We start from the raw sequence: 61,596 nt of genomic DNA, 5'->3' as shown, positions 1-61,596 counted from the left end.
TCCCTCTTCTTACCCACCCTTCATATGTGCAACTACTTGGCCCGGAGTCAGCAGAGGAACTGGGATAGTAGAGGGTTTAAGTGTTTAAATGTTTAAGTGTTGAGTGTTTAAGTCATACAGAGTCTATCAAAACCAGTTCAGATGCCTCTGCATGTTTGTCACTGGGATGCGCACAAAAAACATCTATTCCTTGACCTCATTATGCTTGGAGCCTTCAATCCCACCCTGAAGCCCTCCCAGGACTTTCCTGACAAAGCAAGTCTCACAAGATACAAAGCAAGGAACAAACTGCAAGCATCACCTGGTCCCTTCTTTCTAGGTGGTTGAGACCCACTTGACACCCATACACATACTGATGCACACACGTGTTCATGCCTCTTTATCCTCTCCCTCAGCTGTCCCAAATATTTATGTGAAGGACAACAGCTCCAAGAGGAAGCCTTGGGGAAGCCTTACTGGGGTGGTCACAAGGCTGGTAGCAAAGAGTACTGAAGGACACCCAAATTTATAGTTCTGTTCCCAGTCAGGCAGAGCAGAGCTAGAGAAATAGCTTGATTCTGCTCTGGAAATGTCTCCCCTTGTTTTTTTAAACACAAAATATTTATTGGGTAAAAACACAGCCCACTTCCACCTGCCACCTTTCAAAATAGTGAGCCCTGCTCAGTTTTTTGAATGAGAGAGTGTGGGTGCAGCCTTCAGGAGATGCTCCTTGGCTGTGCATTGCTAATGCACATCGGTACCGCCCTGAAACAGCAGCAATTGGACACCCTTGACTGAGTGCCTCTGTCATGAGCAGTGACCCTATGGCCTGTGACAGCTTTTTGTGTCCTCAAACCCCAATAAAGTACCCCAGTGACTCCACAGCCCTGAGGCTTCACCACAGAACAGGGAAGCATTAACCAACTCACTGTTTTTCAGGCATTTGGACCCAAAAGATGAGCTTCAGGTTATGTACTTTAGTGTAAGGAGGGAGAAGATCTCGCATACAAGCATTGCTGCAAGGCAGCATTTAACCTCCCATTCCAGAGCCTGCAGCCTGTGGCTGAGCAAAGGAGTGCACTGCACCCTGATCCCCACTGCTTTTAACCCTGCACGTGGCTAGGGGGGTGCTGGCAGCCCAACCCTTTCCTAAATGGGTGCTGCACTGTGGTACCAGGGGTGGGAAGAGCCACCTCGGGTCAGTCCTGCAGAAACATGAAATCCAAAATTGTTTGGTTTTGCCTGAAAAATATCAATCTGGGTTCAAATCCCTCCTGGCCACAGATTACAGTCTGGACAGGGCTCAGCTCCTGCAGAGCAAAGCTACACCTTTGGCAGCACCTAAAAGGGCTTGTGGGAGTGCTGGCAAACATGGCTAAGGAATGCAAAGATCTGTTGCTGGTTCACTTCAACCCATTGCTGTGATGGAATGAGCTCCAACAGTCAAAGGACTTTCTGCCAGTACAACTGCACCTAGATGAAGAATCTGCCAGTACAGTTATGTCAATCCATTTGGGGAAAAGAGGAAAATTTCATTCTTCTGCCAGCAAAATTTTAAATGATAGATCAGGCCAAAACTTCTCTCATATTTACAGGGAAGTCCAGTGAAAATATCCTTTTTTTGACAGACTTACTTAAAGCATGTGGCATGGAGACTGAAAATGCTATCAACTATTTGACTGACAAGTGTCAGCAGCTGTTCATCCAATTTGTTTTATATTTCAGCAACTAACAGATTCTTTCCCCTCTGCTGTAATGCATGTCTTCTGGCCCATAGGCATCTTAGAAATTGCTTTTCTGCCTTTCTAGTGACCAAAACGTCAAAAATATTAGAAGACAATTTGTGTTCAGAAACATAAACAGGCACGCAACAAAGCAAAGATGATTTTGCCAATGTTCAGGCTGTGTTCTTTTTAAAAAGTCACAGCAAACCTAAGGCAAAAATTATTTCTCTAAGCTTTAAAAGAAAAAGCGAATGCAAACAAAGCACATGATAAATCAGCACAGGTTAAACCATCAACTACCAAGGGGAAAAGCTGCTGTCTAATGGCCAACCAAAATGCAGCTGAGCCGTATGTCAATCTCTGCACTTTGGCTGTGAAGTTCACAACTCTGCACTTCCATCACCAGTATTTGTTCAAAAACCTGCTCCATGTTGCCAGGATTCAACAGAGCCACCGTTGTATCAAACCAAGCTCAGCTAGGGGAGTCCTTTGAGCCATTCACAAAACCCAGCCCTCTTCATCTCAGATCTAGCACTGCTTTCAGAACTCTTTGATCCCAACTGCATATAATTATTGCAGTTTTCACCCATCATGAACTCTCTGGACTAAAAAAAGCCTGTGTGACACCTCTCTCTGGTAAGATGTATTCCATGATATTTCCTTTAATCAAACACGTTTAGGCTCTCAAGCTAAATCTGAAGTAATATTTTCCTCAGCCTTTCTAAAAGATACATATTCCGTTTCAAGTTGTAAATCCACATTTGTTGTAACTAGGCAAAATATGAGAGAAAAAAAGTGCAGAGATTATATGCAATCTGCCAGCAGAGTTGTGTGCCATGAGGAAAATGCCTCACAGGTCAAAACAAAGAAAAACATTGAGCAACAAATTAGTTGCAGGCAGTAGCTAATATGGAGATCAAAAGATTAAAATCAACATACAACGATGAAATCACTAGAATAATAGGAGCACATAAGAAGATTAAGTCAATAGCAGAGTCCAGTACTACAAAAATAAGGTTTTGATTATATGGTAAAATTTTATATTGGGAGAGCAAAAGCAATTACAACCATGGCATGCTTTGCTATCCCTGCCTTAGATCATCTTGGCTCATTTCCTATGCAAGGAATACAGTTGTTGAAATAAACAGAAATGTTATGACTCAAGTGCTCGATTCAAAAACAAACCAGGTGGTCAGATCAGACTGGGGACTGTCAAGATGGGCTCTGTAAAATGAGGACTTGTTGCAGATCCTGGAGGATTCGACAGCTGGGGTGAACAAAGGCCACACCGTTTAGGACTGGCTTTCTGCACAGAGAGCTCCACAAGCAGCTGATGTCAGGGCTGTCCCAGGCTGTCAGCTGGAGAGGGGAAGCCTGCACTGGAAGGGAGGTAGGAGGAGATAAATAGCTCAAAGACTAGAAGTGAACATGGTGATGAACTCTGATAACAGGGAAGGTATTTTTCTATCCAGCTAAACAGGCAAAGATTGCAGGTTTGGTTTTACATCAGAGGCAGAGCACGCGGCAGCCTCTAAGCCCATGCAGACCCTCACATCAGGGACAGGAACATGTCCCATAGCCGTGTTCAGCAGTTCCGGGAGTCAACCAGTAGCACAGCCCAATGGGGACAGGAAGGATGACCAACCAGGGACAGCTAATGCTCACCATGACAGATCTACCCTTGGTCATCTGCTTGGTGTATAACCAGGAATTGATGAGCCAGTCCCTCCAACACAAACTGGCCGTGGCCACAGAACACCAGCCTCATCCATGGACTGTGGGACCAAAAGCCTAGAGCTCCCCATGGAGAAACAGTTACCCTGGTGAGGTCCTCCACACCCAAGAAGTCTCAGAGCTCTTGGTGGGTTCTGCAGTGCTCTGCGTTTTGTGAGGAGGAGCTGAAGCAGCTCCTCTGTGCCCTAGGGCTGATGACTTGGCCGGGCTTTTCTCACAACTCATCTTCATCTTTATTGTTGGAAATAGTCAAACTATCTCCAGCCCCACCCCAAAATCACAAGCTAGGCTCAAAATTAAATCAAATCAATAAATTATCATTTATTTTTACATAAGTTCTGGGTATTCTTGAACATTCAGGAAATACTTGGGTTGTGCATTGAAGTTTTTTCCTCCAGTAATGAGGTCTGGATTTTTAGTTTGGGTTCTCATTGTTGAGGGGATGTTTTGTGGTTCTTCTAGATCATGTCTTCTGGAATTAAATCAGCCCTTTTCTTGTGCCCAAGCAGCACAGCAGCACTTTCACTCGTCAATCTGGGAGTCTTGCCAGGCTCTCTCTGACTTAGCCACCATGAGGGACAGGAACGCTGCAGTCCAGCCAGTCCCACACACCCCAGAGGAAGGGGACAACATGCTGCCATCCGCTGCCACCTCCATACCACTCCACTTGGAGTCCAGCTCTGCAGCAGATGGGGACACCTGTGACAACAGTTTAAACAATGGCAAATACAAATCTCAAACAACCTAACATAGCATAGCCAGAAAGACTGGACAATACTGAGTGAGGAGTGAGTGGCAAAACGACAGTGGAAAGACTGGTTTTGAAAAGATTCTTTCTCTGTTTGGTTTTCTTCATTGAAAAAGCAAGTAATTTCAAAAAGGAGATGTTTTCCTATCTCATTAAGGGGAGAATAATTCAAAACACATGGAGTTTGTCCCACTTACTTTTTTGGCCATCCTTCTTTCAAGCAAAAAAAAAGGAAGGAATAGGAACACAAAACTGAAGTGGGCTTCTACCCATTTTCACTGCTTTTTGCTCCTTTTCCTGAAACGTTTTTAGTAGGAAAGTGAGAACAAGGCCATCTCCCTATTATATTCTCCTTCTCTACTTCCTCCCACCTTTTCTCCTAAATAGAAAATAAGGGGAAAAAACCCCTACAAACCCAGAAAAACTTAAAAGCTCCCACTCTTTCAAAACAAAAAAGTACAACATTTCAAAACATTAGGAAGGAACATCTTTCAGTTTCAGTGTTCAGAAATGAAACGCAGCATTGCTCCATTACTGCAACGCGAAGGATGACTATTTCCGACAATAAAGATGAAGAATAGCAGCTCACCCTTTCAACAGTCTCTTCCTTGCCTTATTGGCCAGGTTGGCTTTGGATATGGTGTGGATTCCACCGACTCCTCGCCTGCCTCCTGGGCTAGACCAGTCTCGCACCAGGAACTAGATCTCCCTCATGATGTCTCTCTCCGCTCCTCACAGGCAGGCAGGCAGGCAGCGTTTTTGGGGCATAAAGCCTGGCTGGGATCGAACCGTTAGTTACCATTCCTGTTGACAGGCAAACTAGAATAAGCTCTGGCTCACTTTCTCTGAGCTGCGGAAGAAGGAATGAGCCGGGAAAAGAGTTCATTCAATTGCTTCTGTTTGGCAGCTCTGCAGGACTCTCCGCATAGACAGAAAGAGATGTGGCAAGTAAGGAGTTGCCATTTTTAGAATTACATAAGCCCATTTGATTGTCATCGAGGCACTCTGTGCAGCTCCTGCCACAGTGCCCTGCCAGTTGCTCTGCAGTGGGACTAGATTTCAAACAGCTTTAGAAGCAGGTCAGATACCAGCTTTTAAAATTGAATTCAGGTTGAAAACATCGATGTTTTCTACTCCTGCCATCACTGACAGAGTAGACCAGCACAGCCATGCAAGGACTCTGAGCCAGTTTGCTTCCAAAATCCCTACTAACTACAGGTCCTCTGGGATCTGTACAGTGGTCCAAAAACTTAGGTCCCTAATTAAAAAAAAAAAAAAATCCGAAAATACGAAATAAAATTATCTGCCTAGAGATAGGCAGGAACGTACATAACTCAATAAAAGGGATGCAAAAAATATTCTGGAGGGTCTCAAAGCCTCTGCTCCATCCAAGGTGGCCTTGCCAGGCACTACCCCTGCCCCAGTGTGGCAGTCTCCGTTGGGTGACAGGGCAGCAGGGTCACCCTACCGATGCTATGGGCCCTGCAGGATAGGATGGACTGCCCATGGGAACTAAGGCACACAGTACTGCAGGGGTACTGCTCCCGTTGTACAAAGTATTGCGGTTTAAGGAATAACGGGAAAGATTCACGTGGGTAACAACCCTCGCTTCATTCCTGCCCCAAACTTTGCTACCCTGACTTCTCTGTTCGTCGCTCATTAATTTGTTCAAACAGTGTCTGTCTCTGACCATTGCAAACCGACCTGCGACCAAACACCTTGGGAGCATCCCTGGGCTGACCCTTTCAGGTCGTAATTACTGCCTTGTATGGAGACAGACCCAAATCCAGCACGGTGGGGCCAGGGCCGGGCAGCTCCGCAGCCCAGCCCTCCTCCCAGCCCAGCCGTGGGCCCCTCCAGCGCACCTTTGAAAAAGCTGCAAAGCCACAGAAAAAGCTGCTCCCCCACCCTGGCTCACAAAGACAGCCCGATTCTAAGTGCCTGGACTGGTGGCTCACCCGGCAGCCCATCACCTTCTATTAAAAAATTATAAGGAAAAAAAATTGGGAAAAAAGTATTTAGAAAAATACCTATAGAAAGCAAAGCAGCATAGAAATAAAAGCCACCATTTCGGGGAGATTGAAGCATAACGCTAATAACTTTCGGCAGCTTCCACTGTGGAGTTTAAGCAGCTGCCAAGTTAAATAACTAGGAGGATCCTAAGTTATCTTCCAGTAGACCAGAAATGCCCAGTGCCGGCTGCCCGGGCGGAGGCGGCCCGACGGACGTGGGGAGCTGGGCCGGGCCTGCGGGGCCCTGCGCTCCCGCCCGCCTGGGACCCACCCGGGACGCGTCCCCGAGAGTCCCTCACCAACAGGGTCTGGCCGTCCAAGAGCGAAAGGGGAACCCCCGCCGGTTTTCGATGTCAGCGGCCGGGGAGCGTTTGGGGCTGGGACTGCCGGGAGCGTACGGGACCGCCGAGAGGAGCGGGCGCTAGAGAAGCCGCGGGTGACCCTGCGTGTCCCGCATGGCTCCGGCCCGGCCTGCCCGGGCACCGCACTCGTTTTTCTGGGGAGGCAGCGGCGTAAAAATAACCGTAGGAGCGATCGCGTCCGCAATGGGAAAGTCTTTGCGGCGTGCGCCTTATTGGGAAAAATATGCAAACCATTTCTCCCTCCAAATGCCGGGGGTGAAGGATTAAAACCCCACGGGAGAACTGCCTCCACGGGGGATGCGGAACGCGGGCCCGAGCCGGGAGCCCGCTGCGGGGCCGAGCCGGGAGCCCGCTGCGCGCCCGACGTGCAGACGCTCCTGCCTCCCGAAGCCGGGCTGGGCCGCTCGACCCCCCCCCGACACACCCCCCGCCCCGCTTGGCACTCCGGGAGCAGAGGGGCTCGGGCTCGGTGGTGGGCAGGCAACGGGGCTAGGGCAGCTGTCTCAAAGTCAGTCAGTTGTAATATGTTCGCCAGAACAGCAGAAGTCGAATCGATAGAGACGGCCTCCAGCTGTGCCTAAACCTGCGATTTAAATTAAAATACTGAGCTCTGATGCCCGGGTCTTAGCTGGGATCTCAACGCCCTGATGCGTAAGGCGTGCGGCACCCGGTTTCGAGCCGGCCGGGAGACAGCGGCACGGCCCAAGCCGGTACCCGGCCTCGGGATACACGGGAGCTTCTCCGGGCTGCAGGAAGGAGGCAGCCCCGGGGCTCCGCAAGCCCCCCACCACCCCTCCTCGCCCCCGGGAACCTCGAGGCCTGCGGGACCCGCTGCCCCGAGCAGGGCGGTGGATGCGGAGTAGCAAGCCGACAGTCGTCCCCTTGGCCAGGGAGGGAGGGAAAGAGGGAGAGACCCGATCCAGCAAACACCCGGGCAAGGACGAGGGCGGCTCGGGGAAGCTGGCAGCGAGCTCCCGGCCCCGGCTCCGCAGCCCTTCTTTTATCCTGCCCGAAATCATCTCGTTTACAGAAAATATTTGTTTGCACTATTAGTTGGTACTGGAGTTAATTACTCAACGTGTGAGCGGGGAGTAATATGGATAAAAGCAGCCCCAGTGTTTATTGTGTGGGTGAGCTGTTTGAGCGGTGCTTGAATAAACTGCAATTAGGGTTAGATAGAGATTAATTAACATGTGAGTGGCAAGGTGTAAAATAGTTCCCAACCCTCCACTCAGTATAATCTGCAGGCGAGGAAAAGAAGTTTGTGGAGGCTAATTAAATACTTCGCTAAAGCCCGCGAGCCCCGGGAGCGAGCAGAGCCCAGCCCAGCCGCCGCCTGCCCGCTCCCGCTGCCCGGAGGAGGCGCGGGCTGGGCGGGCAGCGCTGCTCAAGCACGGCGCGCCTCCCCGGGGCTCAGCCGGGCTCTCCCACAGCCCAGACACCGAGCACAGCTCCTGTGGTTCTCCGTGGTCCCGTCCCAGCCTCTCCCCCAGAAGCGGGACGGTTCCCTCGCTCCCTTGCACGCTGACCCGTCAGATCCGGGCGGGCAGGGCTGGGCGGACGCCAACACCTGATGCTCCAGGCGGGGTGTCACCCGGGGCTGGGCGCTCCCCTCTGCCCGCAGGCAGCCCGGGGCGGCCGCCGCTTTTAAAGTTTGTTTCTGGAGCGTGTTGTGGTTCGCAGGTGAAAAAGCCTGTCTGCAAACAGCCGACGGCGAGCTGCCCTGGCGGGGAGAGGAGGCGCGGCTTTGTCAGCACCGCACAAAACCCCCGAATTCCTCTAAACTTTCTTAGGCGCGCGAGGGAGGCGGAAAAAAAAATATATAGGGGCCTTTTCATTGCTTGCTTTACCTCTGGCCAGGCTCAATCTAAACCCTTCGCTCCCCCCCTCTCCCCCGGATAATCCTCCCCTTTATTTTAGAAACACACAAAACCAGGTTCCACGCAGCGCTATAGTGGCTACAAGTGAAAGAGAATTGAGCGCCCTGAATCGCCGGGGGAAAATTGGTTCGGCTGAATAGCCCCGGCGAGGGACGGGGCGGCTAATCAGAGCCGGGGGGTGCTGCTCTGCAGCCGGCCCTCCCCTCCCCCCCCCAAACAGGTGGACGCGGGACTCTCTCAATTACCGTGTCCTCGCATCTGAGGTTTCTGCAAATCCTCCCCTCCCGCATCACGGCGTTTTAATTAGAGAGAGGAAGGAAAGAAACCCCGGCATCCAGGCGCTATAATGTAGCGTCGCCTATCTGGGGGGGCGGGGGGGGAAACGGGGGAAAGGGGGAAGAAGAAAGTGCGGCGGGCGGGGGGGAGCAGGACAAGGGCTAGAAGGGCAAGGGAGAGTCGCCGGGTGCCCCCGGGGCAGCGGGCACCTTTAGGGGGTGAACTTGCAGAACTTCCCTTCGCTGAACATAGGTCTTTTTTGTTATTATTTTAATTTTTTTTTCAACAGCGAAATCGAGTCCTGGACACGAATCCCTCCCCATTTATTTAAGGCTGATCACCAGCTACCCCGAGAGGGGAGAGGGTTGGAATTAAACTTAGTTTAATTAACATTAATGCACTGTCCTAATTAATGGGTTGGCTATTAATTTATACATGCTGGAGAGGCTCGCAGATAAGTGACAATTTATTAATTATCTTCCAGCTCGGTTGCAACGGAGCTGATTGCAGATGGGTTGCCAAAATAACTCGAGCATGGTTGCGTGGTAGATGCTTTAGAAAAAAAAAAAATCATTCTCCCCCTTCTTAAAAAAAAAAAAAAAAAGGAAGATGAAGAAAAAAATTCCGCACGCTCACTCGGAGTGGCTCTTCTAACCCCAGCAAGAACTGGAGCACTCTTTTCCACCCAACTTGTGAATCGCACTTGCCTTCTAATTTGCCACATGCAAAACGATTCCTCTGCTTTGCAAGTTGCTTTTTAAGAAGGGAGAGAGAGAGGAAAAACCCAGCTCGCACACGAGCGATTTGTGCGTCTTAAACTGGAAGGAAATCGTGCGTGGAGGGGGGGGCTCGTCTTCCTCTCTCTGCCCCAACCCACCGCGCTCCAGCCCGGCGCCTCGGCTTGGGGAAGATCCATGGTGGCATCCCCATGTCATTCTGCTCAAAGTGACTTCATATGATGTCAGCTTTAAATGTACGAGACCGTGATCTGACGCTCAGGAAGATGTTTGCTATCAAAATGTGACTGTGACCACACTGCGCTGCTTGGATGAGTCTCGCCGGCGCTGGGCAAAGGTAAGTGGTCCCAAGGCGAGCCCCGCCGCCCCTCGCCATGCCCCCCCCCCCCCTCCTCCCGCATTTCCCGGACAGTGGCCATCGGTGGGGCTGGGCTGGGTGGCATTGGGCTGGGGGAGGTTTTTCTTTTTCTTTCCTTTTTTTTTTTTTTTTTTAAATACTAACAAGGTCTAGCTTGCATGTTACTTTAGCGTGTTCCGCTTAATGAGCAGTAATCTGGTACCCTACGTGCCATTGTTCTTGAATATGTTCATTTGAATATAAATAGGGAGGGGGTGCCCGTGGGGGGTGGGGTGGGGGGAGAACAAGGTGCTTATTAAATTGATTTGTCTCCTGGCTTTTCTGGAATGCAGAGCCGAGAGCGGGAGAGAGTCGCTGCTCACACCAAGTTTCCGCACGGCGGAGCGACATGGCGAGCCCGGGGTCGCTGGAGACGGTCATGCCTTCTTCCTGCCCCCGGCACGACGGCAGGGCCGCCACCGCTAACCCCTCAAAGACCCTGGCCTTCTCCATCGAGCGGATCATGGCAAAGACGTCGGAGCCCAAGCCGGCCTTCGAGGAGCGGCACGGCGGGCCGGGGCTGGAGCCAGGCAAGAAGCCGCTGAGCCTGTGCTCGCCTCTGCCCTGCGTGATCCCTATCCCGCCGCTGGGCTACGAACTGCCCTCCAAGACTCTCAGCTACTCGGAGCTGTGGAAGAACAGCCTGCGGGGCGGTGCGGGGCTCTGCAAAGCCAACTGCGGCGTCTGCTGCAAGGCAGAGCTCGCCCTGGGCCAGCCCAGCGGCCGGCTCATCAAGCCGCAGGTCATCCACCAGGCAGGGGCCGTTCCGGCAGCCCCCCGCTCCCTCTACTACTTCAACTACCTGGACGCCGCGTACCACCCGGCCGACCTCCTGCACGGACAGCTCTTCCCGGCCGGCCTGCTGGGCGCCCCGCCGCCGGGGGGGCTCTCGGCCCACCAGAAGCTTTTCCTGCTGGAGAATGCCAAGCTGGCAGGGCTGGCGGCCGAGAAGCTGCCGCCGCCGACTCCCTTCGCCCACAAGGAGCGGCTGCCGGGACACCTGGACCAGGTGATGAAGGAGGTGGCGGCGGTGGAGCGCGGCGGCCACCCCAAGGGCCACGCCAAGATGGGGGGCGGCGGCGGCGGGGCGGCGGAGGGCAAGCCCAAAAACTTTACCTGCGAGGTCTGCGGCAAGGTAAGCGGGGCGCCGGCATCGGGTGGGGGGGGCCGGGGGCGGCGACGGCGGGGCCGTGCCTGACCTCGCCTTTCCGGCGCTTTCCCGCAGGTGTTCAACGCGCACTACAACCTCACCCGCCACATGCCGGTGCACACGGGGGCCCGGCCTTTCGTCTGCAAGGTCTGCGGGAAAGGCTTTCGCCAGGCCAGCACTCTGTGCCGGCACAAAATCATCCACACCCAGGTAGGTGGGGGGCAGCCGGGGTGTGGGAGGCGGCGGCCGCCCCTGCTCTCCGCGCAGCCCCCACTGACGGGCCTCTCGCACCCCGGTGCAGGAGAAACCCCACAAGTGCAACCAGTGCGGAAAGGCGTTCAACAGGAGCTCCACGCTGAACACTCACATCCGCATCCACGCCGGCTACAAGCCCTTCGTCTGCGAGTTCTGCGGCAAGGGCTTCCACCAGAAAGGTGAGCTGAGCCGGGACGCGCCGGGGCCCTCGCCCATCATTAGCGGGGATTAAACGCGGCGAACCCTGCCCGACTGGGGGAAGCGAGGGGCGCAGGCAGAGACGCCGCCACTCCCAATTACTTTCCCTCTAAGCCGGGCCGCACCGCCGGGCACTGCTGACGGTTCCCCCTAAATGCTTTTAAAATGAAAGGTACCGGGCCTTGGTCCTAATCCAGAGCCCTCTGTTTGCCGCGGGTCACCGGGTTGACCCTGCCTCTCATTTCTGCCATGCCAGTTGCGCGCTGCTCCGCGCTGATGCGGACCGAGTTTGACAAGTGGGACGGGGGTGCGGGGGGGAGACACTTCCTAATTCCCCCCCCCTTACCTGTGCACCGTGCGGCCCGGGCACCCTCGGGTAACCCCCTTTTCCATCTTTTTCCTCCGTCGCAGGCAACTACAAGAACCACAAGCTGACCCACAGCGGAGAGAAGCAGTACAAGTGCACCATTTGCAACAAAGCCTTCCACCAGATTTATAACTTGACTTTCCACATGCACACCCACAATGACAAGAAGCCCTTTACGTGTGTCACTTGCGGGAAAGGATTTTGCAGAAACTTTGATTTAAAGAAGCACGTCCGAAAGTTGCACGACAGCGTCTCCAGCGCTCCTCCGCCGCGGGACCCTGGGCGCAGCGGGCAGAGCTAAGGGCCCGGCGCGCCGCCGCACTCAGACCCGCTCCGCCAGGCCAGCACTATTTATCCAAAACAGCCTTCGCTTCTCTGTCTTTTCCCCAGCGAGCTCAGCCGCCGGTAGCAAGCGACCCCGAGCCGCAGTTGTATATAAGAGGAATCTTATTTAATGGCGCGTTGCGCCGCCGGAGCGGGCCAGGACGGGCCGGGCTGGCCGCCCCCCGCCCGGCGCCCGGACAGCGCTCTTTATACGTGTCTGTAAATCTCCATTTTAAATGTACGCTCGAATAAGTGAGGAATATATCTATATCTATCATGGGACAATAAACCGGCCCTTCGCAGGTGTCTCATTTCCCACCTGAGCCCCGGCCCGAGTGGGGACCGGGCTGCACGGCGCTATCTCCCCTGTGAACGCGGCTTGCAGGAGCTGCGGGAGCCGGGCCCTGCCGCTTCAGGGTCCGCCGAGCGCCGCGAGCATCAGAGGAGCAAAACGAGGGCGGGAGGGAGCCGGGCAGCTTCGGAGGCCTGCTGTCGCCCCCCGGAACGGGGGCAGAGCCCTTGCAGGACCCCCGGCGGGGCTGCGCGGCCCCGACCGGCAGCGCGAAGGGTGGCTCAGAGTTTCCCAGCGCCGCTTTTCGGGGTCGGTTTATTACGGCGTTTAAACCACTCCTGAATGACTATCTTTCCTTGCATGCAGATAAAATGATCTCACGCTTGCTTTCCAAGTAATGACCCAAATTAAGAGAGAAAACACAGACCCTTCAAACCACATTACATTAATCTAATCACTCCCAGCAGGCCTCATAAACTCTTTTTGATCAGAATATGGATAATCAACCACTTGGATTACACTAAATATTCCCTTCTCATCTTCCCCCCCCCCCTCCCACTTTTAATACGCAAGTGTCTATTCCGGCCACGTCGTTAGGAACAATATTATTCTAACAGAGAAAGGAGATTGAGGCGGCCGGGCCGTGTGCGTGCTGCTCGGGCCGGGCTTGCCAATGAAGTGGGGAACGAGAGAGGCACCGAAATGCCTGGGGACGGCGTAATGGGGAGCTCACCTTTCTCCTCTTAACTGAGTGGTTAAATAGGGGGAGGCGAGGACGAGCACAGCTCGCCGCCGAGCGCAGGAACGGGAGTCGACCCCTCGCTCCGGGTTTCTGGATTCATTATTAGGCTGCGATGTTCCGCGCTCTCCAAGGAGCGGGCTGGGGGCTGGGGCCGGGGCTGCGGGCCCCGCGCTCCCGCTGTAGGGACGGGGCGATTTTAGAGTTTTCCGGGTTTGCATTTTCCAGTGTCTGAAATAGCATTTTGACGGTTTGAGGAGCGGAAAAGAATGTCCAGTGATCCTGGCAGCGGGGAAAGATCATGACCGAATTTGTTAAAAAAAATTCAGAGAATTTTAGATTAAAAGGAAATTTAAAAAGGAAAAAAATGCAAACCCCGTCACCGATAAGTCACCGCTCCGGAAACTCTGTCGGGGGGGGACGGTCCCGCAAGTGAAGAGACTGCGGCTCAACCCCCGACAGGCAGGAGCCGAGTCTGGCTCTCCCGCCGCCGCGACAGACGGGGCGGGACAACCCACGGGCCGGGGACAGCGGGAGGGACCCCTCTCTCCGGGAGGACACTGTGCCGGGGGAGGCCGTGGCAGGACAAGGTCCCGGAGGACGGGAGCGGGGCGTGCGCATCCCGAGTGGTGCCCATGGAACCGGTCCCGCTGCCAGGTCCGGGGGAAGCGCCGCCTTCTCCGCACCTCGGGCGCCGGGAAGAAGTCTGGGCTGCCAGCCGGGAGCCGAAAGCGGGAGCCAGGCGCGGCTGCGGGCCCTACAGACAGCGCGCAGGCTGCTTCCTCAGCTCTCCTGATGGGCGAGAGCAGTGCGAAACCCACTCCCAGGAAGGGAATTAAGGAAGCGCGTTCTTATCGCATTTTTATAAAAAGCGGCGTTGTTTACAGAGCCGTTTGGTGGGGGAGGGCATCCCCGTCACGGCTAAGGGCATCTTCTGGGCACCCTGAGGTGCCGTGTCGGCCGCCGCTGGTGGGCTTGGTCACCTGGCCCCTCCACCGGGCGGTGGGCAGCCCTCCCCGGACCGGCTGTCGCTCCGGCTTCCCCCCGATCTCGGACGCACTGGGAAGGGGCCGCGGCAGCGCTCTCGCCACCGGCCGGCCCTGGACCCCCCCCCCCGCATCTCGGCACACACAAGCCGCAGATCGCGGGGGAGGGGCGGCTCTGCCAGACACACACACGCCAGAGACTCCAATTATCTTCTCCCTCACAAGATGTTTCTGCTGTCCACGACTGCTCACACTTCGGCACTCTTGCCAGCAAGCCTCAATAGCACAAAACCCGCACAAAAACCCCTCGCCCGGCGCCGCAGCCGCGCACACAACAGATTGAGCGGTGCCGGTGCCTCAGGGGGAGGGTTAGAGGTGCCTCCGCGCAGAGAGCGACGTGCCAGCGCCGCCGTGCTTCCCCCCCTCGGCCCGGCCCGGCCCGGCCCGGCACTTCCCCGAGACCGGGCGGCTCCCAGGTGTCTCCCGACACCGCGCCGGGCACCGGGAAGAGACCAACCTACAGGCAGCTGCGTTGCCCTTTTCCCTGCACTCCGCTCTCCAAACGTCTGAGCAACCAGTTTGCTGCTAGAAACATGTTAATTGCCAACGGAGCTCATTAAGGCATGCACATGCAAAACACAGCGAGGGAGATTAAATGGACAAAAGCGCAATAATGAACTGTCAAAAATCGGACCCATCTACACGACCAGGAGCCCTCAAGAATGAGGCATTTAGAGGCAACAAAGGATTGTCTGGGACAGGAAGAAAGGACGACCTAGACTTTTGTTTAGTCAACACAATTGATTACAAATGAGAGATTAACAGGATAGCTTCAGAGTTTTTTTGAAGGAGGCAGAAGAGAAAAGTCCAATTAAGTGCACCGAATGTTAACTACATTGATTTCCACGGCCAGCGCTGGAGAAATTCTCATTAAACCATCCCTGGCGATCCCTTTTGGAAAGTAATTTGTCTCCCTGATGGAGCAGAGAAAGGGAGCCATGTAAAGAGAAAGAAGCGCTAGTTCTTGGCACAATGAGCTTAGGAGACACACTGGAAAGAGCCAAAGGGGGAGTTAATGAGCATCTGACAAGCCGCTTGGACCCGGGCCTGAAGAGCAGCGATGAAAAGATGGAATTGGCCAACAACTATTCTTTATATCAAACATAAAAAGGCCAATCTGAAACAGGGCTGCTCAAAGCTGGTGGGGAAGAAAAGAAAGGCCCCCAGTGAGGGGTGGAGTGGAGGGCTCAACTGCCCCATTGGGACGGGGGAAAAAAATGCACTGGCATGTCCCTCTCCGAGCGAGCGGAACTGCTGGCCCTCGCACTACGCCCCGGGAGGGTACGGCAGAGGAGGGCCGGCAGCCCCGGGCCGGAGGCGCTTGCACAGACCCGAATCGCCCCAGGGTAGCCGAGCTCGGTACAGTTTAATGAAGTTATTCCGCGGAGGGTGGTCACCGGTCATCCCAAACCACGGCGGCCCGGCGCTCCCCGAAATCTGCCTTTCTCCTCCCCGGGGCTACATTGCCCGACCCCTCCCGCTGCCCCGGCTGCGGCCCACCCCCCTCCCCGGGGGACCGGGCACCGCGGAGCGCAGCGCAAGGCAACGCGCGTCGTGTAGACACGGCTCGCTCGGAGGCTCTTAAATCAGATTAGAGCTCGTTAATAACAATTTTGGCTTAAGTCTGTATTGACTTAGGTTTAGGAATGGCTAAGCACTTTCGCTTAAGTCAACACCAGAGCTAAATTGACACATGCCTTTCCGAAACCGCTGTGTCCCCCAGGACGCCCAGGTGCCTGCGGGACTTAGCCTTCTGCCGCTTTAAGCCATTTTACGGAAGTATTTGCATGATTTTTAAGTAAGCCTGCTGGGCCTCAACTGTGCCAGCCCACCCCTGCGTGTCATCCACGATGGTCCCCTCCAGGGACGGGTTTCATGGACCTCACCATGCGATCAGGGCACTTTTGTTCTTTGGGCTCTTGCTGCCAGTCCTTGCGGTCCTTCCCCAGCTCTCACGGTGTGGCTCCTGCCCACTCCCTAACACCTCCTGCCTCTCTCCTCAAATTTGTACCCTGGATACCCTCAGAAAGCCGGGGCTGCATTGCCATCCACAGCCGAGTTCTGTGGAGAGAGTAAGGGGCCAGAGGCAGCTGCTCCTGCAACCGAGGGGAAAGACGGCACGGCGGGTCCCAGTGGAGGCGTTGCCCTTCAGCCGGCACCGACAGCGGCCACAGCGAGGGCTACCGGCTGCCTGCCCGAATACTTTAGACTCATTGAGAGCCACATGAAGATGGGATAGCAAGGGACAGGAAGACTCTGGGGCTGTGCAGGCAGAGGGGGCCACGAGCAGGGAAAGACACCCACCCCTCCGACAGTGGTGCTGGGGGGGTTACTGCCTGGGGACACGGTCACCCCATGCCCTTCCTCTCCTGAAGATTCCTGCTCACAGACCTCACACCACGGCCAGCTTTGCCCTAACTAGTCGCCCTCCCACCTCCCCCTTGCTGCCATCCTCCCCACCTTCTCACCGGTCCTCTCACAGGTACGGTGCTGTGCTGACCAACAGCATCACCTCGGGGCCTTAGTGAAGACCCATAAGGGGGAGGGGGAAATGCTCTTACCAGCTGGTTTCTACCACACATCCTGATTCTCCAGGTAACGCTATCCCAACTTTTAACCCCACTCCTAGCCTACTCTTATTGCTAACCCTGCCTAGCCCAAAGCCGTAGCCTCATGTTATTTGTATTTATCTCACCGATTTACTGCAATTGCTTAATTGATTGAATCACGGGCAACACGTGTCCTCAATTAAAAATTAAAAAAAAAAAAAAAAAAAAAAGGAAAAGGGTACATTTAGACTTCTGTGCTCTCTGTTTTACGGGCTGCCTCTCCTCGTAAGGTGTTGAAGCTGCGTCATATAGCTCAGCCCTCAGGGAGCCTCGGGCGTGCTCCCCAGGGAGCCCAAACAGCCGTTCAGTGCGGGTGCTTCAAGTCACCAGTGATCTTAAACTCTTCTTTTAGGTGACTCCGGTAAGAGCGTGTTTAGTCAAAGAAGCACCTTATTGTCCCCAGCGGGGACAAAATGCTGTCAGACACAGACCACAGAAAAGGTCCGCTCCCAAAATTCTGGGTGTGTAAGCCCGAAACAACACAAAACTTGACTTCTACAAATACTTGCATCTTTGCCGTCTTTGCGTTTGCGGAAGAAGCACGCTGATGACAAACTTTAAAAGAGATCTGACCCGGGGGCAGAAATACTCCTAGCCGATGGGACAAGGAGTGGGGACCTCGCTGGTGCCGCTTCGCCTCTCCCGGCTCTTCGCCGAGCCTCTCGGAGCCCCTTCCAGGCCGCCCCAGACCGCGGGCAATGCGCACAAATGGGGCCACAGCAGTGGGGGGGGAGGGAAGGGAGCAGCGGTAGCCCCCGTCCTAGCCCGTGGGGCTGCTCTGCCAGCGGCGGCGGGGAGCCCAAACAACGGGGATGTGCGCTATTGAACCACTTGGGAGACCGAGGCCACGGGAGCCAGGTATTTTCCCACATCAGCGCCGCTGCCCCACTGCAATGGACACGATTGTCCTGTGAAGGGCTCAGGCGTTTAAACTGCAGAGAGCACCTGAGACCTCCTGCAGCCGCGTTCCCGAGGTCCAGTTAACTGTCTGATACTCCTTCTACTGTCTTCCTCACTGCTGCCAGTTGCCAAGATATTTCACACAAATAGAAGCTGATTTATTATCAGCCTCTTCCTTCTGATTCATTATGTTAATGAATTGAGATATTACCAACACTGGATTATCGTATCTATCAATGAATCCAGGAAAAGAAAGCTAATTATAGAGGGAAAAGCTAAGTGTACCCGGAAACTTAATACAAAGAAACGTCCGAGAAATAGAGCAAAGCGGGGCAGTAGTTTAAGCGCCCTCTAAACACCGCTTCCAGTTGACTGGGGACCGCGACACTTTGGGTTACATAGACAAACCTTTTTCCTAGGATTTTACGGATATGTTTTTTTACTGTTAACATTATTACGAGCGTTTCCAAGGAATCAAACCCGCTGCCCAGAGCTTTCCTGGGAATCTCGGCGCCGTTGAGTGCGGGAGGACACACACAATGCGCTTCCCGTTCCCTCTCCCAGCGCACTGTTCCCGGCGGCGCGCAGTCCCCGCGCCCCGATCACGACAGACCGCCACCCGTCTGTCCTCCCCCGTGCCACAGCGAGCTCATTTCACACCGGCCAAACATCGAGAAATGGGGTTTGGTTTGTTTGGAGATTTTTTGTCCCCTCCTTTCTCCCTTTCCCACAGTCGCTTGGCTCGGCGTTTCCCCGGCTCGAAGCAGCGCTGCCCCTCGGGCAGACCCCGTACCGGCGGGGCGCGGGGTGAGCGCGGCCGCGGAGCGCAGCGCGCAGGTTCGCCCGCGCTGAACAAAGCTGCCGGCATGTACTTCACTTGAGTACATTATCCTCCGGAAGCTTTTATTGAGCAACAGTCAGAGCTCCGTCAATGAAGCTATTGGAACACATAAGAAGTATATCGGTAAAGAAAGGCAAGTCTGGTTACCAAAATTGCATTTCCCATTTCCCATTCACTGAAGTGAGGCAGGTACTTATTTACTGCGGCTTTAAGGTACGCAATTAGTAAAGGAGACTGTAATTTACCTAAAGGAAGGCAATTTTTGTCCTTTTATTAATTTGCAATAGATTTGTAAAATAATCTTACAGCAGCTGGCTCTGCTTGAATCTGTTTCAAAAGTGTGATGTAAATACCGTCTCACACAATTTCATTGCCTATTAGGGTTTTCTGGTAGGTTATAGGACTGAGAGCGAGGGGACAGAACACCACACGTTTATTTTTAAGATCATCATCACAGCGATAAAACTTATCGGAAGAAGTGAGCATACTTTCTATCTGTATGCATTAAAAAACAGACGTATCCAAAGTAAGTCAAATGTAAAAGCTACAGCTGGAAGGCTACATACACAGCGGGTACAACTTAGCGCATTTTCAAGAGCTGTTTTAGCTGTGTTTAAAAGGAGTAGCAAATTCCCAAATCAAATCTATAAAAATGCTATTTATAGCAAAGACAAAGAGTTTCACACAGCAGGAGGACGTACTAAAGAACCATTTTCCCCCACCTGTTTCCTTAGCAAGGGTTTAAGTATCTCTCTCTACCTCTTCCTAGTAATCACATATCTGAAGTAATTTAGCTCACACTTATTACGAAACAATAGGAAGAGTGCAAATAATCGATCTGGGATTCATTAAATTTAGATTTTTCAGCAGTAAACTTCTGAGATTTTCATCTTCACTCAGCAGATTGATATTTCATATCAGAGTCAGAGGAAAATAAACACCATACCTAAGCAAAGTATTTATCACTGGTCTACTCACTGTTCACACCTGGCTGCAGCAGGCACCAACTTATATCCAACTCATACATACAATGCAACACTGAGATCCAAGAGGCAGTGACTACAGGATCAAAGCTTTATTTCAAGTACAACACAGTATACCCATGGATTATAATCCTTGAGCAAACAGAATATCACAGTAATGAAGACCTTAGCATTACAAATATGTTAAAACAGCTTGCATTTGGGGTGATATTTAAGGTCAAGTTGTATCTGAACACAACTATTAAAATATTATGAAAATTACCATTATGGAGTAAATAATGTTTTCTTTCAGATATAACCTCTACAAGTACATTCCATTTCAAATTTGGTTTTCTTATTTTTCAGTACCAACAAGCTCAAACTGAGCATCTACATCCCCAACCTGTTCTATGTGAACTAAAAAGACAGAAATGAAAAACTATAAGCTCAGCCTAAAAATTAGCTCCCAACTTTTATGAAAACATGATCCTGAATAAATACAATCAAGAGGATACCATAATGTCAAGTATCATGTGTCTAAACCAACTTACTATTTCAAATGAACTTTCAAATTAAATTAATAGGCTTGTGAAAGATTCTGCAGAGTGAGAAATTTCTTATGCTAGGGAAAAGTAACATGCCTTGCCTTCTACTCCTGCCCCCACAGCCAGATAACTGAGAAAGTAAAAAGCTTGGGAATGTATTGGTAGAGGTGACAAGATGGGTGAACAGGCTGTGCTCCTGGGTTAGTACTGCGGTTACTTATCTGTGCATTAACCTAGAAAAGTATGATTAATTATTTCTTCCTGCAAGATACTCCAAGATTAACTTACAAACAAGGAAAAACCTTTGGGTTTCCTCACTGCTCTTCACTCAATTGATGTCCCCTGACTACTAGACAAGCACAAGAAGCAACAGGCCCCTAGGACCACTGCACCTTATGCATACATGTATTGTAACACAAAAGGGCAAGCAGCAAGTCAAGACTACAGAGTGACAAGTTTGGTTTGTTCTTGGTTCGTTTGTTCGTTTTGGGGTATTTTTCTCTTTTTTTTGGGGGGGGGCGTGTGGTAGGTTTTTTTGAGAGAAAAGACATTTACTCAGGTTGGGTAGGAAATTACAGAAGATACATATGATGTAATATCTATATTTTATTTTTTTTGATACATATATAAAAGCTTGGGAAAAGATGGGGTGTAACTACATGTTTTAGGTAACTGCCTTGACTTGGTGAAGAATACCCATTCAAGATCTCACAGGAGACCAATATTAAATCAGATTAGTAGAAATCACTTTGGGGGATTCTTAAATTCTTTTTAAGCACACTAAAGTTTAACACTTGCTTTCTCAAATCTTTATCTATAAAAAGGCAAGTATCAAGCTAGCCCAGCCATGGTAAATTATACTCAAAAATTCTAAGTAGAACAGGAGATACCATGTAATTATGTTCCGCGCCACTGCATGCCCCAGCTCAGGAGACACTTGCTCCTGTACCTTAGTGGCCCTGCTGTGTTGCCCCTGCTGCTATTGCTGTGCTATTTCACAGTCATAGGCATTTATTTGTTTCAAACCACAGGCCAACATGAAGGCCCTTGTCTCTGAGAGCAGTCACCTACATACATTACTGCTTTAAATGTTTCTCTTCATTCAGTTTTCACTTTTCTGGACATGTTTCTAAATAGTTTTCCTTGAACTAGTTGTCCTACTGCTTCTAAAGTTATGCTGCAGTAAAAAAAGTTAAATTCCTTCTTTGAAGATAATTTCATTTTCCTCTCAGGCATGCTATGTGAGCACCTAACAGTGGCATGGTGACTACTCTAATCCTGCTTGCAGGTGCCTTTCACACATGTTGCCAAACTCTCACCCATGGAGCTTCCATGCCCTCACTGTCCACACACTTAGACCTCCTTCCAGGGGAAATCACAAGGGCAAGGAGACAGTAAGCATCTGCATTGTGTCCCAGTGATTAGGTGGAGTCAAAAGAGATAAAGACCCAGATTATTCGCATGTATAAAGTACTTAGGGGCCCAGATTTTAGTTTCGGTGATTTCCCTTTGGATGCAAAGAACGGGATGAATCCCATTCTTTGTTAGCAACTAACTGCTCATCCATCCCTTCATTCTGAGCATCATGTATAAGTTTTCCCTTCTTGTGTGCTCAACTGGTTCCAATTACTTGCTTTTTAAATGTGAGCTTTACAACTGTAAGATCATACACATTCCCACTAAATCAGATTGAGAATCACATTGTGAGTTTACAGAAGAAAATATTACCAAGTTGTCTTTGTGACAGAACACTGAGTAGGTATAAAATTGTAATGATCTCTATGCCAAGTTTTTTTTAAGCTCTCAGCTTGTAAGATGAAAGCCTAATTTGATATTTTTGTAGTTATATAACAGTTCTAATATTTTGTGACATTTTGTATTGTGACACTATAGATGAAATTGTCATCGGACTGACACCCTTTACTGTTTATTCCTTAATTACAACTGTTAACAACACTGCAGAGAAGCGTGCTAATCTGCCATCACATATTATGAAAACAACGTTATTGTTACAAACACCAACACCCACTCAACAGGATAATTCTAAGATGGCAGTTTCTGCAAAAAGTTATCAGTTTAATGGACACTTCAACAGAAAAAGTTTAAAATGAACTCTTAATTCATTTGTGGAAAATATACAACAATTTTACATTGTACCTAAAGTTTTGATTTTGTTGTGTCAGTGATTCTTCCTGCTACATAGGGATATAATTTTTTTTGAATAGTGGGGTCTCTATGTAGTATGAAGATGCATAGCTCAGATACGCAGCAGCCTAGCAATATTTATAATCATTACATTTTCATACCCTCAGACACTGGCAGAGGTTTTGTTTTTTTTTTTTCCTACTACTTCCAGGTTGGGGTGGAATGATGTTGTTGCAGGAAATTAAATTTTAACAGTATATTGACTCAAGTCCAGGTTCTTAACAATAAAAGAAATTAATATTTTCTAGGCTTCTTTTGCTTAGGAAAGATTAATTTTCTGCAGGCCATGTCACAACCAGGAAGGATCTTCCACTGAGCTGACACTTTTAGAAGTTCTGCACCAGTGAATTTCTCATACCTAGTTAGCTCAGTACAATTAAAACTCACTGATACTGTACCTCTGTAGGTGAAAGCTGAGAAGCTGCTCAATGGTTGAAAATGAAAATATTATATCCTCAGCTTCTGTATATGCTTTGTTCTTGGACAGCCACAGCCAGTTACTTTTCAGTTTGCTTCTTTCAAACTTTTCATGTCTCAGAAAAAGATCTCACTTGTAGATTATATCAGCAGAAAGAAAATAGCATTAAGAGCAACCTGGAAGTAGCAAAAAGCCCTAGAGATTTGTTTGCCCACCTGTTAGACAAGAAATACAATGTAGGCAGAAGGAGGTTGGGAAAAGCTGCCTGGAGTGAGGTGTAGAAGCGCTGAAAGTGGCAATGACAAAAATCAGGGAAAACAAGATGCAGGAATTCAAGTTTGTTCCTTCTACAACTGCTCTCATTAAGGTTCTTCCACAGATTCCTGATGCTAAACCAAGGCTACTCTGATGCACAGTCTGCCTTTTCTGCTAACACTAAATTCTTCCTTTCTCCCTCATCCCTGAGCAGGCATGCAGCACAGATGACTGAAGTGAAGAAGGATAATGCAAGATTCTGTCTTTACTTATTGCACTTATATGTAGAAGCAGAGGATTAAAAATAATATAAAATTCTTCTCATACTGAAAACCCAATTGCCTTGGTGTAAATCTATACACCAATGTTTCTCATTCTTGATCCTAAAAGCCTGTTTGAGGATTGCCTCTCTAGTACAGAATAAAAATAAGGAATTGTACACAATGCAACAGTGGAATCAAATTATCCTATATAATTAATTTTCATTTAAATTATTTACATTTCAGTTTAATGGCATGATATTCTGTTGCCTGATCTGGATGATCTTCTCTGCTTAAGTGATAAATTACAAAACAAAATGAAACTAAAATGTTTATTTTTGTGAATCTTCTTCTGGGTAGTTTATGCTCTGCTTTGTAGCTTTCATTTTCTTAAAGCCAATAGGAACTTCTGCTCTTCCTAAAAGAAACTCTTCCCACTTGGGAAGAGATTCTTTTATTGATGCCCAATAGAGAGTCTGAGAAAGATATAAGAAAAAATAAACTTAATTTCAAAATCTGTGTCAGCCAGTTTAAAACAATACAGAGATGCAATGCATTATTAAATCTTACTTTAAGAGTAAAGCAATTCAGAAAAGAACAACGTACTTAACACATGACATTTTTAATCTCTTGTATGATACAAAATATCAGCCTAGAAATATTTCATTCTGCAGGACAAACTGTGAAGTGACTGAATGTGCCCTCTTGTGGTAAGCAACACATCAGTTTACACGCTACAGTACCTTTAATAAACTACTTTCCATGATTATATACTTTTCCAAAAGCAGCTTTTATATTTAAGTATGTATGTTACTGGAATTTAATTCTGTAGTGGAAAAAAACGTTGGAAATGAAGGCTGCACATTTACCAATGTAAACTGATTATCCTAGAAAAGTTTACAGTACTATACAGAACTATCATTCAAAATATTTGAGTAAAATTTTAGACTTGATAACTCACTGACGAAGTAATCATCTCCAGTATTTGGATCACAAAAATAATAATTAGAAAGTGCTGTATATTTAGCCTGCGGTCTAGAAGAACCACTGTGGGTCATCTAACCCTTCCTCTTGCTTTACACTGTGCCTCTGAGTAATAAATTTAATGTATTATTTATCTCTGTTATTCATCATTCACCATTTTTGTGTTGGTATCCTAAGGACAACTTTGTAGCATTTTCAGGAAAATTTTAAGTCACAGGTATAATTTTTTTCCCCCACAAAATAATGTGATCTAAGAACTGTGCTAAGATAACAATTTAATCAATCCACATACGTATTTTTTGCCATTGATGTCCATTCAGAAAAACATCATTTTGCAGTAGAAAACTGTTATGATACATATGTAGTGAGCCTTTTTTCTTTACTTAAGTATATAATGAGAGAGAAGTGTAGCATAAAACTGAAGATCTCCCTGCAAAGTATTAGATTCCTGGCTAATCATTTTGATCCTTACATGTAACTCAGATATAACTATGGCTCTTGCAGGTTTACAAAAATATTTTCTTCAACAGATTTACTCAAAGAATCTTTTTTGACAAGCATATGTGCTGTCACACAAAACTACTCCGACTCAGCAAGCTGGGGATCCATTATAGCCATAACTTTCAGAGTATATTAATACAGACACATACATGGCTGAGTGAAATATGCTCAGAAGTGTTTTGGAACAAAGCATGCACAAGAATTTTGTACTATGAAAGAAAGTTTTCTTTTTCCGCTATTTATAACACTCTTCTCTAGAAGCATAAAAAAAAAAGCTGAAATAGGATCTTCTCCTTCAAATAGTAACTCTGTTCTCTCCAAAATTTCACCACTGCTGCAGAGCACAGACATTCTGCAGCCACGAGCAATTGCTCTGCAGCCTCCCATTTGTTTGGACTTCGCTCGACATGCCTCAAGCAGCTTAACACCTACCATGGGACTAACTGACCCAAACAGCTCTAGAGGTGACTCAAAAGTCCTTGAAGAGGCTAAAACTACTTCTGAACACAATCAAAACAGGTTTAATATTAGTAGGTTGGCATCTTCCTTAGCATCATTCAAAATGTACAAGTATTCAGGAAAAAGTGTACCCTTTTGCCTAAAAATGTCTAAAAATAATAAAAAAGCCATTGAAGGGGCATACCCAGTGTGCACCCTGTCACAGTCACAGTAGGCTATTTACAAAATGCAATGACAGATGAAAACTTTGAATAGTAACCAGAACAAGAAGCGATGCCTCTCCTTTAAGTAATAGCCTAAGCATGACAACACTTGCCCAGCAGGTGTGAAGCTGAGGTACAATAATCCTCTCTTCACAGCTGACAGTGCTGAAACCCGGCCCTTCACCCTGCTCTGACAGGGCCCCAGCACCCAAATCAGCATGGGACACTCTGCTCCTGTGCCTGTGGGAACCAAGCCACCACATAGCACAGAATACACAAACCACTGGGGCAAGAAACAAATGGGAATCTGACTGCTCGGAATTTTTATCTTTAAGTAATGCTTTACAGACTGCAGGTTGAGAAGGAAAAAAAAGAATCGACTGTTCCTGCTGCAGTACTTTTTAGAAGCTTCCATACAACTCTAAATAATTGATGTGAAATTTTCTCTGTTAATGCTGATAAACTGTTGACCCTGAAATGTAAAGATGACAATCTGTGGTAAACTGAGAATAGGATGACCACATAAAACAAACTAAATAGCTCTGACATAGTAAACACAGTAATTTTCTGATATTCACAATATTAATTTTTTATATTTGACTTCATTTTAAAATAGAAGTTAGTACAGATCTGAAAGCTGCTAAATATTTCCACCAGAAATGCTCCAGAATCTAGGGACCTTGTTCCAGAATTAAGGTTCAGCTTGCTACACAGCACACAGGCCTTTGGCTATACTGGATTTTAAAATCAATTATTTTCACTTTAAGAACATGCTTCAGAGAAAAAAACAAAAAAGCAAAATATTTGTTAAAGAGCAAATGAAAACAAATGAAAAGACAGAGTTCTAGGACTTACTTCTAACTTAACAATATCGGGATGTGGAAGTAAATATATTCTTTCTTGAAGCCTTTTTTCTGCTGCTTCTATATCCTAAAACACAGGCAAAGTACATTTTAAAAACAAGCACTGGGAATTTTAAAAGGAAAATACACATAGAAAGACATTTAAATTAACTAAATAAACCTATTACAGCTAAACAGCTTTCAAATAATAACACCAAAGTTCAAATCTTTGTTTAGTCATTCTGAAATACAACTTGTACTGCTTAGACTAACACCCTACATCTGCTAAATATGTTTGCTGCACCTTTTTCATACAAGAGCACATTTCACAACCAAGTAAGACTTTTGCTGTAAAACACTGCTATTCTCTCTGGACACCAGGGTAAATCAGTTAAATTCTGTTGTATAAAACTTAAGGAAATGGAGGGGAACTGAGCACCTTTTTCTGTGCTGCATAAGATTGAAGTATGTATTCTAGCTACTGTAACTGTAAAGTAACTAGGCAAATTATGTGCAAGATCTTTACTTCTCAAGACAAAGATGACTTGCTAATATGCATGCATAACATGTGCACAAAAATGTAGAGCTGCAGCAAGCTGTTCACCAGACAAACTTGGATGACAATGCACCTCACATAGCTTTCTTACAAAAAAAAAAAATCAGTATTTGGGTTTCTGCTTGTCCAGTGGATGTGTGCTGGATTCACAGAGGCCAAAATAAATCTTTTAAAAAAGAAACAACCAAAAAAATCAACAGCAACAAACAAATCAAAGCATGCCCCCAAACTAACCACCCTCCCCCTCTAAAGTTCTGACCCGTTCTTGTGGGCTTAGTTCCATACCCAAACATTGAAGAGATTGAGTGGTGGGCAGATGAAGAGAGACAGAAAGGGACGTGGGAGTGGGGTGTGAAGAAGCCAAAGCTGAACAGAGTGGAGGGGGAAAGAAAGTATAGCAGATGGCAGAGTTGGGAGCAGAGAGCGGGTGTGAAGAGTACAACAGAAAAACTAAACGAGAGAGGAAATTCCCCAAAGGGACTTCCCAAATATTCACCACCACTGCTGCTGAAAAGAAGAGTGAGATTCTGGAGGAGCATATCCACAAGAGAGACCAAACATGATTACTCGTATTGAATAATAGCCAGTCTGAATACATCAATAAGTAAACAGTGTTCAACTCAAGTTTAGTTCGGTAGAGTATGATTCATAAAAGCAAAAAACCAGCCTTATTGTCAGCTGAAGTTCAACTTAGTGACACAGATACAATCAGATTGTTCAATTTAGTGTTCATCTTATTTTATTTCATTAATTTCTTTTACAATATTCTCTTGTACATAATTGCAAACTGTTCCTCCCTTTTCTACAGCAAAATCCATACCACTGTAGGAAGCTAAAGGATGTCTGAGAAAGAGTAAACTAAGTCTCAGGTTTATCCAAATTCTCAGAAGCAGCAAATGGCTGCCCCTTCTCAGGTAAGAAAAGACTAATGTGATAAACTTAAAGAAGGAACAGGAAAAAGGACATAAGCCATTTGAAATCACGATGTCAAAATAACAAGAAGCCAACACAGATTTAAGTGACTTAAGCTTAAATCACTTAAATTGCACATACTTAGAACAGATACACTCAAACAGCACCAAATGAAGCTTGTTTCAGAATGGCTCAGGCCAAGTTTGGAGAAGTTACCATCATAATGAACCATACTGAATAAAGGATCATTCAGTAATGTTCACCTCATATCCTTCCACAGGTTTTTCCTCCTTTCTGATTCCTTCTTCCTAATTACTGTAGGAATTTTAAAAAGAAGGAAGAAGAATATCAATAATTATTACTTTATAGACTCAGCCAAGTCATTGGAATGTTTATGGTGATAGGAAATGAGTGTCTTTCAGGCAAGAAAGGAGACAGCAGTTGTGCATATATGTTTAGTAGAGAAGGTAATTTTGGCATAGCCTAGATATCGGACATGTCTTTTCGTTGCTCACTCCAGTTTGTGTTGTGCAGTCTATTGTCATTCAGAATACTGATTTAATGACAGACAGGGAAAGAAATTTTTGCTGGAAGGTGTAGTATGCTTTAGAAAATAACTGGAACTACTGAAAGATTAGATGGCACTTCTTGTGTGTCTACACAACTGGCAAGCTTTGTAGGAAAAATAAATCCCTGTCACCAATATAAAAATAAATACATAATCAGTATAAACTTCTTTGGAAAAAAACCCAGCTAATCTAATATGTCACAGTACTGAAAAAAAGAGAGCATCTTACAGCGCTTCCCCTAAAACCACAAGGACTGGAACAAAAACAATTCAAGACCCTTGCCCAGAAGTAAAATGGAATGCATGAGACATGCATTGCTTTTAGGGGACCAAATTCAGCTGTCACTTATATTGATATCAGTCTGGCAGAATCCCGCTTAAATAATTCTGGAATTGCATGCCTGGGAAGGAAAGCAAATTTGTTCTAAATTACCTTTCCAGTACTAATTACTATATAGCACACTTTTTTCTATTTCATGTTACAAGCTGTTCCACAGTAATACATATTTCTAAACACAAGAAATATCACTGAGAAACAAATGTCATAAATTAGATTACAAATACTAGTCTAATTTCTGCTTTTATTACAACAACATTATATAAGCACCAAATGACACAGATTTCCCTAATCTGCAGTCTCCCTCTAAAGACACTGAGGAAAATACTCTGATAATTATGTTCAAATGCTGAACAAATGCTTATAATGTCAAAATTTCAATTAAAAAAAAAAGGTTAGTTCCTTGCTTCCTACTGATTCGAATTTAAATTAATTTTGAAATCTTTCTTGTGCATAAATTCCAACTAGCACAGAGAAAGAAAAATGGCTTTTGCTATGATCTATTACTGAAAACAACTGATTTTGCTTACACGCAGAAAACCAGAAATGCAAATAAAAAAATAACACTTCGTCATGTCCATGTATTTTTGAGTAGGCCAAATCAACAACTCTCCACATGGTAACTGTGAAATGTACAGTGCCTGGTATCAGGAACAATATTCTGAAGCTGGCACATTAATCAGTCTTGTTTTCAAGCTTCTCATATATTATGCTACATAGATTTTTTTTTTTCCTGTTTTCTTCTGTTATCAAAAAGCATCTGCAGGAGTGCATGCTTGTTAAAACTAGGATAAAATTAATAGATTTAAATTGATTTATGCTACTTTATCCTGCAACAGAATTTGTTTTGATACATATGATTTTGCTTTTTTTCTGTACAAACACCAACATTTTTGACACTTGAAAGGAACAATTTTGAGGATGTGACAGAAGATAGCAAATATCTGTTTAACTGCAGAAATATTTACACTCTGTATATGTCTGAGCTATTGTTACCATTTCCAGTACAATAAAGGATGGAGAAATATACTCTTTCATTTATTGTGTTTGCCTGCATATGTAAACTGAGAATGCATTCATAAACACAAATAATTTATAAAACCCTCTATTTATGAAGTAACCTAAAATGCATATGGAAAATAGGAGTGATAATGGCTGAAATTACTAATTAACGGAGTAGGAGCCATGGAAAAAATAACCAAACCTTCCATTTGTCCCAGCCTCTCACTGAAGCACCTACACTTGCTATAACAAATAAAGGGGGGGTTGATCGCCCCTGTCCAGAATGCATCAGTTCACCAGTCCAAGTTGAAAAATCTTCTTTGTCACAGAATAGTTAAGAAGGCATTCCTGGCTAACTGTTCTGCCTTGTCTGCCCCTCTCTAAATATAACTCCCATTTAAATACAAACTCTAATGCAATAGAGTTATACCCACCCAAAATGTGAACATTTTATACCTAAACCAGGCTCTGCATGAAAAAAAACCCAACGAAATTCTGGTGATACAAATTAATCTTGTAATTTTCTAGAGTAAAACTTACTTTTTCAATAAACACAATACATGCATTATGGACCCTTAATAAGTAGGAGCTTAAAGAAAAGGCACTGGAGGTTCAATTTGCTGCTGTCTCCTGAAAAACCAACACACATTTTTCAAGTCCATCATGTCAGTGGTCAAGTCCATCTCTCCAAACTCAGAGGCCTGAGTTAGGGGTTCCAGAGGAGCCTTTTAGTATTCCAGTCCCTGCCATCAAACCTAGATCTTTTAAACTGCCCATTCTCCAATGTCTGCTGAATTTACCTAGGAAACAAATCTTACCTAAATATGACAACTGGTATGTAGAACAGCTATGAGCATTATTAATGGTGTCACCCCTACGAAGAGCCAGAAACACCAAACACTGCTTTTACAGACTTGAAAGTAAAGTGCTTAAACTGAGAACCTCTTCCACAACTTAACCACAGTGGGGGAACAGTTCCTACCCTTGGCCCAAAGCACTGTAGCCTGGTCAGCCCATTTTCAAACATATCCCCATGTCTTGAATCAAAGCATAAAGGGGCTGTGAGTCCTGACACACCCCGAAGTTCTCTCACGCAGACTTGTACTAGCATGTGTTACATCTCCACAGGTACTTAAAAAAATAAAAATACATAGTAGCAGCTGCCACCACGAGGCTTTTGTAAGAAGGGCATGGCAAATAGGTAGTGATGCCATTGGATAATAAAGACTTGTCATTTAATACTTTTTGGTCAAGTTCCAGAAGAGGGAACCATATAGAAGAGAATTCAAATGACAACTATAGAGCAAACACTTCTCTCTTTTTTTTTTTTTAATTATCTAAGCTACATAACCATGACATTTTGATGCGGTTCCTGGTAGTTGCAGAAACTTACATTTAAAAGTGCTGCATTCCTTTTATGAGCTGCATCAGCTGCTTGAGTTTGCCATGTCTTTTTAGTCTTTTTGTCTCTTAAATAAGTCTCCATCTGCTGTAGCAGCTCTGATCTCTGAGACAGTCTACAAAGGAAAACATTTTGCTAAGTGGGTAGAACATTTTGCTCAGGACCTAGAAAATAACCTTTTTACCTTACCCAGTTTTCTCAAAACTATGGGGCTAATTAAACCAGCTGCAGGGTGGGTGTGCTGGGGGAGGGAAAAGGTACAGGCAGCCATCACCTGCTGTGCTTGTACGAAGCTATAATGTTGCAGTCAGCAGTCCTCAAATGCTGAGGTGCGTAGAAACGCTGAATCTCCCAGAAGAAGGAAAGACAGGGTGGGTTGGGGTGACTTGATCGGCACTACATTTGCTCATTGGCACGTACTAGTTGTTACAAGAAAAGCAAATTTTTCTGAATCATTACTGTATTTGCCTCACAATTTGAATTTAGAGGGCAACAAAGAAGCAATTCTATAACTGAGTCATTGAGTGAGAGAATCCAATTACCTTCCCCAAACAGGAATTTAACGGTGACAGGTTAACAATGGAGATCTTAAACCAGCACCACCATTGGAAGTCAAAAACCTCATCAACCTAAATACCCGGAACAGCAGGCAAGGATGCTAATTCCCATGGTTTCTAAAGGAAGAGTGCCACCTCCTGGAACTCCAGCCCCTTGCTGAAGCACCACTGTGCTGTGCAGAGCGGAGATTCACTGGCACCGAGGGTCGTGTGCAGGCAGGGAGAATCTCACAAGACCCAACACAAACAACTACTCACATTTCCTCATGTCTTCTAGCAAGGTGAACCTCCTGAGCCAAACGGGATGACATCTTCAGTTGTTTGCTCCGGTTTTGTACTCTATGGAAGGAAAACCGAGTGAAATTAAAATCTTCTGAAGATCTACATTAACATATACTTTCCAGTATTAAACCATTCTGGTTAAAAAGCTGCACACATTATATCTATATGTCAGCTATCTACACAAAACCTGCAACAAGACATCGCTACATTATGCTTTGAATACATTCACACTACTAATGTTCACAATATGTTTTAGGAAAATGCTACTGTGTTCTAATAATTTATGAAAGAACCAAATTTTTTTCAGTTTCAGATTTAGCATTGAGTTTTCTCGAGTTTCACATGCTTACAATCACACACACACACTGTGCTTGCATAAATTGTCTATTACTGTTTACATTACTGATTTCTGGCTTTTATCATGTTATACCGAACGCAAAGTTGTAATTTTAAACTACTTCTCACAGATACAGGGACCTGTTCCTAGGAAACTATCTTTGAGTACAGGCATGATTAAACTAAGCAACTTAACTAAATAATTTAAGCTACTAAAGGAAACTTAAGTTACTTAAGTTTAATGTCCAAATGCTTGAAAAATTAAGTGATAACTTCTTGAGCTCAGCTTTTCAGCACTGTAATTCAGTACATAAGGGAGTGCACAGTTTAAATTGTTTAGGACTTACTAGGTTTTTTTCTGAGCTATTAAGGAGATCAACTGCCCACTGATGCAAATGAAGATCCTACAGCACTTTTCAGAAGGCTGAAAACGTTTTGCCTATTTTTTTTTACCTCAGAGGTGACTGCGCTGTTGTCACCTTAAGTAAAATTAAATAACTTGTCACATGTTCATAATGTCAAAGGGTGGGAGAGCTAAAAGAGCTCATCAAGATAACGTTAGTTAAGGCCTTCTCACTATCACGTGTCACCCCTAACTCTGAAACCAGTGATTTACACGTGGCCTCTGCTGAAGTTGGGGCGCATCTTCTAGGGATGCATGTTTTACCACACTCTGGAAACACGTCTAGCCACCTGGCCCGTTGCTAACGCTTCACCTTGTTTAACACGGAGCACATCCCTTCAGTGCTCCTTCCCTCAGCCAGGGCACTTCGTGCTGCTTCGCGACACACCTTTACCGGCGGCAGGAGAAGCCAGAGCACCCCGCCGCACGCACCTCTTGTTTTTAGGAGCGCCTGTAGCTTACAACAGGAGCAATAAACCAGCACCAGCGCGAGTGACAAAATGGCCCCAGCCTGAGCATTCGCCCGCTGCGCCGTGGGGCAACCGCTACACTCGTTGCTGCCCTGGGCGGATGCCAAGGCCTGAGGCAGCCCGGGATGAAGCTCCACCGGCAGTCCCCGAATTTCCAGAAGCCCCAGGGAGGCCCCTCGGGCCGAAGACAGCACCGCCACCCCAAGACCCGCGGCCGCTCCGCCTCAGGCCGCGGCCCTGATAGGGCAGGAGCAGCACCGCCGCAGCGGGGCCGCGTACCGCCTGAGCCCTACCATTGGGAACGGGGGGTGGGGGGGGGGGATGGATCGACGATCTCGTTGAAATGTAATATCCCGTATGATTGCGGGAGAATGAGTCGGGAAATAAAAACAGAATACCAAATACACTTGCTGGTTTACCTTTAGCCTCGCCAGCTTCGAAAAGGAAAGCAACCGTCCGCCGTGGTCTCAGGGACGTCTTAAAACACCCCGCGCCCTCACTGCCATGGAGACGGCCGGAAAGGTGGAGCCGAGCCGTCGCTTGGGCGGGCGGGATCGGGCGGGGGTGGGGTCGTACCCCCTCGGATTGGAGGAGTGAGAGCACGCGGGGCCAATCACGGCCCGGGGCGGGAGCGCGGGAGCGCTGAGGGGCGGCCGGGGGAGGAAGGGGCGGCCGGGGGTGGTGTGTACCCACGCTCGTTATCACAGAGTTTGTGCGCCGGAGCTCCAACGGGGTCAGCCGGTATTTGCGTTTAAAATGAGTGTTCCTTTCTCTGTGCAAGGCGCAGCCTTCCATGTCCGACCCGGGAGAGCGCCCGCAGTGCCACCCCGGTTCTCCACATGGTTTTCGAACCCTCTGGTGTGATTCTGCCCGTGTGTCAGAGCTGAGTTCCTTCCTGGCCTCAAAGCTGAAGAGTTGTTGATGCGAGTCTAGTCCTTTACAGGCAAACTTACACCAAAATATACTTCAAATAAAAAAGCACAATTAATCAATCTTTTTTCCCGTAAGTGTTTTGTCCTTCACAGAAAACACAAACCAGAAAATTCCAAACTAGATAAAGCTGAAAAATACAATAGATTTGTGCACATGTGCAGCTGCAGATTTCTAAAAGCTGCTCTGAAAGTGCTTGTCTTGCCTAAATGTTTTCTATGTAATCATTCTCTCATCCTAGTGTGACACCTCATCACCAGCCTTTCTTACTGCTGATCAGAAGCTGTTTCTTGTGATTTTTAATCTCTTTATATTTTCTATTTTTTCCCCATTCTCTGACTTTATATTTTTGCAACAAATTCACATTAATTCACTTAATGATATAAGCAGAAGTTCTTTAATATACTTGTCAACTTACCCTCACTTATTGTAGCAGTCAGGATAAATAGTACTTAAAACCTTATTATAATTTTGGGTTTTTATCATTGTGATTTAAAGACAAGACTTTCCAGTAAATGTCACAGAGGTGTAGGACTCAGTCCTCATTTGGTTTGAAAAGCTAATTGTTATGGTCTCACTAAATGTAACAGAAAGCCGAAGTGTTTTGCATATTCTACTTTGAGCTACACCAGCTCTCTGTAATGGCTGCAATCTTTCTTTTTTTGTAGCATTTAATGAACTTCTGGAAGAAAGGAGACAAATTGAAGTTTGGTTTACATAGACCATTATAGATGCCATTTGTGACGAGAATGCAAAGAGCATTTTAGTTAAGATACTATCAATTGTTCAATGTTGCGGAAACAGAGACAGGATGGAAGCCATCATTTTCTAATGGCTGCCTTATGTGACAGTGAGTGAAGTTCATAGCTACTGAGCTATAAACTCTTATTTTAACCTAGACTAGTTCTGAAGTTGTCAAGAATGTAAGCTTTAAACTTACTGAAAAAAATACGATGCTAGTAACAGCCAGAAATCCCCACATGCTGGTTTGGGCTGTGGTGGAATTAATTTTCTTCACAGTATCTGATCTGGGGCTGTGTTTTGAATTTGTGCTGGAAGCAGTGCTATGATAACTCAGTTTTTATTTCTGCTGGTCAGAGCTTACACAGAGTCAAGGCCTTTTCTGCTTCTACCCCATCTTGTGGGAGTGCACACGGAGATGGGAGGGGCACAGCCCGGACAGCTGATCCCAACGGATCCAGATGATATTCCAGACGTATGGTGGCATGGTCAGCATACAGAGTCGTGTACATGGGGAAAGGCTTTCTCCTGCGTATCTGAATGCACTGGCACCTCACTGTAGTGTGTCCTGCTGTTACATGTGTGTCATGTCGTGTGCCCCTGCCTTAGCTTCCAGTTATGATGTGCATCTTTCAGAAAAAAACCCCACCTTTAATCATTTTTATAAAAAGCCTTTTTTCCACCCAGATTCTGTCTTCATTAGATACTTCTATCTTTATGTGAGTCTACTGTTGGATCACTGCTATAAAAATTTGAAAAACAGATGCCTGCCAGTGGGACCCTGAGATCTGCATTTAATGCCTGTATGGATTAAGGGCTTAATGTTAGCACTGAAATGGGAGCATTGTGACTCTAGGTCTTTTTTAACCCTGCAATTTGATTTTGCTCTGAAAATTTAGAGGATTTTCTGAGTGAAATTGGTGGATTGTGACACTAGGTGGCACTTAAATACAGCTAACAAAGATTTTTGTCTCTTTCGACACACAAAAACAGTGAAACACATTCTGTTCTAACATGCAGTTAATTATATCCTCAAAATGATGTCTTGGATTGATATTACTAAACAAACATGTATAAAATGTAATTACAGACAAGTGAAATAAATACTGTGGGTTTATAATTGCAAGATATGTTTTTTGCTTGTAATATGCTACACACCTGTGCATAGTTTTTATAGATAGTATTTTATTTTGTCATTTTTACTAACATTTAGGATGGCACAATTTAGCTTTATGTGCGTTTATTTACTGCTACCAATTTTTGCCATATGTCAGTTTTTAAAAAAGGAAATATTTTTATATATTGGAATTGCAAGACACCAGTATTTCAAAGCGAAAACTCTAAGAAAGGAGTTTTCTTTCCACTTCAAAAACCACTTCAAAACTTTTTTAAAGACATGCACATATTTTAGGGGTTTTTTTGCTTTGCTTTCTACTTCTTCCTTCTCTTACCTTTTGGAGGTACACCTCTGTGGGTACAGTAGCTTAATATCCACGTTGAGGTCTGAGGTCTATCTGCTCATAAACATTTGTTGAGTGATATCATTGGTAAAATGCAGCAGGCCTACAGCGCAGTCTGAGAGCCATGAAATCCCATCAGAGAGAGCAGCTTGTGGCCATCGCCTTGGCTTCTGGCAGTTTTTTTTCTATCAGCTGCAGAGGTTGTCAACAGCATTTCAATCAACTGCACAAGCCCTGTGTGAAGCTGCTTTAAGTCACCACAAGCTAAAAGGCAAAGGCATGTAAGGAAATGCCCTCCAGAGCAGGAGTGAGCTAACAAAGTTTCAAACTTAGGAGGGTAAAAAATGGGCTTCTAATTCCTCTTTGGCCTCACATTCCAATATTCAGAGACTAGCTCTCAACCTTTCTGTTGGCAGGTCCCCTATCATTCCCTGTTCTGCATTACAAATTGTTGTCTTCTCAGTAGCAGTAATATTAGAGCTGAGATGAAGCTCATAAATGGTAGGTCAACTCAACAACACATTCCTGTATTTGCGTTTTGGGTTTTTTGGTAGCTAAAGGTGTGTATTTGGTGTGGGAAACATTGGTACACATGTGGAAATCCTGTGTTGTTGAAAAAAAATTCCAATACATTACTATATGCTTAGACAAGCTAATGTAATCTGTGTGTGCTTGTTGGAATTGCCCCCAGACATCAGGAGACCTGTTTCAGGTGAATCAGAAACCAAACAGCAGACCAGGATGGGCTCAGCACCCATCAGCTGGTGCAAAAATAGTTCATACTAGAGACAACTGGGCCAAGTTCAGAAAAAGAGTTGGAAGACCTGTGTGAAGAGGAAGAACTGAGAGCTGTGTGTGTGAGGGCACAGAAGTGGTGGAACTCCAGCTGGTTTGTGTGTCTGTCAAAGTGTGGTATAAAACTGTGCATCAGGCCAGGCCAGACTCTGTCCAGTGTCAAAGGAAAAAATAATGTTCTTGATAAAAACATGTTAACAAGACAATATTTTCTTCATGCTTCAGGTAGGGATAGAAACCTGATAAATAGAACAAATCTAAGAAAATCAGTATTCAGCTGCAATTTTTTTCTTTTTTTCTTTTGAGAAAAATCCTGTAAATATAAAAAACTAGCCTAGACAATTCTTCAGACAGTTTGCTGATACACCCACTCAGTCTTGTCAAGGGGATACATGCCCTAACAGGTGCTCTCCATCAGTAGTGTCTATGGTATAGCTACTTCTTTTTGAAGAGTTCGTGAAAAGAGTTTGGCCCTTAAGTAATAACATTAAGCCTTCTCTTAAAAAAAAATGTGTACAGGTCTCTACTGACTTTAACAGATGTACCGGTAGTTGAATGTTTGACAAATAATTATAGTAACTATTTACAGTAATTAGCTTGAATCTAATTGCTTCTCAGCATGTTAGGATAGTAAATTAAAACTTTATTTCAAACAACTCCTGTTGTCTGTTTTTCCTAAACTGCATGCAGGAAACCCAATTAGAAAAACCTCTTGGAGAACCACCATTCTCTGTTCCTGTTTGGAGTACTTTGAATGGAGGTGCTTAGCTTTGATCTTAAAACCAGCACTTCACTTACCCGTGTAGACTGGATATTTCTTCCCCAGAATGGAGAGCAAGCTCCTCCTGAGAGCAAAAAGGTGCATGTGAACAAGAGGGACAAAAATACACTTTTTGGCTCCTAAGTGAGAGAGTCGTGAGATGGTTTATACAAGGGAAGGCTGATTTTCCCTGGCTCCCTCCCTAATCAGTACGGAGAGCTCAGTGCTCTGTGACCATGATGTAGGCTCGAGGCTGAGCATTTGTAGCTGCTGGGAAGGACCAGAGGTACCGTTCTTTACAGGCTATGTAGGGAGCTTTGAGAAACTGCTTTCCTCAGACTGGTGCCTGCAATTATGTACCTGATCAGTGTCTAACCATCTGCTTCAAAACCATTCACAGCTTTTGTCTTTCACACCCTAGTGGAGGTTCATTGGAATTCCTCAAGACTGACTTGGCCTGCTGCACAGACAGAAAGTCTGTCAGCTTTGGCCTGCTTTGAGATTCCTGTTTGAAACCATAGCAAATTTACTGAGCAGCAGGTCAGTGCCTGCTGATTTCATGTGAATTCAATCACATGCAAGTACTGCTGGTTATTTAAACACTCTTCCAACTGCATTCACACCATGCTTTGAACAACCCGGACTATTCAGCTTTGTGCTCTGGGATGATGATGGACACCATCTTCAATTTCAGGCCATTTGCATTGGGTGTACAAGTCACCCTATGACTTTCAGCCACTGTAAGTAATGCTATTGCTATCTGGTTGTACATTAAAATTGTCTTATTCTGTAATGATGATATATCTACAGCAGGAAAAAGTACTTTGAATTTTAATACCTGCATTTATACGACTGTCAAGATGCCTGATATTAATAGCTTGACTTTTACTGTAAGCAGAGGTAGAAGAAATAACATCACCTTCACAGTTCTGGCACAGTTTCCTTATGAGCTGAATTCTCAGCCCATCATTTCTGGTTTTTGCCATACAAATCTGAGCAGTGGTGTTCTATTTTTTTTATTTCTGTTTAGATTTTGAATGCTTTTATTGTGAGTTTCTTCAATTCCAGAGAGAAATTAGAAATGCAACAATGCTTCTCTTATTGCATGACGCCAACATTTATTGACAATAAAAATAACTGAACTTGCACAAGAAGCTATTTTCTAATAAACCCTTTTACTGGGTTGTTGTTATGAAGCTTGAGCTTTTCATTTTTTACAAAAAAAGCCCCACTTTTTAAAGAAAGGTCACTCAATCTTTTTAGAAAGATTTAATGAATGACTTTTCCCACCTCACAGAATTTAGACTTTTGTTGAATTGTTTCCGTTCCTATTAAAGCTTCACAAAAATGTACCTTCTATTATATTTCTTCTAATAGGTTTCTCAGCCTTATAACTATAATAAATTTGTCAGTCTAGCTTCGCTGAACACTGGAGTTGAAAATCCTACCACAACAGATTAGAAATATAACCATTTCTAAACCCTTTGAAGAAGTTTTACCCTTTCTTTCAACATCTTTTATATACTCAGCAATTCAATGAAAATAACCTTTCAGAGTCATTCTTTAAACTCTCTTTCTTGGAGATAGCACAGTCAAGCTATTTGATCAGTCAGTCAGAAAACCCTAGTTCTGTTCCCATCTCTGCCAGAGTGGATTCATAGTCTGAACCAACTCGCTGAAAGCCAATGTTTTCTTAAGTACTCATTCAAAGGAAATGACCAACTTGACCCACGCAGGACCTGATTTTTAGAGCAGGTGAGTGCCCAGACCTAGAATTTCAATAATTTTGAGCAGTGCCCTTAGCACTGCTAAAAAGATTTTTAAAAAAGTCTAATAGTATCTTGTTTGGTAACCAGAAATGAAAAGCCTCAGAAGAAGCCTTTATAGCAGATTTTAAAAGATATACAAATACCTTTTTTTTCTTTTTTTCTTTTCCTAATCTCTTTCCTCTATTTTGTTACTATGAAATTTGGTTGTTGGTTGTGGTTTTCCTTTTTCTTCTTTGAAGAGAAGTTACATTTTTTTAGAAACACAAAATACCGGTTTGATAAACAATTCTCTTCAGGAAATGTCTTAAAGTGTGAGAGAATGTAACAAAAGCTTTAGAATATTAATAACCATCCTAAAAACAGAGAAGCAGGGAGCATGATCACATAAATCTAAGAAAAGCAAACGGCATCTATACAGCTCAAGCCTTCTGTTATAAAAAGAATCAGCTTTGCTTTATAACACTGTGAAATGTCAATGTATCATATTTCCTTTGTATGAATGAATGGGAAGGAGAGAGAGGCAAGGGTTATCCAAGTAATATAAAAGCATAATTAATGAATACTTCCAAGGGACACAAACAATCTGCACTAATCCCAAATTGCAGCTCATACTCATACCTTCAATTTAAACCCCTCCCCTCAGGTTTATCCATAATCAGGAAATGGAGGAAAAGATGAATTATCTCACCCTTCTTTACTTTTGAGAGAATTGTTAAGCTGAGCTTCTTGCAAGCCTGTTATGGGTCATTCTACTTATTTGACCAGCTGTGATGGTTCTGTTGTGTTTCTGGTCACCTGAGTTCAAGAGAAATGGTGAGGTATAGGAAAAGCTTTTAGGATGATCAAGAGAGCGAAACAAACTTGTTTTGTGAGAAAAGATTAAAATATTTGGCTTATTTATCAAAACAGAAGCAGGAAGAGTATCTGATTGTTTTCTGCTAACAATAGAATGATAATATTAATATTGGTGAAAAAGAGCTTTTTAAACAAAATTATAGTGCTACCAGAAGAACAAATGGGTGTAATCCATTTGTGTCCCGCGCATGGCCAGAAGGATGGAACTAGATGATCTTTGAGGTCCCTTCCAACCCAAATCACTCTGTGATTCTATAATGAATCTATCTATATATATATATAATCAATCTATTGAACAGAGAAGTTTTAGGGAAGTGCTTAAGCATCAGACTTCTAGACAGAATAGAGAGGGAGGGAGAATGGGGTCATTTTAACATGGACCTTCACCCATCTGTGACTGGGAGTCTGAGCCATGGCTTTCTGGAGACCTTTGGAGGGAAGCCTGACTTGCAGAGCCTTTCCAATGGCAAGTTTTTCATAGCAAACCTGTTCGGTTGAGCCATGCTGGTGAAATACCAGAATCCCATCACCAGCGTCAATACTGGCCAGCGTCAATACAGTCAGCTTCTGGCCTTCACTGAGAATACTTGGAAATGAAAGCTCTGAGTCACCTGCTGCTCTGTGCCTCTGGCTATGGATACTATTGCAGAGGGAAAACCTGTAATAAACCACACAATGCGCAACTCGTGCAGTCGGCTTGGCTCTGCCTGCCAAGCTAGCCTGCTTGTGTTGACACCAGTGCTATGAAGTTGTGCAGGGTACTGTTACTCCATTCAGGCATTTGGAGGAGAATGTTTTGAACACAGCATCTCTGTGTTGTGAAGATCTTCCTATCTGTGTAGGCTTCCTAATGTAACCTTCTATTTGCTGTGATCTCACTATGGGCTTTACATTACAAAGTCCTATATGACATTATTTGTAGGTGGCTGTTTGTCTGAACTTCTTTCATAGCCTTAGGCACAGAAAGGCAGGTGAATTTTAATTTTTAGCTTTCATGTTAGTTTTCAAATGCTGTCAGTTTAAAATATTTAAATAACAGCAAGTTCTAACAGCATTCTCAGATTTTCTTGCACAGTTGACTGTCTTTGGCCTTACTGAATGAGACTCTATTTATGATAAGAGTTATGGACAGCACTGTGGGGGCCAGGCTTTGAAATAGCTGGGTAAAAATGTCAGTGCTGCCATTTACATGAATAGGGTCAATGCTTGCTTTTCTGTCATTTATGTTTCAGCTTAGCAATAATGTAGTAAAGGAGACTTTCTTTGGAAAGATGAAGCAGTAAGAAATATGAGAAAATAAATACATTCTAAGGAATGAGAAAATTACTTTTCCTTAGGGAGTATAATTTATTTTCTTCATTAAAACTTATCAAAGAATGACATCAGTTGATGGTTGGTGGTTTAGTTTCAGAAAATGGGCATGATGGGCAAAAGCTGTAGAATTACAGCAGTTTATATCAGCTTTTTAAAGGGAATGATTTTCTATTTCAATGAGGCTTATGTGTTCGTACTCTGTGTGTGTGCATGCATTTAGCTGTGCACACATGCATGCACACATCTCTATTTCCAGTAATTTTTGAAGCTGACCAATTGCAACCAAATTTAACATCAAGTTAAATAGTTTACTAGTCCCAAAGACATCAAAGTTCTAAAAGTTTTTTTGAAAACAGATGGCTGTTCAGAGAAAAAGAAAAGTAATTTTCTTTGCTAAGGAGAGCTTACCATTTGTAAGATGTCAGAGGGCTCATCTAGGTTTTTTCCTGCCAACTCAAATCTATAGAAAACCAGGCTTCTTGGTTCTGTTACTCATAGAGCTGCTTATCTACTTAGTATTTTTCTGCATTTAAAGCAAGTGGAATGAAACCAGTTTATATAGGGAATCAAACGATCTGTTGCTAAAATATGACTGGTGTATTAATCAAGCCATTACTGAGATGCTCTAAATTTCCTCTCTGGAAATGGCTCTCTGTAATTGGGTAATCTCTCAAAATAATTTGTGATACCTTTTTACACATTGTGCCAACTGGAATAATCAAACAGGGCTGATTAAAATTATGCTTTCCAGTTATATTTGAAAAACGTGTATAAGCTTTATATATTTTGAATTGTCTTAATACTGTTACAGACTCTGAGAAGAGACTGTTGTCTCTGCACTAAAAGACACATAAGCAAGTGTAGAAATGGTTATTAATGTCTGTTCATGTGTGAGATAATGTGAGTGTTACTTGTAGGAAAGATCATGAAAGCATGTTTGAGATCCATGGCTAAATCCCACAAAGCATGCTGAAGATAGCAAGGTACATCACCACAAGGTAATCTCTGCCAGTAAAGGATAATTTCCAATTTATTACTTGTGTTTAGAATAGAGTGGAAAGGAAATACACATCTAAGGAAAAGGGGAGGTTTTATTCTCCCTTATAGTTTATTGAGAGTTTTTCTTTCATTGTGTGGTCTCATTGCATATGCTTGCAGGACTATAAGGAAATACAACTCTTGCAAGGCTGGAAAGTTGTGATAACATGTCTTCCTTCTCATCACCTACCTGGTGTAGTCATTTGCTTTAGATTTCATTCATTGCTCATAGAAAAGCAACTGGATTAGTTTTAGAAAATGACTCAGCATGATATGGGGGTAAGGAGGAAGAGAGACAATGAAAGATCTCACAGCCTACAAGACTGAGATTTATTGTAAATGTGGCTTGGGAAAATTGTTTACTTTGAGTAAGATTTTTAAAAGGTAGTTAGGTTACCGGCTACTTTATGGGGCAAAATATATGTAGAAAATAAGATTAATCTCAGTGGAAACACTAAGTTAGAAATGGCATCATTCATTGTGAACTGTAAAAATGTTCTGCAAAGCCCCATTTATGGAAGAACAAGACAACATCATAGGAGTTCTTGAGAAAGAACTAGGAGAATGGGGTCATTTTAACACAGACCTTCACCCATCTGTGACTGGGAGTCTGAGCCATGGCTTTCTGGAGACCTTTGGAGGGAAGCCTGACTTGCAGAGCCTTTCCAATGGCAAGTTTTTCATAGCAAACCTGTTCAGTTGAGCCATGCTGGTGAAATACCAGAATCCCATCACCAGCGTCAATACTGTTGTCAGCTGCTGGTCTTCATTGAGAGAATACTTGGAAATGAAAGCTCTGAGTCACCTGCTGCTCTGTGCCTCTGGCTATGGATACTATTGCAGAGGGAAAACCTGTAATAAACCACACAATGCTTTATTTGTGGAGTTGTGCGCGAGACTTGTGCAGTTGGCTTGGCTCTGCCTGCCAAGCCAGCCCGCTTTTGTTGACACCAGTGCTATGCAGGTGTGTAGAGCATTTGCTGTCAGGGTGCAGGACTGTGATCTGTTTGCCAGTGATGTTCCAGGCAGATTTTCCCAACATAGACTGAAAAATCGGTATTACCGAGAGTATAGGAAAATTCAGACGGTGTCCTCTTTTTAAGAAGGGACAATAGAGGATACCCAGAGAAGGTGACAAAGAGCAGCAGACATTAATTCTTACCAGTCTTTGGTAGTCTGTAGAGCAGGCACATCCTGAAACAGAGATCATATCCACATCTTTGTGCTTACTTCTCAGTTTATACTTCATGTAAATGTCTGAGGATAAGGTAAAGAGTACTATACATAAATAAAGACCCAATATGCCTCTTTATTATACATCCACACTGCTGCTGTGGAAGCATGTGGATCCACAGCTAAGGTCCCAGTACACTTCTACAACAGAATAATTACTATTTATCATTAATATCTTTGTTAGAAGACTGAAATAGGTTTGCCTAAAATTGCTCAGGAAAATATGCAGTAACACTGAAAGCCAGGAAATGTAGTGATAAGGTGACAGAAAAATCTTGGCTCTGCTGAAGTCAAAGTGAACTTTGCCCATGGCTTCCATAAAGCCCAGATTTTTTCCTCGAGAGTCTGCCCAGACCAGCTGCTCTTCCTGGATGTCCTGAGAGTGTCTCTTGCCCAAAGGGGCTCCAAGGAAAGGTGTGCTGTCATGAATTCAGAACAATGAATTTTAACAAGCATGTATGTACTGTGGATGACTGTACTACTCCTTTTGCGAAGAACCTACTCTTTCGTGCTTTGCTATTCATTTTCACAAAGCTAGATACTGCAGCTGAGCTCTTGTGGCTGTCAGTGTTCTCATGCCACCTTGTGAGGGAAGACTGGCAGAAAACATTCAAGTGCAGAGGATTTTGTAAAAAAAGAGGTTGACTTGCTATTTAGATAGCACTGGAAAGTGACTGTTATGAAAAATTGAAGACTTGAGCATACACCACTTTTTTTCTCCAAGCTTTTCCCTCTTCTGTACACACAAATCAGGAAAAGAACCACTCCCTATCCTTTGGGGATTTCTTAATCCATTTTACAGCAAATGCTTCTGCTTGTAGGGTTAGGACTTTGTGTTGTGACCACTTTAGTGAAATAAATCTATGAAGAGCATGGCCCAGAAGGGAAGCTGTATCCTCAGACACTCGACAGCACTCCTGTGAAAGGAAGATTGAAGGCAACAACTCAGGGATGGGCGTTGCTCTGACCTCACTGCTGCACTCAGCGCCACAAGGCTGTGTAGAGCTCTTCTCACTCTGAAGATTGTTAGTGAACTCTTGGTCCTGCTCCTAAACCTGTCTGTACCAATACAACAGCAAGAGCTCAGCTTCTGCTACAGGCATCAGTTGCCATGTGGGAAAATGCAGCATACAAATTATTGATAACCACGTCCTCTCTGAAGAAGAAGTGGACCTCTCCAGAATATCAAGAGTGTATGATAAAATTCAACGAGGAACGCATAATGAAGCCAGGATTAGCTGCACAGAGAAACTGTTTAGTGCCTGAGTCCTGCCTGTTTTTGCTGTAATCTGTTGCAGTTGATACTACAGCCTTATAATGAGGTTAGCTTATGAATTATTAATAGATAATATGAACATCTAGCAGATAAGGATAACATGGGTTACAAGCTCATCAGCAGATAATGCTCTATTGCAGTAATAACCAACCTGCTGAACCAGTGCTGCAGAGGTGCCACCCTAGAGGGGATGTGGATTTAGTGACACAATTTTCCAAACCCAGCGTGGAAGACCGGAATATATATATATATATATATATTCCTTTCCTATGAGAAGTTAACCTACAAAGATACTTCCTGCTCTGCACCATGGCTGGGACAGACCCTTAGTTGTGTGGATGCATCCTACCCGGAATAACTGTAGGTTTTTCTCCATATTGCTTTGCAAAGGTACCTTGTATCCTTCTCAGGAAACTGAAGTCAACAAAGCAGTGGATAGGAAGGATTTTAGTCAATAAATTGCCTTATCTTCTGATATTATGGCCATAGATAAAATTAAACAGAGAAATCCCTGAACCCACAAAACCCAGTACAAACCCATTCCCCAGACAATAGCGTTTTCAGTCATTAAGTGGGAATAACTTGCACCAATAGGATTATGATGCCTGAAAATGCACCATACTAAAGTAAAATTAGTTTAAAAGGCGGGAACAATATCATCATCATGTAGCTTTCTTGCAGGGCCGAAAATAGTTTTAATAACTTCATTGTTGGAACTAGTATAAAAATATAAAAGCTCTCCTCCCCCCCAATACAGCTGTGATTGTTTTAAAAGCAAGACCTCTGGGTCTAGAGGGCCCTTTTGGTGTTCCCAGCCTATGAAAAATGAGGGCTATGGCAGACAGCTGAAAATTAGCAATGCAGAGTGTTGAAATCTCATTCAGAGGTGGGTGTATTTCAGAGTACAGAACCAAATGGGAAAATTCGTTTTATGGAAAGTTAATGCATCATGCTGCCTAGGAAGGATGCCGAGAGGTGGCACAGGAAAATCAATAAAAATTGAACGGCAGGCAAAATGTGGAATAAGAGCTCTAAAAGGCAAAGAATCCGAAGTTAGTATTACCTTTTTGGGACACGCTTTTTAGACTTACTCAAAAGGAAATTACATAATGGGACTTTACTCTCTGTTTTGGGTACGGACCACTGTATGGTCTGAGGAAGAAAAGAGGGTGAGACATGATTCAAGCAGAAAATTTGGGCAGGGGTAGCTGTGTGTTCGCAAGACACCAGCCCTGCTCAGGGCTGTTCATTGCTGAGGCTGTCATTAAATGCCTGGCAATAACAAATATCTGCTCAAAGCAACTGAAGTGGTGAGTTCTAGGCCAATTGTGAGAGAATGGACTTTCCTGATCTGGCTCAAAGTCTATGGGGATGCAGCTGCCCCAAAACAATTTTGTGAACAAACTGGAAACCACCAGGAGGGCATTGGACTGGGTCAGCACTTTGTGCCATGTGTCTGTGACTTTGTGGCAATTTGCAAAATTGGCTTTATCATCTTGTGCACTGTTGTTTTACCCAGCTACATGCAGTGACAGGGGCATAAAACCAGAAAGAAATAAGGGCATAAAAAGTGGGGGTGTACTAGTATTCCTTATTTAAGAACTTCAGTGTAATTTGAGCAACTAAATGTCATTTATATTAAATCCCCATGTTATTTTTGCTTGTCATTTTGGAGCTTATTTATTTTTCTTTTTGTCCTACCTTTTATGTGACAAAATTCCAGCTTAATATCTTTTTTTTGCAGTTACATACTTTATCTTCATGGTGGATACCAGCACAACAGGGTGTTTCAGAAGCTATTGAAGCTGATGAGTCAAAGACCAGTCATTGATCTTCACTGGGGACTGGAAGGTGCTGAGCCCTGGTTGATCAGACACCCATGGCTCAGGCTGGAGAAATTGGAGGAGAATTTTGACAAATAGAACTGTGTTGTGACAGGGCTCTGCTCATCTGACCAGGTTAGCTTGAAGCAGTTATTCTTCCTAATACACACTGCTAGGAGGTCAGTAGTGCTTCTGAAGTCCATATAGGATCTATAGCCTGAGAATAAACAAGCCACCTGCATCCTTTTTATTTCAGAAAATAGGGGAGAAAAAAAAAGGTGCAAAGATTTACTTATGGCCAATTTCACAGGCTGCAATCAATTTACAGGTCACTGGGAGACTTTCAGGCAAAGGCATAACATGTGTCTGACAGGCTCAAAGTAAGAGGCTATCTAGAAAATTGGATTTAAGTTATAAGGAAGCTTGTTTAAAGCACTAAAATTCAGAAGGCAGAGCCTTTCATAACCTAAGGTACTGAACCTTTAAGGGTTTTTATGATTCCACCCCAGTCCAATAATGGTGTTTTTCAGCTTGAAGTCTAGTATTAAGCAGCACTAAGGACTTTCCTTGCTAGTTGCAAAGTGTGATAACCTTTCTATACCTAGATAAATAAAGTGTCACCTTTTATTCTGTGTCACCATTGTTATACAGCTACATATATTACAGCTGCAAGCCAACAGCCTCTTTTGGTCACAGTCACAGTGTATTCAGATTCATGAACGAAATGATATTTAATTGACATTGACATTAAATGGTATTTTAAATTAAAATGTTCATCTGATGATCAGACTCAGAGTTTGTCCAACAGTTCTGACACTGAGCCAATACCATTGAAGATAATGATTTGAACCTGTTAGGAGAATGAAGCAGTGTGGGGCTGCATGTAATGAAGGCCTTGATTTATTGTGTTTCTATGGTTTTCTGGTCTTCTTGATGTGTGCTGATGAAACACGATAAGCACCTTGTTACAGAAAAATGCTCATTTGTGTAGTACATGAAGGACACCCCCATTCCATCCCTCTTGTGCACCCCATGGGAACTTCTTAGCAGAGAAAAAAAGCCAGGCTTTCCTTAAGAGACCGTAATTTCCCTCTCATGCATTGGCTGAGAGAAGACTAAAGATCTCATCCTTCAATCAAGCTCATCAGCTCTCCCTTTGCTTTTCCTTCTCAGCAAAGAAACTAGAGAGGATCATAGCCTTCCCTCTCATGGGAGGGGCCTGCAGCATCTCAGAACTCTAGACTGACTGACAGAACCTCAGGTTGGGAGACTCTGGGGGCCTGTGTGATGCATGGCTGAGAAGCCACTGTTCCTCTATTATGATGGGAAAATATTTTTAAAGATTCTGTACTAGGATTATTATTTGGGCTTTATTTGGAAGTTCCCACTGTGGCCTCAGTGTCTCATTCCCTGCCTGAGCAGGGAATTCCCTGCGTGAGTCAGAGTCTGCTACTCTCGTCTTGCACACAGGGCATCATTTTAGAACAAAAACCCCACCGAAACAGCTGATGGGGGGCTGTGCCACATTCCTTATATTGAGCCTTGGGCTTCCAGCCAATAATGCCTTCTTCCAAGACAAAACACACACACCTTCTGCCTTTCTTCTGATGTTGACCCAAAAACTTTCTCCCTTTCAGCAGCTTCTTAGACAAAGGAACAAAGTATTTATGATTAGATCTAGTGCAAGGATATCCTGTGATATGGGACACAGGACCAACAGGGTTTGAATTGGGGAGTGACAGAAATGATGATCCATGCAGAAAGCACAGCTCACAGACACAGGGAAATGTGAAATATTGGAAACGGCTCCCATAAGAGGCATGGAACTGAAATGCAGAATCTTTTCAAAGTTCAAAACCACAGCATAAAACATGAATGAAACAGGCGTTGACTCCTAAACAAGGATTTCAAGACATAAGGAAGATAACAACTTCAGAAAAGAAAAGCAAGCCCAGTGACTGTCAGATTAATTGAACACAGTGTCAGGAAAGATTGCTTTGTGAAGTGTTGCTTCTTAAAGTATTACAAAGTCAGACATCAAAAACATTGGCAGAAAAGGGGAACAGAAAACACCGGTGATCAATAAGGTGGCTGCCAGCAGATGGGGGTGACGTGTCAGTGCAGGAAGCATTTTGTGGTGCTTCAAGTGGCTAGGTAATAGGACTGGGACCAAGCCATTGATCAAAATTATTTTTATATTATAAAAGGTCTTCTGGCATTTGAATCAATTTAATAAAAATGTTGCTATTATTTGTGACTGTGTAGGATGACTGCTAGCAGCCTCTGGAAGCTCTTTATTACAGAAGTTGGGATCTCCTGATAGAACCAATTAATTCAGGCATATTGTTAGTAGTGGGAAGTGCTGATAAATCATATCTCTGTTGCCAAAGTTTTAATGAATGACTTACTACATCTTTCCACTTGATACAGGCCTCAGCCAGGCCTCTTCCCTGTGCATTCCCAAGCATGGAATCCAAGTACTTTCTCCAAGGCTTTGCCTTTTCTCTTGCCCTCCACTCCTGCCAGTGTTGCTCACCAGGAGGTCTCAGGAGGGCCTCCTGGAGCAAATGCTGCATGACCTTGGCAGTGCAGGGAGCTCTGCCCCGTTTGTTGTCTGTGCAATGACGACCTGGCTGGCAGCAGCTGGGGGCTCACCTCAGAGCTGCTACTGTCTAGTGGAAATGCTGTTTTTTCATTTAAGGAGCTGCCTTGGGGTGTCCTGATTTCTGCAGCTGTTACAGAGCTGTTTTTCTTGTTCCATTGCTGCCCCAGGTCATATTCCCACTACCTGACTCCTACATTCCTTGTGGCTAGTCAAACTCTGGTTTTTGCCGTATCTATCAAAGATGTAGGAAGAGTTATAACCCTTTCTTCAGGACTGGTGATTTAAGTACCAGGAGACAAGCCCCATAGCCTCTCTGCTCCTGCCTCTTCTAGGCCCTCTCTCCATCATTTCACTAGGCAATGTCCCACTTCATCCTGTCTTTGCTCAGAGGATTTCAGTGTGGTTACATTTTTTTGCCTATGTGGTTGTCTCTTCCCAGAATGAGAGGTTTTAACCCTGCCATGAGCAGACTGGTAGGTGTCCTTACCTGGTCCCAGTGTAGAACTGCCAGACCTGCAAGTGTCTACTTTGCAGCAGGTGGGGTTGGCTCATGGTCAGCTTGCCATCTACTCCATCCTTCAGGCACTTCCAAGACAAGCAGGATTTACACAACTCTTTTCCCATATTGTTGCTGGGAAGTGTCGTGTACCCACCTACCTGTGCATGCAGGGGCTGCCATCTTCTCCATGGAGGTGAAGCAGCCAAGCTGGGCAGAGGAACTTTTGCCTGGGTGCCTGCTTCTGGACTGAAAAAGTTATAGAGGGCACTGGAGGTGCTGGAGCATCCCCCAGAGCAGGTGTGGCAGGCTGAGAAGCAGCTTGCTGCTGCTCATCCATGAGGCAGCAGGACCTGCTGGTGGGCTGGTGTCGAGCTGCTACTGGGGTGCAACATGAGGCAGCACCCTGGAGCAGGGGCTGGAGGGAGCATGCTACAAGGTGGGGTGCTTGGCAAGGGTCATCAGGCTGTTGTGCGGTGTCCCACTGATCACAGTTCCCATCCAGTGTTCCAGGACCCCTCTTCCTCCCAGTCAACCAGAACACAGACCTTACAGGTGAGAATACAGCAACACAAAAGGCAGCAGATGTAGTGTATTGATTTTAACCAGCAATTTTACATCAACAAGCCGTCTGAGTTATTGATGTTTTTCTCCCTGTGCAGGTGCTGCTCCAGAGGCTGAGTGCTGCCATGTTGCTGAAGGCTCTGCCAGCCTAGGCAGCCATTGTGCCAGCAGCAGATCGCAACAAGAATCTGTCCACAAGCCTGAGCAGTTTCCCCCCAAGAAAAACAAAAAAAGTAACACAGCCCTGAGCACAGAACCAGAACAGGAGGTAGTGTGTGGAGCTGCCAAGGTTTTGTTGCAAAACACCAACAGCATCGATGGCATCATGTGTGCCCACCTCAGTGACACCTTCTGGCTAGAGCAGCAAGGATGCGTGGCTACTAATGCACTCCATGGGGAATATTTGCTGCCTTGACTCTCGGATTTGGAACATCTGTATCCCCCCCAGTCTGTCTGAGATGGGAATGAGTACTTCTGCGTTTCCTGACACAGCGCTGGGGTTAGTGAGCAATGCCATTTATCATGGTGAATCGGGTGATGGTGGCTTGGTGGAAGCCCCTGCTCCTCCAGGCTGGTAAGCCAGAATTAGATTGAAAGAAGGGCATGTCAAAGGAGCTGGCAAGAAAGCTCAGGATCTGAGGTCCTGCTCAGAAAGGAGACAGTCCCCCTTCCAAAAGGGATTTTGATGGGTTACTATTGACTGGGGAGGAGCACTGGTGGAGAGGGACAGGGTTATTAACTGGCAGCTCTCTAATAGTTGGAGACAATTAAGAAGGGAACAGTGAACTCCACTGTCCCTGACAGTTCCCAGCTGAGTACTGCTTGGAAATTTGAGAACTAATTAAAGCAGGCTTAGGATCTCATCATTCTTCCTGCACGCCTGGGACAATGAAATACTGACTCCTGCATCTGTTCCTTTTGTGTACCTGATGCAAATAAGGAAGAAGTCTGTAAATACATCAAAAAACATACTTTATTTTATGTATAGCAATACAATTTACATATTAAATAACACTATAATAGAATGATTTGATATAGTTTAACATAACAAAAAGATTCTTCAAGTTACAAAAAAACCCCAAACAAAAACCAAAAATGAACAAAAAGTCTCCCTCCAAATACTCCCTCCCACCCTTTCCCCAAACCAAACACCACATTTTTATTTTTTTTCTGAATGGATCAATGAGACAAACGTATCCAGTGACTGGCTAAGTCTAATTCCTATTGCACACACTGACAATGGAATAAAAAAAAAAAAAAATCCAACTTTCACAATCACTGCCCCAAAGAAATGACATTTGTGGAAATCTTTTTTGGAGTGTGATGATGGTGTCTCACTACCTTGAAACACAGAAGGTTTGTATTCACATAGCCACCACAGAACTAGGAAGGAGGTGAAACTAGAAAAAAATTAGCTTTATATGAAAATATAAAATTCTATGATTATATACCATAGATACAAAGTTCCCAGAAGATGCTTATCCAAGCAACAAAATATTTACAGTTTTAATGACTTTGCTATTTTAAAAATGAAGGAAAAGAAAATAGGAGTACACATGAATGCTTCGGTCTTTAGACACAATGGCTGCTTGCTAGTCTCAAGTGTTCTAACAAAACAAAAAAAGTCACTACCCCAAATGTTGGAGAGTTGTGACATTGTATAAAATTGACTATCTCCTCTTTTGGAGACGTTTATTCTTAAAACTCAAGACATTTTTCTTGAAATTAATTATCCTCTGTAGAAAATGCTTCCCTTTGCAAATAGTTAACAAAAACACTAAAAACAGTTTAACAGCTAAGACAAGGTAGAGGCCAAATCTCTCTATTACAGTTCCTCTCTTTCCTTATTTTTGCATTCCTTCTCCTTTGATAAGTAAAGCCAATGTAGTTCACATTGTTAGAATGGCAACAAAGAGAAGAAGAGCAAAGGGGTAACAGCAAGTTACATCTGAAAAAAAAAAGAAAAAAAAGAAAAAGAAGAAAGCAATGCGGTAGAGTAATAGGCATTTTCCCTTCATGTAAAAACTCACTGGAACCATTTGAACATAAACTTTGGAATACAAGATCTAATGTCAAAAGACATGAATTTGAGAAAGACTGCTAAATCTTCAAGACAACTAGATTTTTTTTAAAAAGTAAGTTGATTTTGTTTTGCTGAGAATTAGTAGCATGTATCTTTGGTAGAATAGATATCTGTGTTTTTTAGTTTTTAAATAAAATACATCAGCTTTAAAAAAGATTAATGAGAAGGCAGTTGTGCTGTATCATAAAGATTCTTCTCCTAATGTTCCAATGTATCAGTCTGTGTTCAAGCAATTCAAGCAAACAGAAACTGGAAAAGAAATGGAAATTTTGCAGATCCGGTAAATGACTCCACTAATCTAGAAAAGACCCACAGTACAGAAACAGTCACTTACAAGAAGAAGTTTAAGGGGTTTGGATTTTTCTTTTTCCCTGTTTCTAAATTAGCATTTGGAAACAGACACTGAAATACTAAAGACAAATGCTGTTTAAAATGAGTGTTCTTTAGACATTGATCCTGCAGAAGACTTGGTGCTTACCCTGCACACCAGAGGGGTCCCACCAGCTCCCCCAGACCTTCCTACCAACGCCAAGCTCACATATAGGAGTGTTTGGAGGACGGGGTATCCTCAGCCTGCCACCGTTAAGATGGCATAGATTCCAAGCATTCCCACTTGGAAAGCTTGGCTGCTCTATGGGCTCAAGACACAGTTCATGTCTTTCACATGGTCTGCGGGTGCAGGACACATGCAAGACATGGAGAAATGGTATTTTCTAAATGTAGACACACACGTGTGCTCCAGTCCTTCTGTTCCTTATTTCTCAGGGCTGGTGCTGAGGACCACACCCTGCAGTGATATAGGAATGTTCTCAGGTTCTCTTAATTTGCAGACCTGCACATTGCTTGGGAATGATGCTTGAAAGACATCCTGACTGAATGCCAGGAGCTGGGTACAGCGGGGGAGCTTGGGGTGCCAAAAGCAGGGTGGTGATTTGCAGAGCAGGACTTCGGCCAGACACTCGTGGGAGCATCAGGAGAGCTCATCAGTGCCCATCTCTGAGCAGACATTGCTCCTTCTGCCGCTCACTCAGTCCCAAGGAAAGGGTGCAAACCCCTGTATGAGAGCAGAACTGCAGCTGCTTACAGGAGGATAGATTTGGCTCTTCTGTGTGCTTAATCCTGACCTTCACAAGCAATTTCTAGCTTCATCTCTTCAAGCCTCATGCATCACTACCATCTATTGGCTACCTGGCTGTCAGCACAGCACTTAACATACAGCTCGAGCTCCCTTACGAAGTAATCCATGGACAACTCACAGGACATCAGTGTACATTATTTCCCCATGGATTAAACCCCGAGCAAGTATTTCAGCTGTTGGAAAATGCCAATGCAAATGCATGGATTTCCAAAGCATCTACCAAAGTTCAACCCCCACAGCCTTCATTCATTGATGTTTAAAACTTGTGAGAAGGTGAAGGATTAAAACAAGGGTGTTCAGGCAGTGTGTCACGAACCACAGCTTTCTTCCATCATGCCAGTGAAATGAAAACTAAAGACCTGAAAGTACTGAACAAATCCAACCCTCTTGATGCCTGCAGTAATCTTTGTGTCAGTTGTCAGGGTTTGAATTCCTAACTTCTCCCTACACCTTCCCAGGAACTTAAATACTCTTAGATTGAACTGATCCAACTCATGAGTCCCTTTGTGCTACCAGCTGGCATTGGCTGGGGCCAGGTTCAGGACTGGGGGCACAGGGGGGCTCAGCAGCCTCTGAGGCTGATACAGGCTGGCCAGAAAACCACTCAACAAAACCTTCCAGCCCTTGCAGGGAGCAGTACTTGAAAACTTACTTAAACCATTCTGTTACTGGGGTGTAGTGACTGGAAAGCCAGTCCTAACTCCTACTGACTCCCACCTCCATGCAGTGCAAAGGGCAAGCAAACTACAATCTTTGAAACATTCTGCACATTTTATTTGGACTAGCTGTTGCTGGACATGGGAATTCCTTACTGAAACCATGGGCTCATTATATTGTTTGGCATTAACAATTATTGGAATTGCTTGTATGGAGGGATTCAACAAACTGAGAAGGTGACTGTGTAAAAGGTTGCTGATGAATCCTTGAATACCTTGAATCTTTCTCTTAAGATTAAAAGGCCAAATATTAGTACATACCAGTTTTCATAGCTCCTCCACTCTCAGCGAGGCTGTATCAGTTTGCACCTTGAGAGGTTCTGAACCAAAATACCTACTCTCAATATCCTTTTAAGCAGTTTGCATTCAGCTTCCTTGTGAGTGAAAATACACAGAACCCTGCCAAATGTCTGTATTTCAGCAAGATTGGACTGGCAGAAATTAATTGGTTTGCATTTAAATGAAAAAAATATGCTGTAATATTTTGACAAGTCCTGAAAAATTACAATGCATGTTTTCTGCAGTTTAGAAGCGAAGAAACTAATGCCACATATAAGGGATAGTGCCTTTAACTGTACACCAAGGGTTAGGATGGCTGAAATCACGTATTTCCTTTTCCAGGCAGATTCAATAACCCCTCCCTACTCAGCCAAGCTATGAAGAGCACAATAATTTTAATTTTTAGGAGAATTAAGCATATGGTTACTTCTTTTGATAAACAGGGATTGACCTTGTTGAATTGCAACCAAATACAAAGGAAGAGGGAGCCAGTGAGGATATAAACTTGAATGCTCCAAACAATAATTATTTACATAATCTGGGGGAAACCATTTTATTGGGAGGGAAAACACAATAAGGTACATTTATGCTAAATAATTAGTCTGGCAAAAAAAAAAAAGAGGGAGAATGTAACTTTATAGGTAGTTTTTTTATTAGTTTGCTTCACCAGTAAATATGGATCAGTACTTTATGTTTTAGCACTAAAGTATGAAAATTACACACCTGTAAAAATGGCATCTAACAGTTATGAAATTAAGAAACGCCTGTCATCATGTAACATACCATTAGGTGTGAAGTCATATTCAAGAAATAGTAAGGAAATTAGATGTGTTTAAAATATCGAATAGCTTAGTAATGTAAAATATTGCTACCTTCAATATATCTGAAAACAGGTCTGATTTTGGGTTGTAGTAGATTTCTCACTGTATTGGCTCCAATGAAAATAAAACCAAAATACCTTCCCATTGCAGGGCTGGTTAAAAACCAAAATCAACATTTTCCTGAATACATGGGGAAACTTTGAAATTGTAAATTCAAAACTTATCGCCGAGTCCCACATATGAATGGCATCTAATTTATAATTATACTGTACGTAATTTATGTATTCCATGTGAAGCAAGTCTCAGGCCTGTAAGTGTACAACATAGCAATTTGAAACAATACAGAAATAATTGTTTCAGCTGCACAAGGCTGTTACACCTTCACTATAGCTAATAATCACCTGCCACATTTTGTCAAGAAAGGATGAACACTGCTCATCCACTCCACTGGAATGTAAAACACCATTACCAAAACTGTGACGTGATCATTAAATAATAAATATGGTATGAAGGGGTACAGTATCTGTTGTAGAAAGAATCCATCTGGCCTAGCATCCAAGATTTAAGATTCGAGGGTCACTGTAGTTAGCAAAACTTCACTGCATTTAAACAAAACAGAAAAATGTATGTTTGTTGCCATGGAATGTCACATCAGGGCTTGTCTTATATTAGGATATTATAGGCAGTAACACTGATCATATAGTGCAAACTAGATAAAATTGCGTTTCACTGTGTGAAATAAACAGAGGTGCAAATGCTCAGTAGGATACCATTAAGACATAAAATGGCAAAAAATAAATATCAAAACTTTTATCAGTGTAAAAAAGTAATTGGGTTATTGTATAACCTAGAGTCTGGCAAAAAAGGCCTCAAAGAAGTTCACTCAGTCTTCAGAAGTTCTACAAATTAAGTGCCTTTTCAGGTTTCCAATTAGACAAGAGACTCCATGCTTTCTGCGGGATCAGATTCGTCACTGGCCATCACAGCACCATTTTTGTCCAGTGTCATGGGACCGTTTCCATTTTCCTTAGTGCTGACCAAGCTTAGCATTGCCTTATAAAGAAACTGGTACTGTTCCTGGAAAAGAAAGAGCAACTTATTTAAATCCTTTAAGTGTACATAAATGAGTGGCACTAAAATTTGGCATTTCCAGGTAAGGTCATGGGTATTCATTGTCAGAAGCATACACATAGCGAAGAAATAGACTTAGAACAATTAACTCTGTTCATCCAGTTTAACCTTGTGAACCCAAACTCCAGTTTTGGGTAGATTATACTATTTCTGATATACTATTAAACACTACAGGAGTGCAGGACAAAACCTGAGGCCACAGCTCAGCCCCAGGTCACTCCCTGGGTGGCAGAACCTTGTATGTACCATGCACACTGAGGCAAGGGGGTTGCTCTTGCTGGACACTCAGTGAAGAGCCTCATCTCCCTGCAGCTCCACCTGCGGTGAGCATCCCCTCAGACCACAACGTGCCAGGTTTAAAGAGCACAGCTTAGCTCACAGGGCTGGCAGGCAGATGGTGACAAGATGAAAGGTTCTTTGCTAGGACTGCCTGTATAGTGCTCCCCTCCAAAGTATGAGAAATAAGTTTAAGTGCAAATCAGAGACTTACAGTGTGGCTTTGAGGTTAATAAAAAATGACAGCTACACAAAAAAAAGTTCGAATGCAAATTCTGCTTGGTAGCAGATGCTGTAGGGCTTGATAACATACACAATGCATGTTTCAGTTCATGCTTTTGGTCTCAGATGAAACCCTTGCAAACTGTCTATTTATATTCCACTTAAAGACTTACAATGTCTGTAAATACTCCAGGCCGCATAAGATTTATCATCTTTGCCACCTGGAAAACATCAACAGCATTTTCATTCTCCAGCTGCTGAGACAGAGTAGTAAGGGCACACAGAGTTCCCGCTGACACAGCTCCATACCTGGAAAACCACACCAAAAGGAGGAGTTACTCAGAAACACACCTGGGCACTGACACAGGGTCATGAAAATGTTGTTAATAGTCTTATTTGATAACTGTAGTTCATCTTTTTATCTACTAAATGCTTGTTTTATAGTGGCTAATATTTTGTCATTTTAATTTATAGAAGAAATTTGATGGTACACAAGTCATCTCAGGTTATCTGCACTATTCAACACAAAGAACTGTAGCAGCAGCAGAACATGAGCCATTTCAAAATACCCAGCCTGGAGACTGTAACACTGAAATCACTTCTCCCGCACCATACAGGCTGAGAGCATCTGCATTACAGTGAAGCATATTTTAAATTCATTAGTGGGAGCTCAAGCAAAACATGAGCGATTAGAAAGAAATGAGACTTTGCCTCTTCCTCCACGTCTGACAATTGCAGAAAACTAAGATGGCTGTGTGGTGCTCACAAATAAATGGGGCACATCTCAAAGTCTTCCCTATGTCTGATTCATTGGTAAAGGCAACATCCCTGAGCCAGGCACCCAGGAAACATTACAGATTTTGAAGAGTTGAGCTGTAATGTCATGTAATAAAAACCCAAGCAGCAGTTATCCATGAGGAGTATGACTCAGTCCTTGAGATTCCTTGAGATACTGGTCAGGTAGAAAGCTCACTGTGGTAAGCCTGGGGGTGTGCTTGAGCCGCAGGTGCAGGTGTGAGGCACAGCATGAAGGATCCTACACCACAGCTTCTGAGGAGCCTCCACTCTCCTGGTACTCAGGAGACTGAAATTCTGTCCTGGCTGTGCTATGGGTCTGCTCTGTGACTTTGAGAAAGTCAGTGTCAAAATGTTCCCACTGGTAAACGGGGTCATCAGTGCTGACCTGCTCTCTAAGCCATTTGGAGAGCTTTATGTGAAAACTAAAATAATCAGCAAGTGCTCCAATACCATCTTGTATTGCAAGATTACCACTAGGATTTGTACAGCATTCCTGTGGAAATCAAGACACATGCTGACTTAATTTTATATGATTTTTGCAAACTCAAACTCAGTTTACCTAGAAATAGGAAACAGAACTTGGATCACAATAGATGTGCTCTATTGGATGTAAAGTTTACAGAAGAAGCAGCAGCACCATACAGATGGCTGTGATTGATCATCGACAGGGACAGTGGACAATGTGCCCAGTGCATGTACCTGACTGGACACAACTAAACCCCTCTGAAGGTGTAATGGAATAATTTTCACTTGGGCTGGTAATTTCCAGTTCCCAACAATCTGAAGACTTTTCTTGAAGGAAATTATGCAGCAGATCTTTATCTAGTTACCCACACATGGGCAGTTATATTTAAAAATCTTGACAACTGTCTCAAACTGGAATTTCTGAACTTTTTAAAATGTTATCAAGTTCATCCCACCATGTACTTCCTAAATACCACATGAATTTAGTCATCTGCAAATTCATATATTTGGAATTAATCTGCAGTTGCAATTACTAGTGGATTATGTGATGTAGTTGTTGCGTGTAGCAAAGGGAAATTTTCATTTTCAGCTACATTTGCTTAGACTCCAAGGGAAAGCAGAATCCACATTATGTATTAGGCATAAAAATAAAATAATGGAATATGACAAATAAACCAAAAAAGCAATGTACAGAAAGAATGACTCAGCATTGCAATTTTGATTTTTTTTTTCATCTAGCAATGAAATGCCCAAATCAATAATGCTTCTAATTTTGTAAAACATAATCTTAAATACTGCAAGAGTAGCAAAACCTCACTTCAGACTACCCAAAGCACGAATATTAAAACCAGCCTGGAATTAATCAGTGCTGGTGAAAGGCAACAGAGCTTAAACTCTACATAAGGAAGATGGAAGGAGTGGTGAGAGAAAAACTACTTGCTTCAGCCCAAGGCACCATTTGCAGGAGTCAGTCAGGAAAAAGCTGTTGCAGCAGTGACACATGGACGTGCAGGGAAAGCTCAGGCAGCACCAGTGGATCCAAGTGTCCTCCTGGGACACCAGCACAGCGCCTGCTCTGATCACTGACACACCAGAGCATGGTAGTGAGGCTTTTGCAAAGATTCCCAAGACATTCCCACTGATTCTGTTTTGTGGCAGTGACAACATCTAATGGGCTGCAGTGCAGGAGGGCTGCAGGTAGAGCAGGCATTTGTGTTGGCTTGGTGCTTGCTCTTAGGACAACATGAGCACTGTCAGAAGTTGGGCCTCCTTGGGATTTTAAGCACTGGATGACTGCAGGACGTGCTCTGTCCACCAGGAAACAGTTCCTTCAAGGAAATCAGGTCAGACCTAGGCTCCAGCTTCACTATAATGGTATTTTGCAGCTCCATAATGTGTGCAAGTAATAACATGCAATACAGTCTTTAGCATAGCTGGTGGGACAATGCTCACCACTGTGCCACAAAAGACGCAAGTGTTGGTGGGCCCCCTCCCTCCCACTTGGCACAATATGGGCCCCTTAGAGTGTTTTTGGGGAAGCAGAAGGAGGAAGAATAAATCTGCTTTTAGAAGACCTGGGCCCTTTGTTACGATACTTCTGCTGCTCGTCATGAGACACAGCTGAGCCGAGCTTGTTCTGTCTTGCATGGCACATTAAACCTGAGCTGTTAGACAGGAGCTTGGGCTGTTTTGAAACTTGTTTCCATCAGCCCATATTAGGCTGCTTAAAGCCTTATCTAAACCAAAGCTCTGCTGGGTTCTGAAACAGGTTGTAGGATTTGCTTGGGACACTTCCAGGAGCAGAAGAACCCAAAATGCTTCCACAGCAAACAGCCTCACCTCCTGAGTCCACCTAAGATTATAACCAACATAAAAACTACACTAAGCAAAATGTATTTGGCCTCAGGTGCCAACTGAAAATTCATCCTTGGAAGTTTATATACTCTAAATCTGTTCTGTGGACTACTAAACCTGACCTACTCCATGCACGAATGGACATCAGTCCTATCAAGTGTCTTTTAGCTGAGTGTACAATCTGCACATAAATGGGAGAAAAGTGATGACATACTCATCATGAACTATGGTGGGGCCATCCCTTGTTAAGGCCTCTTCCTTGATTACATTGATAAGTTCAAAGGTACTGCTTATGGGAGCGTCAGGGTTTGGCCATTTGGGACACTGAAAGTGGCGGACTTCCAGAACGTAGTCATCCTGCAATGACAAAGCAGCCTGGCATTAGCTTCCTCCACTTCACAGGCATCCACTCCAGGGACAGAGAGGGAAGAGCCTCACTGCAAACTACAGTGAAAACTTTCTTCTTCCAAACAGTTTACATAGAAAGAGGAAACACAGCTCCAGCATCTCTGTAACAGTGAACACCCTAAAAGAATACGAAGTTTAACAAAGTGTTTAATCAAGAAAAGATTTTGTATTTGAATTCAGAGCTCATATCAGGTCTCAGAGACCTTACGGCTCAAAAGTCAAACAAGAGCAACCAAGTCAAATCTAAATGGGCTTGCAAACTAATGTCTTGCAGCAAAGTCCAGCTGCAATCCAGACAGCAAACTAGAAGCAGGTTCATAGTTCAAAAGAATCGTGCTTACATTTTTATGATTAGTTAAGACCCCCCCAAACAAATTAACTATAAATACTGAATTTTGTAAGCAGAAATAAGACAATGCACCTTGGTAAAATCACGTCTTCACTTTCAAGCAAGAGAGACAGTTAATACCAGTCTAACTAGCTAGAGGAATCTACCTGAAAGTAGAAGATGTGAGAGGAAGAAGGAGCCAATGAGAATCCCTTTCCCCTGAGAGCAACATGCATACACATGTATTTACAAGAAAATCCTTTCCAAAAATTTTCTGAACTCTTCTTCTTCTGTATTTAAATGGCATCAATATAATTTTGGTGAAAAGCAAAGAACCACATTTGAAGGTTTACTTTACCTGGGTAGCTTCAAGGATAAAGTCATGGATG

General features: G+C 44.3%; 3 protein-coding genes and 1 long non-coding RNA gene across 8 annotated transcripts in view; 1 reads left to right on the top strand and 3 right to left on the bottom strand.

Moving 5' to 3' along the window:
* Positions 1 to 3,733: 3,733 nt before the first annotated feature.
* Positions 3,734 to 6,896, bottom strand: LOC104683343. The gene is made up of 2 exons (XR_750797.4): positions 4,775 to 6,896; positions 3,734 to 4,136 (listed from the first exon to the last, which is right to left on the bottom strand). It is a non-coding gene; the product is annotated as an uncharacterized LOC104683343 (long non-coding RNA).
* Positions 6,897 to 9,037: 2,141 nt separating this feature from the next.
* On the top strand, positions 9,038 to 12,432 carry FEZF2 (FEZ family zinc finger 2). The gene is made up of 5 exons (XM_039558996.1): positions 9,038 to 9,789; positions 10,143 to 10,984; positions 11,075 to 11,209; positions 11,301 to 11,433; positions 11,864 to 12,432. The coding sequence occupies exons 2-5, from the start codon at positions 10,199 to 10,201 to the stop codon at positions 12,118 to 12,120; spliced, it is 1,311 nt and encodes a 436-aa protein (XP_039414930.1). The 5' UTR covers positions 9,038 to 9,789; positions 10,143 to 10,198; the 3' UTR covers positions 12,121 to 12,432.
* A 7,198-nt stretch (positions 12,433 to 19,630) lies between these two features.
* Positions 19,631 to 33,552, bottom strand: C12H3orf14 (chromosome 12 C3orf14 homolog). Of its 4 annotated transcripts, none has more exons than XM_010390182.4 (5): positions 33,449 to 33,552; positions 31,797 to 31,877; positions 30,973 to 31,096; positions 26,218 to 26,292; positions 19,631 to 23,691 (listed from the first exon to the last, which is right to left on the bottom strand). In XM_010390182.4, the coding sequence occupies exons 2-5, from the start codon at positions 31,847 to 31,849 to the stop codon at positions 23,548 to 23,550; spliced, it is 396 nt and encodes a 131-aa protein (XP_010388484.1). In that variant the 5' UTR covers positions 31,850 to 31,877; positions 33,449 to 33,552; the 3' UTR covers positions 19,631 to 23,547. The 4 variants fall into 4 exon arrangements, with proteins under 4 accessions (XP_010388484.1, XP_010388486.1, XP_010388483.1 ...); XM_010390184.4 differs by lacking the exon at positions 33,449 to 33,552 and adding an exon at positions 32,948 to 33,307; XM_010390181.4 differs by lacking the exon at positions 33,449 to 33,552 and adding an exon at positions 32,992 to 33,307.
* An 18,091-nt stretch (positions 33,553 to 51,643) lies between these two features.
* The window catches only part of PTPRG (protein tyrosine phosphatase receptor type G), a 403,292-nt gene continuing 393,339 nt past the window's right edge, over positions 51,644 to 61,596 (bottom strand). For both annotated transcript variants that reach the window (XM_039558715.1, XM_039558716.1), the window contains 4 exons: positions 61,566 to 61,596; positions 60,686 to 60,828; positions 57,528 to 57,663; positions 51,644 to 56,802 (listed from right to left, as the gene is read on the bottom strand). The exon at positions 61,566 to 61,596 is cut by the window's right edge and continues 116 nt beyond it. In XM_039558715.1, the coding sequence (XP_039414649.1) occupies positions 56,656 to 56,802; positions 57,528 to 57,663; positions 60,686 to 60,828; positions 61,566 to 61,596 (457 nt within the window). In that variant the 3' untranslated portion in view covers positions 51,644 to 56,655. The remainder of the gene's footprint in view (positions 56,803 to 57,527; positions 57,664 to 60,685; positions 60,829 to 61,565) is intronic.

Source organism: Corvus cornix, chromosome 12 (genome assembly GCF_000738735.6).
Source record: "Corvus cornix cornix isolate S_Up_H32 chromosome 12, ASM73873v5, whole genome shotgun sequence".
Classification (NCBI taxonomy): Eukaryota; Metazoa; Chordata; class Aves; order Passeriformes; family Corvidae; genus Corvus; species Corvus cornix.
This window is presented reverse-complemented; position numbering and strand designations above follow the sequence as displayed.

What these genes read in the sequence shown, in the direction of transcription:
- FEZF2 (XM_039558996.1), top strand. Translation starts at nt 10,199, where the DNA reads ATGGCGAGCCCGGGGTCGCTGGAGACGGTCATGCCTTCTTCCTGCCCC. An exon ending in CCTGCGAGGTCTGCGGCAAG is followed by an intron (nt 10,985 to 11,074) that starts GTAAGCGGGGCG and finishes GCTTTCCCGCAG; the next exon opens with GTGTTCAACGCGCACTACAA. An exon ending in CAAGGGCTTCCACCAGAAAG is followed by an intron (nt 11,434 to 11,863) that starts GTGAGCTGAGCC and finishes CCTCCGTCGCAG; the next exon opens with GCAACTACAAGAACCACAAG.
- C12H3orf14 (XM_010390182.4), bottom strand. Translation starts at nt 31,849, where the DNA reads ATGTCATCCCGTTTGGCTCAGGAGGTTCACCTTGCTAGAAGACATGAG. An exon ending in GGAATGCAGCACTTTTAAAT is followed by an intron (nt 26,293 to 30,972) that starts GTAAGTTTCTGC and finishes CCTGTGTTTTAG; the next exon opens with GATATAGAAGCAGCAGAAAA. An exon ending in CCGATATTGTTAAGTTAGAA is followed by an intron (nt 23,692 to 26,217) that starts GTAAGTCCTAGA and finishes TATCTTTCTCAG; the next exon opens with ACTCTCTATTGGGCATCAAT.